At 41.0% G+C, this 72,089-nt stretch overlaps 1 protein-coding gene across 4 annotated transcripts; it reads right to left on the reverse strand.

Moving 5' to 3' along the window:
• Positions 1-1,438: 1,438 nt before the first annotated feature.
• Positions 1,439-46,105, reverse strand: LOC148020569 (NADPH--cytochrome P450 reductase-like). 4 transcript variants are annotated; one of them, XM_087698346.1, is made up of 19 exons: positions 45,878-46,105; positions 45,427-45,720; positions 45,284-45,346; positions 45,059-45,135; positions 44,897-44,954; positions 44,701-44,787; positions 44,586-44,622; positions 44,430-44,499; positions 4,225-4,422; positions 4,058-4,150; positions 3,748-3,973; positions 3,574-3,657; positions 3,335-3,486; positions 3,142-3,238; positions 2,871-3,023; positions 2,717-2,794; positions 2,506-2,628; positions 2,304-2,417; positions 1,439-2,219 (listed from the first exon to the last, which is right to left on the reverse strand). In XM_087698346.1, the coding sequence occupies exons 2-19, from the start codon at positions 45,673-45,675 to the stop codon at positions 2,139-2,141; spliced, it is 2,040 nt and encodes a 679-aa protein (XP_087554472.1). In that variant the 5' UTR covers positions 45,676-45,720; positions 45,878-46,105; the 3' UTR covers positions 1,439-2,138. The 4 variants fall into 4 exon arrangements, with proteins under 4 accessions (XP_087554472.1, XP_087554473.1, XP_087554474.1 ...); XM_087698347.1 differs by having other exon boundaries at positions 45,427-45,786; XM_087698348.1 differs by having other exon boundaries at positions 45,427-45,796.
• Between the last annotated feature and the right edge of the window lie 25,984 nt (positions 46,106-72,089).

Consider the following 72,089-nt stretch of genomic DNA (forward strand, 5'->3'; position numbering starts at 1 on the left):
TAAATGTTAGTGTCTTCATTTCTCCCCCTAAGTAAGTTTGTTGCTTAGGCTCATCCAATGGTTGGCTGTATTGTAGCATAATGTCATATTCCTTGGCAAGATTGACCGCTCTTCTTTGTATCCACCTTTTGTTGACATCAAATTTGGTTAACTTTAACACCACTAATGTATGTTTTCCTTCAAAGCACTCACCTCTCCTAGGGGCCACCCCAAGAAGATACAAAGACCAAGGGTATGACATTGACACAAAAGAAACCATAATCAACATGCATTTGTCCATGCTACTTCATGAACAATTTTACAAAAGCTAGAGAGGGACTCAAAAATGTAATGTCTAAATGGATTTCTTTTATTTTCAAATAATATCAAGCACTTCCACACACACACACTCAACATAAAAGGTTTTAAAAATTGAGTTTTAACAAATTCCACAAATTAGGTCATCCAAGTCCATTGAGAAATCTTCAAAGCTAGAGAAGTGTGAATATTCAACATTATAATGCTTAATGAGGTTAGGAGCATCAAAAACACCATAGAAATAAAGGCTAGCACATATTAAACCAAAATTTAGCACCAATAGGATGGAAACCACCACATGAAGAGCACACGATTGTGACTTTGATGGTAAATCATTGTGAGAATGTTACATATATGCAAATACAAGAAGCATGTGATCTACTTGTGTTGCTTCTCATCTTGATTGCACCACAAGCCTTCAAGCAAAGCACCCTTGGTACTTCTATCCCAACAACTTTACAAGATGCCACGACTTTTTCCCAAACTAAAGAAGTTTCACATGATCACATCAATAAAACAAGCCAAGAGAAACCACAATAGGAGGGAAGCTTTACTTCGTAAAGAGACTCAAAGGAAGAACATCATTCCTCTCCTTGATGAAGCATCAAATAACTAGTCAACTATGGCAACCAGTAGTTACCTAGAGAAAACAAGATGCATACACCATCTTCTTAACCTTACGCGAACATCTTTAGCATTGGCCTTGAGATTTAGCTTCCAAAGAGTGGCTAAAACAAGATTATTGTCAAGCTCATTGCCATGGTGGTGGTATTTAGAATGACTCTTAAACAATGTTTGAGGTGGTTCCAAACGTGTTCTAGGACTACATTTTTCTTGCACATTTGTTTGACGAGCGCATCAAATAATTGACAACTACAATATTTATACAAATCAATTGTATAAGTAGCAATTAAATGTGAAAATGATTGTGAACTGCCTAAAGACGTTGAGAAAGTTGTTGTGGAAATCTCAAATCAGAGAGACTTTTTTCCTAATTCTTTTGCTTAGTTCCATCCTCCAATAGACGATGCCCATCTTTACCTCTTTTTTGGCAATGATAACCTGTCACATCTTTTAAAAGAGTAGTCTTTCCTAATCTTGAACCATCCTAATAGCTCCTATCTTGTGTCAATGAAAACCCTTGTAAGAACTCCAAGATTATTGATTTGATGTACAGTACATCCAAAGATGATGAATATTCTTGTACATGAATAACCACTTCCGATTTTCTACTACATTTAATGCTTTGCCTTTAGAGCAAGGGCAATGCTAACAAACATTGACAAAATAAACAAACAATTAGAGTTGAGAAGGCTGAAATCCATCTACTTAAAAGCTTTCAAGATACTTCAGGAAAGAGGATTCCATCACATTCAGGAACTGGAAACGTGGCCAACTAACCCGCTTATATTCACATGTCTTTGGCATACCTCATTATCAAAACCTTGAATTTGGTTTTTTACTAGAAAATAAAATCGATCCAATTTGGATGCTGAAGAAGACAGGGTTTTGTTTGCACTGCACTCCATTTGTTGTAGAAAGGCAACCTGGTTTCCCTTCAGCAGAATCTATATTACCTGAGGCCCACCTTCGGCGGAAACCAGACGATCCTTTCTTGGTGCGGTGCTAGCAGTCCCAAAGGCTAATGCATGTGCAGCCAAAATGAGTCACGCTTATATCAGCAAGCCTCTTTGCAAAGGCATTATAGCTCGCTGCTCTGCTTTCAAGCTTCTAAATTTGAGAGGGCAAAACTTGCACCAGTCGATTGAATATGGACTTACAGTACAACAGATTTCTGTACGTATATATGGTGGCTGAAACCAGTGGCCTCAGTCAAAGTTTTACCATACATCTCGAAGGTATCTTCCTTCGGTTTGCAACTGTTTCACTATTGCCTCAGCCTTAGTGCTGTCTACAGAGGCCTGTGAAATGCATAACGATAAGATGTCTATAAGCTTTGAAAATTAATGTACTGCTGCAATAAAAGAGTGATTATTCATTCATACCTGCTCCTCCACAATACCATGGAGAGTCCGGTGAACATCTCTTGCCATACCCTTTGCATCCCCACATACATAAAGATAACCTCCATCTGACAGGAAGTTCCAAATGCTGACAGCCTACACAACCAATCACATCATCATCAAATTCGGATGTCCAATACAAGAAAACAAAGGTATTGAAATAATCTTCTGTTAATCTCTTAACCTGCAGTAGCATTTTGTGCTGCACATATTCTTTTGTAGGTCCTTCTCTTGAGAAGGCAACAAACAGATCAGATATGGCACCATTTTCAACATATGAGTTAAGCTCATCTTCATATATGTAGTCCTGCAATATCACCGGTCACTTGTATGCTCGTCAAGAAAACCTCAGAATTGCATTTCCATCCATGCTGAACATGACTTTCAAATACTACCTGTTTGCGGTTTCTGCAGCCAAAAAATAGCATTGCGGGTCCTAGAATCTCACCACTCTGTTTAAGATAAGCCCTTTCCTGGAATCACCAAGAAATCATTGAAATGCAATTTGTACTCTATATAGTTTGCAAAGATACCACAACTTCAGCATACCTGCACAAAGCCCCTGAAAGGTGCAAGACCTGTACCAGGTCCCACCATTATTATTGGAACTATATGGTCTGCCGGAAGCTTAAAATTAGATGTTCTGACAAATATGGGTGCCCAGCTACATTTTTCTCCAACTTCAGAAGCTGGCAGTGAATTCTAAATTTCAAAAAAAAAAAACAAAAACAAAAACAAAAAAACAAAAAAAAGCTCAAGTTAATAGCTGAGTTTGAGGTGTCAAGCACCCAGCAAGACACCTAGTGCAAATAGTACTTGCCTTCATCCAGGTAGAGCAGACACCACGGTGAAACCGGCCAGTTGGACTCACTCCATAGACAAGTGAGCAGGTTACATGGATCCTATCAGGTGCAGTTCTGTTACAAGCATCCAGAAGCATACTTAGCACAGACCTTCAACTTATGTAGGTGCTAGTCTACAGTTTCCAATATTTGAAAAACTGTGTTACGTGCCTTGGTGAAGAAGAAATGGAGTAATAACGAGCTTGGAGACGAGGTGAAATAGCTGCAAAAAAGACACCAAGGGGTGGTTTCGCTGAAGGAAACTCGTGCATGACTTCTAGAAGGCTCCGCTGGCTAACAGTTATCCACTGATGGAAATCATCCTGTACATTCCAATTATTTCAAATTGAAGACCAGCCATTCTCAACAGTACCTAGGAGAAGTGTACTTTAAGAGCTTCAATGTTGCACCTTGCCTAGGGGAGAGGCTAGGAAATTCAGACGGTCCTTCTCACCAGGGTCAGAGGCATGAGCTGCAAGTGCACCGAGCGCTGCCTGCAATGTAGCAAATGCTGAAAATTTCAAGAGTGAAATTGACATGGTGTTCATAATTTCCATAGGTGATGTTTCCAAACCCCTATGTACCTTCCTGGGTGGGCTGAGAAGGTCTGCATAACGAGCAAGTGCCGTTCTCAAATCACATGGCCCAGGGAATGGTGGAGGTAAAGAGCCACCAATTAGTGACCCATCCTCCTTTTCAGTATGAAGTGTGAACTTGGTTTCCAGAGGATAGTTTAGCAATCTAGCAGCTTCCTCAACATTTTCGTGTGTATTCTCAGGAAACACTCCAACATGATCCCCTGTCTCATATCTGAAAATCAAATTGTACATTGCGAAGAGTTGAACCAAACTACCAATGTGTACCCACCTTTTCTGCAAAACACCTCATACTCACCTCAAGCCCGTATTTGAGATGTCGAACTCCAGATGTATACATGACCGATCAGACAAAGGAGTGTGCAATTCACGTCGCACAGCAACATTTGCCCTAGACATCAAACCAGAATGATAATGTGAATTCTCATCATGTAGCAGGATAAACAACACGCGAAGCTTGCATACCTGCATGGATGATTTGCATCAAATGATGCTTGGCCATTCACTTTAGGGAAAAATGAATCTTCATGCACTGGAGTATCTTTATCATGAAAAGTCACACGATATTCAAGAATAGCAGCTCTATAAGGAGTGGTAACTGCTGGAGTGGCATCACTTTCGTCAATCAGAAGAGGATCCAGCTTTGGCCACAACTGCTCACGCCTAAACATGTTAAACAACCACAGCATTACAATGGCAGACCTTAAACCTTAACTCCTATAGCCATTTCTCCAACTTTCATTAGAGGTCCACATGCATTTGAGAGGAACTCCAGAATGTAGGATAAAGTTGTAGTGTTTGAAAGCAAATAGAGCAGTTGCTTCAGTACATGAGATCTAACTCTAGGCACGTTTTGGGCTATTTGAAGTATATACAAGAACAGGGCCTAAAAACTTAAGCTGAAACCAAAAAGTTGAATAAAAGTGTCTGTTGTTTCTTTTTATCCTTGTACTGTCCAAAATGTAACAGATCACATGGAAATTTAGTGCTTTCAGCAGAAATTATAACATGATGTCAAAGTCCTAACATGGAAACAGCCCACGAACCAAAGTTGCATATCAAATGGTATACTACAAGTTGTTAGCGAATTTTTCAGTTTGTGGGTGAGTCTATGCACATCCATGTGGGCTGCGCTTTATTTTACCAGTCATGATGTAGTCAGCCTATTTTTGGGTGCCTGTTTCTTGGTCAACTGCTCATTTATTGCTGGCCGACTTTATTTAGTTGGTGCATCATTTCTGGCTGACCAGATCATGATGTTGACCGATAAATATACCGGGTACTCCCTCCTCCAGATTGTACTCAGAATACACCTTCACATGTAGGTCCTGGTGGAGAGAGGGAGCCAGTGCTAGTGCCAACACAGGCCAGTGACTCACCATTGATTCTGTACTCTCGTCATGGTATATGGATTCTGTTTCCCGAGGATGTATCTTCTGAGTTCTTTTGCAGTGTTTCTCTTTTCTCTTGTGTTTGTGCAGTCTATTACAACAGATTCTCACACTTCCATTGCTGCACCCAATTCTGTTATGGTATTAGACATCCGTGTTAGTGATCTTGGTGCTGTGCTCTGCTGTTGTAGGCCTGCCTTCACCAACTTCTGCTGCTCATCTGTTCCTGCCCCGTATGCTGCAAGCTATCTTCAGCCTGGGCAATCACCTTCTGTAAATTTTCTGTCTGTTTTCTGCCCCTGACATTAGTATTTCTGCATACAGTAGCCTGTGTTGACTGGTTCTGCTCTGTTCCACAGCTGAACTGACTTCTCTATCGGTTGTATGCTGCTAAAAAAGCATTTAATGCTTCCCAAGTCTGTGTTTTGATAACCAGCATCTGTATTTTCATTTTCTCCTCATGTGCAGGGCTGGACAAAGGTATTTTCAGGCTGAGCTCTGGATTTGGTGGCTGCATACTATGCATTTGCTGTTCTCTGGCTGCATTTGATTCTCTCACCTGTTGATGTGATTCTTCTCTCTGCAGCAGTCATTTTGTGATTAGCTGTTTTCTTTGCACTACGTATGACCTCTTGGGCCATACTTTCTCTATGTATCTCTTCTTTCCTTCATCTTCTCTTCCTAGCCCCTACAAAGGCACCTTCTTGTTGTTCAACTGATGATAAGCTTCATGGTTCCGAGTATCTCACTTGGAGTGCCATGATGACATCATGGTGTTTGTGCAGAAGTGTATGTGGTAGTTGGGATTGTGAAGACTATAAGGAAGTAGTTCTTACTTGGGAGTCAGATGATGCATGTGCTTATTTTGCTCTTCTTCAATGCATCTCTAAAGAGGTCCTTCCAAGGGTTACCTCCTACAAGGAGGGCTTTAGATGTTTGAAGAGAGTCATAGATGTTGTACGAGGCTCCATTGGCCATGCATGTTATGACCCTCTATGGTCAAATACAGACTATGAAGTTCAAGCCTAAGAATACAGTCCAATTTTTTCTACTTCAAGTAACACACATACAAGATCAGCTTTGGGACATGCAATCCACCCTTCAAAATGCTCGTCTTGTGGAGATTGTGCTCTATAAGCCCCCTCCAAATTTTGATAGAGGGGCCAACACTTTCAGGATTACACATCGGTAACCCTTGTCAACTTTCATCATATGTCCTCCATGCTACTTGAGCATGAAGTATCTTTGCACTTGCAAAGGAGACTTCCGTAAAGAGGCTTTTACCACTTTAGAGAGGGGTGACAAGAGGAGGAAGACAAAGGCCCAATGTAGTCACTATGGTAAGAAGGGATATCTAGGTAGGATTGCAAGAATCTAGTGGTGTTGCAGAAGAATAAGGAGAAGTAACAGCAGTAGCATACGGACTCCTCCAACAAGTTGTCATCCTCATCCAACTCCAATTCCAACCCTTCAATAAAGGCAAAAACCAAGGCTCGGAAGGATTCGTCTTGTACAATGAAATGCCATAGCAGTCCCCTTTGCTGCCTTCTAGCTTTGGTGATGCAGTCATCCCTCTCACAACTCTCCAATGCCAAAGAGGAAGTGTGTGAAGGTGGTAATAGTGGGGCAGTTGAGCCTCATCTATATGTTCCATATAGGTGCAAAGGACACTGAGAGGGGCTTCCCCTCAACCTCGATGAAGTCTTGCAGGTTTTGAAATTTTGGACATGGGATTGATATCAAGGTTCATAACGAGTTGTTTAGCTTGACAAAGAATGGGTCTTGCTCCTAGTCTAAGCTCACATGAGGAGCAGTTTGGCAATCTGATTGAAGGCAAGGAATCCATGGTCATGTATGCTACTACATACACATTGTTGACAAGCATAGAGAGTTGCTTTGACACTTTTTGTTTTCACAAGTGAGTATGATCGCCACATCGACATTAGGTTTTCTCTGAGCCACCTTGGTGGTAGCTTGATCACCTAGTACTTGGGTATCCATGGTCTATTCTAATGGTCGTCATCGTATGTACTATGATGGGTTGTTATCATTGTACACATGATCTAAGAGAGGATGTTAGCATATCTGTCAATTAATGAGTGAGTCTATGCATGTCCATGTGGGCTGGGCTTTATTTTACCGATCATGATGTGGTTAACTACAACCAACCTTTCTTCTTAGAGAGGGTGGTAGTGAGCTGATTAATCAACAATCAAAGCAAGCATGAAGTTCACATACACTGAAAATGCAAATGTTACCACTTAATCTTGGACAATAGACAACCAGTTGACCCCAAAACAACAATTCCTTGAGATATTTCTTTATCTTGAATTGCAATCTAGAGTGAAAATCCAGACTCCCATTGCAAGAAAATGCCTTTTTCTAGACAACCATGATAGTTATGTCCATTGATGGAGCACCCCAAATATGATGCTACTTAGCTCAAATAGCCCTCAAACTACTATCACCTACTAATGTAGTTTCTTCTGGGCATGTCACCAACTCTTGGAGAGTCTCTTGTTAATTGGAAATGGCCTACTAATTGTTGCAGTAGCAATGGTAGCTCTCTCTCTCTCACACAGCTTGCACACGGCTAGAATGATCCTCTCTCTCTCCCTTCCAACCTCCAAAACGTTTTTCCCACTTGCATGTACAAGTTTTGCCCAGTGGCAGCCCGCTAAGGAAAGGCGAGCACTACTCCAATAGGTCAACTTCCTCCGAATAGAGTCGAGGACTGGAAGAAACTACTAGGTAGGAGTGATGTCGAGTCCCACCTGGAACCCTAGGTAATGAATGGTTTGCCCTCTACACACCCATCTAAATCCCAAGTGGACGCCCCACTCCGTGCTAGAGTCCGGGTCTATAAGCAAACCAACCGACTTTGGCCAGTTGATTTTCGCTCCCACTGCAGTACAAAACACCTCGAGAGCTAGTCTCACTCTCTCCAGCATCAACTCATCGTCCTCTATGTAAAGTGTCGTATCATCTGTATACTCTGAGTCTAACAACTCCATCTCCTCTCTCACTAGAAGTCAGAGGCCGCGTAACCCGCTATCACGTGACTTGAGAAAATGAGATATCGCCTCTGCAAAGAGTAGGAACAGATACAAGGCCAGAGAGTAGCCTTGCCCGGACCGATCTCTCTAACCGAAACTTCTCCCCCTGCCTCCCACCTATGAGAACCTTGATAACCGATCTGTAAAGTGCGGAGACCCCGCAGATCCAAGCCTAAGGGAAGCCCAACCTCACCATGATGCCCTCTAAGAAGTCCCAATCCACCCTGTCATAGGCTTTCTCAAAGTCCAGGAGTAGTACAGCCAATCCCTAACCACTGTGTTGGGCCCACTCAGAACCCCTAAAAAAAGGTGAAGACATTGTCTAGGATGCTCCTATCCCGGACAAAGCCTGTTTGTGCGTCATGAATGATGTCTAAAAGCACAAGGTTGAGTCACCTACCAATCATCTTTGCCAGTGCCTTATAGGCCATTGACAACAAGGTGATCGATCTCCACTGGGATAGCTCCACCAACCAGTCTCCCCCTTTGGGGAGGAGACTGATAACACTTGCCAATAGACTCCCTAGCATCCATCCTAAGCTAAAAATCTCCTGGAAGGCCAACAGTAAGGGGTCCTTCACCACCTCCCAGTAGGTAGTGAAGAAGGCCTTAGAGAGGCCATCCTCTCCCGGGCATTTCTACCCATCCTGTGTATGGAAAGCCTCCTCTAGTTCCTTCTCTGTGAAGGGATCTAGGAGGGAGCGTCCCATCTCCTTTATGACAAGGGATGGGATGTGATCCCATACTTGTTGTCTACATTGTTGTCCTCTGGCCGAGGCTGTCTCCTGTTGGAAAAGGCATCTTTAGTAGTCGGTGGCAATCTCCATCACCTTGTCTGGGCTAGAAAAAATCCTCCCATATTGATCCAGAAGGCTGTGTATCTGCTCTCCTAAGGTGCAGGGCTGATGCACCTAGAAAAACTCCTTGCACATCGTGTCCCCCTTCTACGCCCAAAAGGCTGCTGAGGTACGGAATGAGAACTTCGAGTGCCTGTCCTCTAGGCCAGCAATGGCTGCTCGTGCGTGCAACTCTTGTGCATGGAGGATGGGATCCCCTAGTGTCTCTTGTAGTAATCTCTACGTGACTACTAGGTCCCGCCGGAGTGCTCTCTCCTCCTCCCAGCTCTGTTGCTTGGCCTGTAGGGCTACCTCTTGGCAAATACTACTTGACTCGGCTAAGACCTCTGCAACCTCCTCTGCGATCTGGTCCATCCTACCCCACTCCCTGTTCCAAATCTGCTCAATCTGTCTCTTCACCTCCTCCCTCATGTAGATCAAGTCAAGGATTCAACAAGATCGTGTGTCTAGGGAAGATGTTGGGGGATGAAGTGTTAGGAGAACCGAGTAGTGATCGAACAAAGTGGTGCTAGCCACTGCCCTACCTGGCCTCCATAAGAGCATCTCCACTCTCCCACATAGAACATGTCCAACCGCTCCGGCAAGACTCCGCCTAGCCATCTGTATCCCCAAGAGAAGTCCAGCGACCTCTCCCTCCTGTGGAAAGCTAGATCTAACCAAGCATCACGTGCTCCTACTGCCAGTAGGAAGACTTCCCATGCCTCTTGCTCCTCCCCAACCATGCCCTAGTAGTTTCTGCCTCTGCCCTGCTGGTCCTCTAAGGCCTCCAAGTTGTTGAAGTCTCTTCCAACAATCTAGGAGTCCACCTCTGGGAGTCCTGCTGCAATCTCCACCCAAAACCTACTGCGTGCCCTAACCTCAGTAGGGCCATAGACATTGAGGACTCCAAGGTACGAGTCCCCAATATCCAATCTAATCCATAGAACCCTCCCTGCCACAATCGTCCCGTAGTCCTATACATAGGCGGTGAGACTCGAGCCAATAGAGATGCATACGCCTCCAGTCCTGCCGTAGGCACCGATGGTGTGCTCCCAGTAAGTGTGTAAAACTGCCCGAGAGTACCTTCCCCACCCGTTGAGCCTGGGCGGGAGTAAGCTTGTGCTCCTATAAAAGTAAGATGCCGATCCGTCCATTAAGGGCAGGCTATAGCTCCTACCGAACAATCAACTTCTTGGAACCACGTGCTCCACTATAGTGGACGCTCTTCACATTCCAGGATGCAAGATGTAAACTCATAGGGAAACATGTGACTGACCAAACAAGTATCTATTCGGTATGGAAGCTGTTGACGAAGAAGAGGAGCTATGAGGCATGCAGATACACTTCATTGCCGGCTTGGACGGTAAACTCCATTTCCCCATGGTAGCCCTCAAGCGGACCATGGGAGTGATGGATGCGCCTGGTGGTACCACCAAGGCATCTGTCAACGAGGCTCAGAGGCAAGACTTTGTACACTGGTAGAACCACGCCGGATGTGCCAAGGGCCACTCGATCACATCCATTGGAGCTCTCCACTGTGGAGGGGCTCGAAAGATAATGCTCAGATGTGGGACCTCGGCCCCAACCCGCCAGTTAATGTCCATCATGCAACATGGCTGCTCAAAAAAAAGTGTCAGTTCTCCTTCTCCCATCCACTAGGAGATGTGGTCTGCCACCTAACTTTTCACCTCCTCTATCTGTATCATCATTCAGTCTCCTGTGTGAGAGGTCTGAAGGAAGAAAGTATAGTTTGGCCCATTCAATGGTGCTAGTAGATGGACCTTGCCGCTCCTTGTCACTTGACTTGCGTACCACGAAGATTCCCACTTCCAGGGGTAGTGGGAACTCTCCGCGCTCCGCAACTCTCAGGTAAGACCACGGCCCACTGCGAAAAAACTCATGTCGTAGTAATTGCGCCTGTCTCGGGAAAGTGTGACGGGTAGCATGGACGAATGAACTGGTGGTTGTGTGGTGAGGGGGCTAGACTGCTGGTGAGTGGAGGATATTAGCATATGGGGCTCCTCACCTCCTGTGGGGGAGAGGGGGGATGGATGGGGGGGCCTCACCTGTACTCGGTGGGGATCAGGAGGGCTGGTCAGCGAGGGTGATGGTGGAGAGCGAGAGGGAGAGGATCGGGGGATGGTGGGGTGGTCGGAGGCACAAGGCGGGTGTGTGGGGGGGCAGTAGCTTTGGAGGGGGGGAGCTATGAGCTAGGGTCGGGGGGGGAGGAGAGGGTGTGGGGGATGTGGGCCCTTGGGTGAGGTGGCCTATGATGCCTTCGTGGGGGGGTGGATGTGTAGGCCTATGGTCCTGCACATCGAGAAGGGGCCACGTGCTGCTCTCCCGGGGGAGCAACGCTCGCCTTCCTGCTCCCTGCTACCGTGGTTGTGTTTAAGGGGTTGACTGCAGGCCCCCCCCCTGTTGTCTCCCTCTCTGTCGTCTCTGGACCCATGTAAAGCCATCTGCGTCCACCTATGGGCTTGTCGACGAAGCCACCTTAGCTCCGAAGCGTGTGCACTCTGTTGCCTGATACCCCAAAGTCATGGCAACACAGGCACTGCCCTAGCTCCCTAACCTGCTACCTGAAGGAGTGTCCGCCTGCCTCGATCTCTAGAAACTGTGGAATATTCTTTGTCTCTTTCACTGCCACACGTACCTTTGGGACTCCTGCAAATGTCACTGCGTCCACGAAAGAGGCGGGAAGGACAATGCTGAAGAGCCATCCAAAGTCTTCCACTAACTAGCGATACTCTATCGCCAGCCCGAGAAAGAGTAGGGTGACAGGTATCCAAGGAAACTGTTGTGGAGCACGAATCCCTCCATTGTGAAGCCACTGTACCAGGAAACCATGTAGATGACCCCCTTCGTGGAAGCATAGGGTGAGCTAGCCAATAGCTCACGGGCTGCGTCTGTCGAGGTGAGTCGTACCATGAAGATCCCTTGACCCATTAGAACCGCCTCCGCGATCTGCACTATGCCGATGCGTAGTGTGGAGTGAAGCCAATCTCGAAGCTGGGCTGTGACATTAATGTGACATTAAAAGTGATATTTAATGTCACATTAAGGTCATAAATGTGGAATGTGACATTAAAAGTGATATTTAATGTCACATTAAGGTAAATTTAGGGGAACATGCACGAGAATGACCGTCCGGGCTCTTGGGCGCCCGAACGGGGTTAAGGGGAGCCTAGAGAGTAAGGGAGTCCAGGAATAGTAAGGACTACAGGAAGTTGACGGCTGGCAAAGGGATCGGCTCAGAGGGCCAGCACTTATCTAGGCGTGGCTGGGTGGTGAAGAACATTCGTGCTTTCCATCGTTTTGAGTTTTTCTGACTCTCCGTCATCTATCATTGGTATCAGAGCCGTGAGGATTCCTGGAAGTCTTCAACGGAAGGGCAGTGACGAATTTGCTCGTAATCTGTTCAGGCGAAAGATTGATGGACCAGACGTGACGTGACTCGTCACGAAAGTAATCGCTGGAGTCGTTGGTCATTCGAGACGTCGATGATGATCGACGGATCTGTAACGGCCCGTAAGTCACTGGTTAAAAGTGACGTGACACGTCACGAAAGTTAATGTGACGTGTCATTCTGGCCACGGACCATATCGAAAGGGGCAGCCGTTCTGTTTTACGGTTTTTTTTTCTGGATCGTGGACCATCGAAAGCTGATCGTGGACCATCGAAAGTTGATCGTGGGTCAGCTGCATCAGTCGTGAGCCAAAGCTGATCGTGGATCATCGAAAGTTGATCCTGGGCCAGCTGCATCAGTCGTGAGGCATCAGCCGTGAGGCAAAACGTGATCTGATGGTGCCCAACGGAGGCAAAATGTGTCACGATTGCTGTGCGTGAGACAACTGCTGTGAGACAGACAGAAAAATATTATACACGACTGAAGCCACAGCTTGCCATTAAAAATCAGGGAAGTATTTTATCTTGTATACAAATTTCTTATTTTTGCTTTCCAATTCCAGTGTATTAATGGCAGAAAAAGGGAAAGAAAGGGTAATGGAAAGTTCTAGTTCCGGGGATCAACCTATGGTAGATCCCCATGAACCAGACATACAAGAAGAACAATGGGAAGAATTTTTTGCCACGCGAGAGCAATTCGATGATCTTACTGCTCGTGTGCAAACTCAGGGGGTTCAAATGGAATTTTTAACCCAAACACTTACTGAAATAAAATCTCAATTAACCTTATTGTTGGAAAGAGATAAAAATAAGATAGAAATCTCGGATGTCCCATCTTCATCGAAAGATTTAGATGTGACTATGCGAGATCCTAAAGAACCCCAAACTTACCATAAATTGAGGGATAATCCGGTTTTAAAGGATATGAAACCACCTCAATTTTACGGGGAGGAAAAAGATAGGAATAAAGATACAATCTTTAATTTCCTCCAAAAATGGGAAGATTAACATACATTGAAAAATACCCCACCACATCTCCAAGCACTGGAGGCTAGTAAAACTTTGGGGCCTAAAGCATATAAGTGGTGGCGAACTTTAAAGGAGGCGAATAAAATACCTGAAACTTGGACTCAATTTGAATCCGTCTTTTTAAAAGAATTTCTTCCTGAAAATGAAATTGAAAGAAATTGGGAAGATTGGGATTATGTCAGACAAAAGGGACGACCCCTACTGACATATCTGGAGGAATATCGTGAGATAATCCTCAAATTGGAAGGAATTGATGAATTCCAAAAAACAAGAGTATTCATTAGGGGACTAGATAAAGCCGATAAAAAGGAAGTAAAACGGAGTTTACCCAAGACGCTTGAAGAGGCAATTAAATTTGCATTAATCTATGAAGATAGTACGCGTCCAGGTACACTCACTAGTCCCACTGATACGGAGCCCAAGTCTAAGAAATTGGAAACCTCAAAATTTGTGGGCAAATTTAAAAGAAAAATGCCATTTTTCAAGGGTAGAAAACAACCTTTTGAAAAGAAACCATATATGAGGCCAAAGTTAAGTCCTGATGACTTTGATAAGGCCAAAAAAGAAAAATTGTGTTTTAATTGCCTATCCCCTAACCATGCTGCTTGGAATTGCCCTCAAAAGAAAAAGGGGGAAGATAAAGGAAAAGATAAGGACAAGGGCAAGAGAAAAGAAAAACAAATCCATGTAGTGCAGACCTTAGAATTAAAGGGCCATGAAAAGTATAAATCTTTAGAGGTCTTGCACATGGATGTACAACATAAGTGTTGTATGTCAACTTCTATGTGGCAGCCTACTTTTGGGCCACATGATTTACTTAGAGTACATGGATTGATAGCTGGAAAACGGGTTAGAGTCATGATTGATGACTCTGCCACACATAATTTTATAAATTATGCACTTGTCAAAAAGTTGAAACTTCCCCAACAAAACAGTGAGCATCAATACGTTGTTCGTATGATGCAAGGCCAAGACAATAAAATATGGGATACAATGGTATCCAATTTGGAAATCGAGATTCAAGGATATAAAGATAAGCTTGATTTCCAAATAATGAACATGGAAAGAGCTGATATTGCTCTAGGGAGGGAGTGGCTATGGGGATTGGAACCATCCTTAAAACGTAGCTATCACCATAATACACTGGAATTTGAAAGGGATGGTAAGATTTTTGACATTCAAGGTGAACATGAAGTATCTGATAATCCTTTACTGTGTTCTACTGAAGTTCAGAAGCTGATAAAGAAGGAAGTTTGTGAGGTATATATGTTATGGTCTCTTCCTGTACAGAATACTTTTACTTTCTGTAATATAAAGCAACAATTTTCTTATGTTTGTGAATTGAATGTTAATAATGAATTGAACAGTTTGTTAGATGATTTTAAAGATGTGTTTCCTTCTGATTTACCAAGTGGCCTTCCACCAGATAGGGGTGATATAAATCACCCAATTGATATAAATAAGGATACACACCCAATTTCAAAACCACCGTATAGGTTAAGTGAAACACAGCATCAAGAAGTTGAAAGACAAATTAAGGATTACCTGGATAAAGGGTTTATTCAACCCAGTAATTCACCTTGGGCTTCACCAATTTTATTGGTAAAGAAAAAAGATGGTTCTATGCGACTTTGTGTTGACTATAGAGCACTTAATAAAATAACGGTGAAGAATAAATTTCCTATGCCCAGAATGGAAGATCTTTTTGATCAATTGCAAGGGGCAAAATTCTTCACAAAGATAGACTTAAGATTAGGCTATCACCAAATAAGAATTAAGGCACAAGATATTTCCAAGACGGCATTTCGTACTAGATACCGGCATTATGATTTTTTGGTGATGCCTTTTGGCCTCACTAATGCACCAGCTACTTTTATGAAGCTGATGAATAGTGTTTTACGGCCCTATCTAGGACAGTTTGTAGTAGTCTTTTCGGATGATATCTTGATCTTTAGTAAATCAAGAGAAGAACATTTGGAACACTTACAATTAGTATTCCAACTGTTAAGAACACATTCCCTTTATGCGAAGAAAACTAAATGTGAATTCTTTGCACAAGAGGTCAAATATTTAGGGCATATAATCTCGAAAGAGGGAATCAACATGGATCCAGAAAAAGTAAGGGCAATTATTGAATGGCCATCTCGAAGGAACCTGGAAGAGCTGCAGATCTTCCTAGGTTTATCTGGATTTTATCGTAGATTCATTCGAGATTATGCCAAAATAGCTGTTCCAATGACAGACCAACTTAAAGGGAAAGGGAAAAGTTTTAATTGGGGAACAGATCAAAATGAAAGTTTTCAAAAACTTAAGGTAGCTATTGCTACAGCTCCAGTATTATTAATAGTGGATCCCAATAAACCATTTGTGGTTGAAGCTGATGCCAGTGATAAGGCAATAGGCGCGGTCTTATTACAAGAAGGTCGACCAGTTGCTTTTGAAAGCAAGAAATTAGATCGTGCAAAACAGAATTATTCTGTTTATGAGAGGGAGCTGTATGCAATAGTACATGCAATGAAAAAATGGAGGCACTATTTGTATGGTGCCAAACTTTTGATTTTATCGGATCATGAAAGCATTAAGTGGCTTAATGATCAACCAGATTTACACGGGCGTAAAGCCAGATGGGCCGAACTCCTTCAAGAGTTCGACTATGAGATAAGATATAGAAAGGGAAAGTATAATATAGTAGCTGATGCACTCAGCAGAATGCCCATCATTAATGAATTGAGTTTTACTCAGTTCACTTCCAATTTGCTTGAATCTTTAAAAGGGAAATGCCAGGTTGATCCGGCATATTCCAACATATGGGAAGCAATAAAAAATGGGGATCCAACTGAAAGTGCTTCTACTGAGGAAGGAATATCTGAAGATGTTCAACAAGGAAATGGAGCATCAGGGGTTGCTCAAACTGGATTCAAGTGGAAGAATTTTACCATTGATAATGGTTATTTACTCTACAAGGGTAGGATATGTGTCCCGAAAGATATAGAAATAAGGCGCCAGATACTCTTTGAGTGTCATGATACCCCTAGTGCGGGACATCCAGGAGTTAATAAGACTTATAGTCTTATTAAAAGGCAGTTCTATTGGCCTGGAATGAATAAGGACGTCCTTGACTATGTGGTCAAATGTAATAAATGCCAGGTTAATAAAGCTGAAAAATTAAAAATGGGAGGACTTCTCCATCCATTAGAAATTCCTTCGGGAAAATGGGAGAGTATCTCCATGGACTTTATTGTTGCTTTACCTAGAACACAGAGGGGGCACGACTCTGTGTAGGTAATTGTGGATAGGTTAACCAAAATGGCTAGGCTTATTCCAACTTCAACTGATGTTAAAACACCAGAATTGGCTAGATTGTTCGTAGAGAACATATACCGATTGTATGGCCTTCCGGCAAATATAGTTTCTGATCGGGATAGAAAATTTGATAGCCATTTTTGGCGTGCGGTATTTAGGAAATTGGATACTAAACTTAGCATGAGTACGGCGGATCACCCGCAAACAGATGGGCAAACTGAAAGGGTTAACCAAATTCTTGAAGATATGCTTAGGGCATATGTAAGTAAAAGGCAAACTAATTGGGAAGAGTATTTACCGATAGCAGAGTTTGCATATAACAGTGCCAAGCACTCTTCCACTGGATATAGTCCATTCATGTTAATGTATGGGTTTCAGCCCAGAGCTCCTTTTGCAGTAGGACTGCATAAGGAAAAGGTCCAGGCAGCTAAAGATTTTTTGGAGGATATGAATAGTATGTTAAAATTTGCTCAAGAAAATATTAAAAAAGCTCAAAATCGAGCTAGAGCATATGCAAATCCTCACTGAAGAGACATCTCCTTTGAAGAAGGAGAATTGGTCTATCTTAAGGTGCCTGAACAAACTAAAACTATGAAAAAGGGACATTGTCCAAAGCTTTCACCAAGGTATTGTGGTCCTTTCATAATACTTAAAAGGGTGGGAGAATTGGCTTACAAGCTCCAACTACCTGCTGGTAGTAAAATACATCCAGTTTTTCATGTAAGTAAATTAAGGAAGAAGCTGGGTGATTTGGATAATCTAATCTTAAATGATGATATTGAGGAGTTATTCTATGACCAATCTGATCCACATGAACCAGAAAAAATATTAAATGTTCGTAATAGACAAACGAGGAATACTATTTATCAAGAATGTTTGGTTAAGTGGAAAGATTGTTCAGAAGAAAGCTCAACATGGGAGCGAGTAAGTACTTTAAAGAAAACGTTTTCCGATTTACAGTTAGACCTTCCAAGTATCGTTTTCGAGGACGAAACCGATTCTTAAGGGGAAGGAAATGTGACATTAATGTGACATTAAAAGTGATATTTAATGTCACATTAAGGTCATAAATGTGGAATGTGACATTAAAAGTGATATTTAATGTCACATTAAGGTAAATTTAGGGGAACATGCACGAGAATGACCGTCCGGGCTCTTGGGCGCCCGAACGGGGTTAAGGGGAGCCTAGAGAGTAAGGGAGTCCAGGAATAGTAAGGACTCCAGGAAGTTGACGGCTGGCAAAGGGATCGGCTCAGAGGGCCAGCACTTATCTAGGCGTGGCTGGGTGGTGAAGAACATTCGTGCTTTCCATCGTTTTAAGTTTTTCTGACTCTCCGTCATCTATCATGGGCCCTGGATGGGGAGTGTTCTACTACTTAACCAAAGATCGTTGTTTCTTTTAGCTCCAGCTCTGTGGCACAAATGGCTAAGATCTGTTCCTCAGAGAGGATGACTCGCAAGGTGTTTGACTGGGGGTACTCACAAAATGCATTGACGTCTGACAAGAGGTTTCCATTGCACGCCCCTACTAAGAACCTACCAAACACGCTGATGTCCTACTGAGGGGGAAGGGAGTTGCTACAAAGGGCGGGAGCAACTAGAGAGGAGGGGAGGAAATGTTTTTCCAACGGTGGGGGAGGTGATGGACACCACTATAGGCCGACTCACAACGGGCACAGTGTGGGTGTTGGGCCTTCCAAACGGGGCCAGGGCCGCAGGACGGAAGAGGCAGGGGATCAGGGCAAAGGAGGCGGGGAGTCAAGGCGGAGGAGGCGGGGAATCAAGCCGTCACGCGAGAGAACAGAGAGGGTTCAAGCAAGGGAGAGCTGGTGGGCATGGGTGAAGCAGAGGTAGCACTTCGGGTGGGGGCTAGGGAGCAACGCTCCACAGGGAGGAAGTAGGTGGAGCAAAAGGCGAAGGAAACAATGCGCCATGAGCAATAGGCGGGGGGGGAGAGCTGGTACGATGGCGGGGGCGGAGCAGTAGTGCACGCAATGGCAAGAGCTTGTTGATAATTAAGAGTGATGTTCTAAAGTGCTAATGAAATTTTGATGCTTTGCTTAGCATTTAATTAAAAGTTAATCAAATGTGCAAATGTGAGGTGTAAGTTAATTCTTTCACAATGTGGAATCCAAGACTTTGAGATATCAATTGGGTGCTAAAGGAAAAAGTAATAATAAGTTATATCTCGCATGTACTAGGTGGTAACCAATGTTAGAACTTGGCCTAGAAAATTCAATTAGCCATTAGTATCAATGGTGACACTAAAAATTAGTATTAATTAATTAATTAATTAATTCTAATTTCGGACTAATAACTACTCAAGATCACTTGGGTGATAAATTGGCCTAGCCAATTCAATTGTTGGCCAATCAAATTATATTTTTGAGGCATACATAATTATGAAATTAATTTTTAAATATTAATGTTCTAAAAATTAATTTAATAAGATTGGATAATGCTGAAAATTATTTTGGAAGACTGTCACTTAGCAAACTAACCCATACAAGTGAAAAAAACGTTTTTGAGGCTTGGGTGGAGAGAGAGAGAGAGAGAGAGAGAGATGCCATTGCTACTACAACAGATGATAGGCCATTTCCAACCAAGAGGAGACCCTCCAGAAGTTGGTGGCATACCCAAAAGAGATTACCAACAGTAGGTGATAGCAATTTGAGGGCTGTTTCAGCCAAGCAACATTATATTCACGGTGTTCCATCAGTAAAGACAACTTTCATAACTGTCTAGATATGGCAACAGTTGATTTCTTCCGTTTTCTCATGATGGAAGTTCGAATTTTCTCTCTTCTCAACATTCTCTCTCATCCTCTAGCCTCTTCTCATTCTCCCTCAACAATTTCCGACAAAATCAACCATTGGAGGTGGACATTTTAACTAATCTCTATTATAAATCCTAATTTACAGTAGAAATTAGGGTTTGACAACCACCTTTGGATGTGTGCTCTAAAATTGAAGGCCTACAAACATGAATTTCAATCACTAAAATTAGGGCAATTTCAAATTATTCAAGTGACCATTCAACCAGCAAACATTTGAGACTGAATTTGTCACCCAAGAAGCACAATTGAAGGCCAATCCCCAAGTAAACCAAGGTGCAGATTGGTTTAACGGCTTGTGGGTCATTTATGACAGAAGAGGCAATTGGAGAGCAAAGAAGATTCAAGGAATCTCATTGTATTCCATCCAAATTGCAATTCAAGATAAAGAAATACCACAAGGGGCACCAATTCTAAGGCCACTTGGCTATCCATTGTCCAAGAGTAAGTAGTAAGATTTGCATTTTTAGTTTATTTGAATTCTACGCTTGCTGTAATTAGTGCTTGATCAAGTTATTCGCCACTCTATCCAAGAAGGAAGGCTGGTTTCAAGTTGGTTCCAAGGTTCCATTGCCAGAATACTATCAATTTCCTTGACTTGGGGGTCGACGGCACCTAATTAGAAGTCAAAAACTTTACCCAAGTGCTGAAATTGTTCTGGACTGAGCATTTACAGCAAGATGTCTTCATATAGTGAGATGGGAGATCAAGCAAAGATGATGCCTCTCAGTATACACATTCACACGGGAAAGGAGGAAATGCAATGCTTGATCTTGGACATGGCACACAGCATGGATAGCAAGTTGAAAATGTTGCTGAAGGTCAAGTTGTATGGTCTTCAAGACAAAAAGATGTTGATGACCAACAAGAGAGAGGAATTTGATGACCAATTCAAGAATCGAATGAGGACAATAACAAATCTCTTTGCCGAATTGCCAAAAGATCCTCAGTTCAATCGATTTTTAATTGCTCCAAAGAAGGATAGAAAGGGCAAGAAGAGAAAGTTATCTCCTAAAGCTCCAAAATAGTAAAATGCACCCAAAGAAATGCCTAAGCTGCCTCGAGATGCTCCCAAATCCACGTCTGAGGGAAACCAATTAGTGCTAATGGGGCAAGAAATGCAATTGCAAGGCCATCATGGAAATGCCAATCCCATGGATTTGGGGCAGCAAGGCATGTATGCAATTATGAGGCAACCAAGGTACTCTAGTGGTGGCACCATTTTTCATGCTATGGTGGGTCAAGGATCACATATGGAAATATATATGTACAATTCCTTATGGTATGCAACAAACAATGCATGGTGCGCAAGGCCCAATTTATCATAACCCCATGTGTCAACATCGACATGATGCTTGGGGCACGAAGTGGCATGTATGGTAATGCATTTGCATCCCCTCGTACTTACCGGGCTCAAGGAATGAGTAATGTTTATGCAAATGCTTCACTTGGTGTTGGTCATGATACAAATATAGCGAATGCATTTGAAAAGGCAAGGCTGAAAAATATGAAAGGTAGAGAGAGGTTGTATCCAAAGCTAAGTATAAGATATTATGGGCCCTTCCAAGTGTTGGAGAGGATCAACAATGTTGTGTATAGGTTGACATTGCCTCTACACTAGTAGATACATAATGCAGTTCATATGAGCTTGTTGAGGCATTTTCATGGTGATGTACTTGAGAATATCTCTATTAAAATTCAACCTGATGTTGAGGAGTTGGATGGGATTTTGATAACCGTGCAAATTTTAGCACATAAAGAGAGAAAGATCAAAGGTAAAGTTTCCAAAAGATATCTTGTGAAGTTACAACCCTCTTCGCCAATGGATATTAAGTGCATGGAAGAGGATGACTTGGCAAACCATCCTCAAATGTTGCAACTTTACCGAGGCTTTTCAATCAGAGTCAACACTAGATCAACCTCAATCAGGTTCAATAGAGCAAGGGTCCACAGCATTGCCTAATGCTCAAGGAGAAGGCAGCACTACAACTCCTCCAATGATAGACAGTCTCATGTATAATGGATCTCGAATGTATTCAGTATGCATCCAAGGTACTGTGCTGACAATATGTCTACCATGAGGTCACTATTTAATGTACTAGTCACCGTAGTTTGGTATGCAAATTGATATGGATTTCTTTGTGGCTTTGAAACTATACATTTGCATCACACTTTGCATCAATGAATGATCATACATTGATTATCAGTTGCTGGTTTTCAATGAATGGCCATCAATTCTTAGTGGTATTCAGCTAATTTTGTGGACATCAGTGTGTTTTATGAATGCCACCGGTAGTTCAGCCATGGTTTATACTCACTTTATGCTTTGCTACGTTTGATTGGCCAAAACACTTGAGATATACTATTGAGAGATACATTCTCTGGATTTCTGACAAAAGTTTTGGATTCTTTATGATTCTTATGTTTTATTTCTGTAGGCTGGAAATTTTCAGCAAGTGTTTGGCTTTAGCATGATTAAACAGTAGTGGCCAACGTTGTTTTGACTATGATGCCCTTTGGAAAATTCTAGTGCAATATGCTTTGCTTTGGCACATTACAATACAATCGAGGATGATTGCAAGGATTTCAAATAGGTGGTCTGTCATGAGGACATGAAATTTTGATGCTTTGCTTAGCATTTAATTAAAAACTGATCAAATGTCCAAATATGACTTGCACAAGTGAGGTGAGGTGCAAGTCAATTATTCCGCAATGTGGGACCCATGACCCTGAGATATCACTTGGTGCTATGCTTGACAAATACTAGGTGGTACCTGGTGTCAAACCCAACCTAGAATATTAATTAGCGGTCAATTCCAACCTTGTGCAAGCTGTTTGGGGGGGGAAATAGAGAGAGAGCGAGAGAGAGAGAGAGAGAGTTGGCTGCCATTACTACTGCAACAATTGACATCATTTTCCAACCAATTGGAGACCCTTCCAAGAGCTTGTGACATGCCTAAGGGAGACTACAGCAGTAGTGATAGCAATTTAAAGGTTGTTTCAACCAAGCAACATTAAATTCAAGGTGCTCCATCAATGGAGACAGCTTTCTTGGCTATCTAGATAGGCAGCAATTAATTTCTTCCATTTTCTCACGATGGAAGTTTGAATTTCATCTCCCCTCAACATTCTTTCTCATCCTCCAACCCATCCCAATCCTCCCTTAGCAATTTCGAGCAAAATTAGCCATTGAACGTGGAGATTTTGACTAATCTCTATTGTAAACCCTAATTTACAGCAAAAATAAGGACTTGGCAATCATCTCAAGAAGTACGCTCAAAAATTAAAGCCCTAGAGACTTGAATTTCAGTCGGTAAAATTGGGGCATTTCAAGAGATTCAAGTAGCCATTCAACCAATAAACATTTGAGACTGAATTTGTGCCTAAGGAGCACAATTGAAGACCAATCCCCAAGCAAACCAAAGGATAAATCGATTTAAAGGCTTACAGGTTATTTATGACAACAAGAGGCACTTGGAAAACGCAAGAGATTCAAGAATTTAATTTTATTCCATCCAAATAGCAATTCAAGATAAAGAAATATAGCAAGGAGACCAACAGGTTATCCATTGTCCAAGATTAAGTGGTAACATTTGCATTTTCAGTTTATATGAATTCTATGCTTGTTGTAATTAGTGCTTAATCAAGTTACTCACCACTTTATTCTAGAATGAAAGCTAGTTTCACATTAGCCTGGGACTGGCATTAATTAATTAATTAATATAAATTCCCTAATGTCACCTTTGACACTAATCGCTAATTAAATATTGTAGGTTAAGTTTTGACACCGGGTACCACCTAGTACCTGTCACACATGACTTATTACAGCTTTTGTCCATGCCACCCACTAATTACTAAGGTTACTAAGGTCTCACTATAACTTTGTTGACTTGCATTTCACATGTGTACCTTACATGTACACAATCATGCCAAAGCTAAGTATTAAAAATACACGTCCTCGTAACATCTACCTATTTTTGGGCACCTAGCTGACTACTCATTTATTGATAACCGAAATTACTTTATTGGTATATCATTTCTAGTTGACCACTTCATGATCTTGGCCTATAAACGAGTCTAGCACTTGCTCCTCCACATTATACTCAATATACACCTGCACATGCAAGTCTTGTTGAGGAAAGGGAGTCAGTTCCATTCCCCACACAGCCAATGACTCACTGTTGGTTCTACATTGTTTGTCATCTTGTTATATGGATTCCATTTCTTGAGCATCGATCTTTTGAGTTGTTTTACGTTATTCTTTTTTCAAAATGTTTCTCTTTACTCTTCTATTTATGCAATCTATTACAACATATTCTCACGATTCCCTCATTGTACCCTATTCTGACACAACCCCATTCCTACATAACCAGCCACCATTGCAAGACGATGTACTCCCTTATGTAAGGTCATCATATCTGCATTGGTTAGCATTGTACAAACACCCTTGTCATACCTACACAATCATCATACCCATCATCGATTGCACTAAATAACTGTATGCCGAAGCTATTCTTTAAAGTGACAGTTGGAATTATGTGTCAATCACCTTGGGCAAAGAAGCAAATGAACAAAGGAGATTACCACAAAATGTAAACAAAGGATCGCATATCAATTTATGGGTTTGGTGACTAAATGGCTACACCAATTTGCAAAAACCATTTGTTATACATGCACAAGTGTCAGCACGATTTGAATGGGTGACCCCTTGTGAAGGATCCTCACAACAATTTCAATAATAAGATCCCTTATAATGTTGCTGCAGCAATCTCAACAACAGTTGTAATGAAAAGTTTTACAACTTCTGAAACATTCAGAATATTTGACATAACTATGTGGGTGCAAAAATCATCCTTAGGAAGTCATCCATCCATAGGTCTTCATCTCTTCAAGCCAAACTATTTCAAAGGTTTAAATGTGGATGTGCCCAGATGGTGCAACAATTACTACGAAGAAAAATCACACGAATCCTATACTAAGCCTAACAATGAGGCAGCTTCCACAAGCAAACAAGAGGTCAAATGTCACAAGGACATGAAATGTTGAGATGCTTTAATCTTGTTGATAACATTTGATTAAGTTATTAATCTTGCAAGGTTGTTTAAGCACATGTGATACACATAGCAAATATTCCATAGTAATATGCCAAGGACCCTGAGGATGCAATGGGTGTCAAAGGCAAAGGTTGTAATAAGTTATGCCGATTAGTTTTGTTGGTCAATTGGAATCAAATTTGACCCTAGGATAGTGGTTCGACCAATAAGTGTTAGTGGTGACACTAGGGACTAGCATTAATAGATTAATTAATGGCATTCTAAAGGCCAACCATAGTTGCCTCCGTATGAGATACGGTACTATTTGTACCATACGATCCGTACAGTATCATATGTTACGTATCCGTACATTTTTGTACCTTTTTTTGGGCCCATTTGTGCCACCACGCCTGCGCGTCCTGCGTCTTGCGTCTCTTGCACCCCCGCCTTTTTTCCTACGCATTCCACCTACTTACGTCGCACTTTTTAGGGGGGTGGAAAGCCTTGGATACCTCATCCCACCCCCTTTTCCAATCATGCACTTGCCCCCCCCAAACAAACCCTCTTTGGATTTCTTACAGCTCGCAGCCCTCTCTTTGACTGTTGACCCCTCTTTGACCATTTGAACTTTGACCCTTCTCGCATCTACAAAAGGTGCTCCTCTCCTCCATGCTTCCACACCAATTCAGCAAGCACTTACCATTCTCATATTCCTCTCTTGGATCTTGAATGGACTTGTGATTTATCATTCTCGAATCTCATCTCATCTCCCATTCCCTCTTTCCCACACCCTATCGAAGCATTTGTCATTCTCAAATCTCGTCTCCCATTCCCACTATCCCGCACCCTCAAAGCATTTGCCATTCTCATCTCCCATCCCCTCTCTCTCACTCTTGATCTTTCAACTTTACCCCAACCCTCCGGCCTCTCAAGTCTCCCTCCCTTTGAACTTTCAAGACTCAAGTTTCAAGAGTCGAGACTCAAGCATCTCTCTCTCTCTCTCTCTCTCTCTCTCTCTCTCTCTCTCTCTCTCTCTGTGTGGCCTCTTTATCCATCACCGGCACCATGACTCGTGAGAAGCACGAGGCCTTCAATTTGCATGCGATCCGTATTGCAGGAAGCGCTATACAAGTGGTGCAACTCGGCTTCTCCAACATCTTTCCAAGGCGGGGGGACAAGTTGCTCCATGCAAGGAGATCCCTCAAAACATGGCGGAGGAAATTCTCGCCTAGATGAGAGGGGGATTCACAAGAGGAGAAAGTGGCTTATCGGCACCAACTCCTGGGCCTACTAACGAGGAAGTATCAAATGTGGGTATATCTTCAACCCATGCGGGAGAGGTCTCTACCATTGGTGGTGGGGGCTCCACATCCACATCCGGCTCTAGTAAAAGACAAAGAGTGGAAGCTCGTTCGGTGCCGGAGAGACAATCCTCTCTCTCTCAAGCTCCCAGTCATGTGCGTAGATCAATTGCCTTTCTTAGAGAAAGGCAACGACTTGCGGACATTGAAATTGCACACAGGGTGATTGAGTACAATCTTGCATTCAATGTCCTAAAGCAAGAGCAATGGAAGAAGATAGCAAAAGCCATTGCCAATGTGGGTCCATGTGAAGGATGCACCAGTGTTACATACAACAACATAAGGACCAAAAATATTGATGAAGAGAAGGAGAGGATTGATAGAGCCCTTGATCCTATTCGGGCCGCATGGATAAAATATGGTTGCTCCATTCTCACCAACGGATGGAGTGATCGTAAGAAACGGGGCATCATCAACATACTTGTCTCATGTCCACTCGGCACTTACATTTTGTGAGCCATAGATATTGGCAAGAGGGGGAGAAAAACAACAGGCACATTCATCTACTGCCACATTCGACAAGCTATCATTGAGCTATACATTGCCTTTTAAATTTGTTTCACTTTCTTTCATTATGATAATTGATTTATGCATAATTATCTATCTCCCTATTCTAATTTCTCTCTAGTATCTATCTCAATTCTCTCTTTCCCCGTGGGCCGCAAGGCCCCCAACCCCCATCTCTCTTCATTCTTGAATCTTGAAAGTTGAAACTTGAAAGGCTCAACTCTCTCTTTCTCTCTCTAACCTCGAAGTATTGTTAGTATACTTACTTGTAATTTGTAAATTGTGGTTATAGGTGGGCCCCTCAAATGTGATGCAAGTTGTTACCGACAATGCATTGAATTGTCGGCACATGGGCCGTTTGCTTAAGGCCGAGTTTCCCACGATTGTCTGGACTCCATGTGCAAGTCATTGTTTGGACTTGCTCATAGAGGACATTGGGAAGCTCGAGTAGGTGAAGAGAGCGGTCTGCAAAGCTACATTAATTGTCACATTCTTCACAGCAAAGGTAAAGGTACTTGCGATGTATCGTGAGCATAGCACACTGGAGTTGAAGAAGCCTTCTTCAACTCGCTTTGCTTACATGTGGTTATTTCTGGAGCACCGTTATGAGGTGCGGTCAACAGTAGTATCCACTCTATGGAATGAGTAGGATGAGCATGAGACAGAGAAGGCCAAAGCCATGCAACACTTCTGCCTTAATGAGCAGTTTTGGCAAAAATTCCGTGCCGCCGTCATTGTCGTAACTCCCTTTTATAGGGTGTTACGTATAAGTGATTGCGAGGGGTCCACCATGGGCCTTCTCGTTCACTTCTTTAGAGCGGCATTGGTCAAGGCACGTGCTTGTATAATGATCACAGAGACACAACGTGCACATGTTTTAGAGATAGCAGAGAGGAGATGGGCATGGATGCATAAGTCCATCCATGGTTTTGCTGCATTGGTATATCCGGCCGACAAGTCACCGGCAGTCATGGATGATAGAGAATTACGTTCGGACCAACTTGCTTATTTGACTCGTGTGGTCCTTGTGGATGACCACAATGCAGTGTTGGAGAAGCTAGGATGCTATGCAGATCAGAGAGGGCATGTGGCTTTTGCTTCTTCCACTTGTTGGAGGAGAGAGTCACTTATGAAGCCTTTATTTTGGTGGCAAAACTTTGGGTGCACGTTGGAGACCCTTCAGCCCTTAGCCATGAGGGTCCTTGCCCAGGATTGCTCTTGGGATGCATGTGAGAGAAATTGGAGTGTCTATTCTCTCATTCACACAAAGATTCGCAATCGGTTTAGCACACGACAGTTAGAGCAACTAGTCTATTGCCGCACTAACTTACGCATGATAAGGGCTATGATGAGCATGGGTAGTCCAAAGCAAGTAAGGTTTAAATACTTAACCATAACATTTAAAATTTGTTGTTTTAAACTTTAAACTTTGAAGTTTATACTTTACAATTTAGACTTTGACATTTACAATGATCAATCTTACGTGCATCACTCCATTGTGTAGATGAATGTTGATACATTCAAGTTGACAGGCAACACTCTTCCAAGTATACATCAAGAGGTGGAGAGAAGGAGATGATTTTTGCAAAGCTCTATAGACAGCTTATAGCAACAGATACTTGTGACACTTGCAGTCTTCCTGCTCCTGGGCAAGGAGTTCCGAGTAGGTGGTAGCAGGGGCATGGTCATTCGACGCCCTCCATCATCGAGGAGGGGTAGTTCGAGTGGCTTGCAGATATATGTAAGGCGGGGCTCTAGTAGCTCACATCATGTACCTCATGATAACATCCCCCCTTGCCTACACAGCCGCCACCTAGAGAGCCATCATTTAATGATGATGGTAACCTCATCAGTGAGGATGAGTATGAGTGTGTCTTATCATCCGATGCCAAGGAGTCATCTTCAAACTCTCTTAATGAGCACTCATATGGTTTTGATGATGATGATGATGAAGATAGTAATGCCTCATCATAGATTCATAGGTCTCTCTCTTTTTTGTATCAGATATACTAGATTGTAGTTGTATCGTATATTTTGCACAGCCCATGCGACCGTGATGGTCACTCTCATATATTCATCTTATTCTGTAATGAAATGACTATTTCCACTTTAAACATGTATTCTATGATCTATCATTTAATTATTTGTGGTTTTTGTTATTTAAAAAATCATTGCAATTTTTTTCCATACTAATAACATACCGTACCTTATAAAATCATAAGGGGCCATTTAGTACCGCATTTTACCGTACCATACCGTATTGTACCTTTCATACATGACAACTGTGAGATCAATAGAGGTTGTGAACCACTTCAGGTTGCAAATGGCCTAGTTAATTTAATTATGAATGGTCACACTTAATTTTAGGCAAGGTCAGAAGAGCTTAATTTAATTTTCAAAATTATTTATTTCTAAAAATTAATTAAATGACATGATAACACTGGAAAATGGATTCAGAAGGCTACCACTTTGGCAAAAATACCCATGCAAGACTGAAAAAGGCTTTTAGAGGCTGGAGAGAGGGATTCAAGTATACAAGCTGAGAAAAAGAGAGAGAACAAGTCCGTGGTCTAAGTTCTCTGCTGTAGAGGATCTTCTGGAGGCTGGAACAATAAGAATCAGGCCATCTTATGCAAATAACAACAATTCTAGGACCTTCAAGAGTTGGCAACAACTGATTGAAGCAAGAGACAGAAGTTTGAGGTCTCTTGGCAACTGGCGACAACATTTAATGTTGTCTTACACAAGCAACAATCAAATTTAGGTCTTGCTCACGTGAAAATCAAAAATCTCTCTCTTCTGGCACTCTCTCACTCTCTCCATCTTGTGCTCAGTCATTCTCAGTATTTCTCAGCCTTTTGGATCAGATTTCAATCAAATTTGGTGGACAACAAAGAGGTTTCTATTGTAAACCCTAAATTTAGGATTTGACAGCCACCTCGGGACTCACGCCAATTGGTGAAAGCATCACACACTGAATTTATCGATGATGTATTGATTGTTGGGTGAGCTCGTGAGATAAGATGGATGCTTTGAGACTCGACTCAAGAAGAGCTTTAAGATGAAGGACATAGGGTAGGCCTCATATATTCCTGGTATGTGCATCATGCACGATTGCTCTAAGGGGCTCCTTCATATGTCACAACACGTGTACATATAGAAGGTGCTTGAGCGATTGATGTTAAGCCTATTGGTTGTCCTTTATGTTCCCATATGAAGGTTAATCAAGCAAATTGTCCCCAACCAGATGGGCTGGATGCGATGGCTAGGTTCCCTTATGCATCCATAGTGGATAAAGGATATGCAATGGGAGTTGTGGCACACTATATGGCTATACTTGGATGTGACATTGGGATGCCATGAAGGGTATAGTGAGGTACTTGAAAGGCATTGTAGATATGTGTATTTGCTATGGTGGTCAGGATACTACAGTCATTAGTTACACTAATTTTGACTATGCATGACATACAGATTGTAAGAAATCCACCTCTCAATATATCTTTACTTTTGCTAGAGGTGTTATTTCTTGGATGTCCAATATGCAACAATGCACAGCCTTAAGATTTTATTCAACCCACTTCATTTCAGCCTCAGCTCCATCAATCAAAGGCCTATTCTCAGCCACATGGGCAAGATCCACATAATAGGGTTCAAGCAAGCTCTAGGCATGAAGAGGACATCCATGGTTGCAATCCATTTTATAAACAATTCTATTCTCAACCAAATATTGGTGGGCATGAACAAGGGCATGTGAATTCAGCCCCAAACTCCTATGCACAGCAACACAATTCTCATACTCAAGTTCAACCTAATAGACCAAGCCCCTTATCCAATCATGGTTGGCCTCAACAAAACAGTGGCCAGCAACCACCATTTAATACTCCTATGCATGGACAACATCAAGGGTACCATGGACAACCTTCCAATATGAGCAACACTCATTTTCAGCCTCAAGGACATTATTTCCAGTCACAAGGTTATGGTATGCAGTATGGACAGCAAACCCCATATGCACAAGGAACTTGGAATAATGAATTCCCTAGGCAAGGCTCATTTGGTATTTCTTTTAAACAACACCATAATGGACAGCAACACCACAATGGGCAGCCACCTCAATATGAGAGAGAGTATAAAGAGAATATTGTCATCTCAAATTTCAAAGGAAAGAATCCTTCACCCACGGAGTTGGAGGAGTGGTTTGACAAATTGGAGATGTACTTTTTCCTTTATCCAAGGCCCAAAAATGCCAAAGTGAAGTTTGCAGCCCTTCATTTAGAAGGCTATGCACATACTTAGTGGAGATATATGACAAGAATTGGGCATGACTTCTTATCTTGGGAAGCACTAAAGAATGCTATGATTGAAGTCTTCATCTCTCCCATTGAAAAAGAGCACTTGGAAAAGAAATGGTATGCCCTTGAGCAACGTGGTCTCTCGGTTAGAGAGTATTCAAATCAGTTTTTAAACCTCTCAATGTATGTTCATGGAGTTTCCGATAGTGCCAAATTGAACAAGTATATATTTGGTTTGGAGTCTACCTTATCATCCAAAGTTGGAGCCATGAAGCCTACATCTTTGCAAGCTGCCATTCAATTGGCTGAGCGTTATGGGCAGAAATACAAGAGTTTCCAGCCAAAAACAGGGCATTTATTTCAGCCTACACAGTCCCCAAAGACATCAAGCCATTATTGGCATGTAAGGACTGATTTTTAGCATGTGGAAAGGCAATAAATGTTCACAACAATACCTACAACAAGATACCAACTTTCCCCACTGTTTATGGACCAAAGCAGGGCAGCAATTTCAGATCTAATGCTGAAAATAAGTTTGATGGAAAAATGACTGATATTAGTGCCAAAATTTTAGCCCCTATCCAAGGCAAGCATGTGTCTAATGACAAGCTCAAAGAAATGTATACCAAAGGACTATGCTTCAAGTGGGGGGAGAAATGGTCACCTGACCATAAGTCCAAGTGCAAGGCTAAGAATTTGACGATTAGCATGATTTATGAAGAAACCTATTGAGGGGAGTCTTGCACAACTTGAAGGCTCTACTACTCAAGAAGAGATGCATGAAAATGAAGAGAGTATCCACGATGAGTTTTATGACCCAATGGATGGCTTTCCTTTTGATCCGGGCGGTCATTACATGGATGATTCTTGGACTGATTTACATCCATCGCTATGTTCCATATCAAATGATGCATGGAGTGGTTCAAAAGGGGACAATACCCTACGCCTCAAAGGCCAAATCAATGGAAGGACCGCTCACATACTCATTGATACGGGCAGCACACATAGCTTCATTAATTCCAAATCACTTAATGGGCTAAAATTGAGTACACATGAAATGCCTTCTTCCCTCAAAATCCAAGTGGCAAATGGAGACACTGAAAATAGCAATCAATGCTACCCAAATGTTCCTATTACTCTATCTCCATTGTGCACTACATCAGTGAGTTTGATCGCATTAGAAATGGGTCCCATTGACATTATACTTGGCTGCAATTGGCTGAAATCTTGGGGCAGATTTACTATGGATCTTAACAAGCTGAAAATGGAATTTCAATGGTGTGGACAACAAGTAGCTCTACATGGTGTTGAGAAGAAGAAAATGGAGGTGATCAGCCCCAAGAAGATAAAAAAAGATATAAATACAAAGGCATGCATATTCACTATTCTTCTTTCGAAGATTGATGAGGATCAGCCCTCTCCTCCTACCAATGACATAGACCATGTCTTTGCAAGTTGCTGAAGGATTATGATGATATTTTTCAGCCACCTACTTCCCTTCCTCCCAAAAGAGAAGTGGATCATCCTCTAGACTTGCTACCGAACACCAAGCCTATTAACAAACCACCATATCGCCTCTCCAAAGTGGAAAGGAAAGAGGCAGAGCGCCAAGTGAGAGCTATTAGAAATGGGTCTCATCAAGGCAAGCCAATCGCCTTTTGCCTCTCCGGTCCTTCTTGTAAAGAAGAAAGATGGCTCTTTTCGGATGTGTATCGACTACCACAATCTTACCAAGATCACTATCAAGAATAGATATCCAATACCTAGAATAGATGACCTTCTAGATGAATTCAAGGATGCTAAGGTGTTCTCCAAGATTGACTTGAGATCGGGGTATCATCAAATACGCATGAAGGAAGGGGATGAGTTTAAAACAGCCTTTAGGACAGAAAGAGGCCTCTATTAATTCATGGTTATGCCTTTTGGTTTATCCAATGCTCCAGCCACATTCCAATCTCTTATGAATAAGATACTTCAACCTTTGCTATTTCGGACAGTTTTGGTATTCTTTGATGACATTTTGATCTATAGCAAGAACAAAGAGAACCATTTACAGCTTGTAAAAGAGGTCTTCGATATATTGAGGAAGCACAAACTATTTGCCAAGGCAACTAAGTGTTCATTCATGACAAAGGAAGTTGCATACTTAGGTCATATAGTGGGAGAAGATGGAATCAAAGTGGATCCTAAGAAGGTGCAATGCGTCAAAGAATGGCCTACTCCAACTAATGCCACTTCTTTAAGAGGCTTTCTTCGGTTATCCTCCTTTTACCATAGGTTTATGAGGAATTATGCTCATATTGTAGCTCCTCTTACCGATCGGCTGAAAAAAGAGGCCTTCTTTTGGGACAAAATCACCGACAAGAGCTTTAATGAGCTGAAGCAATTGCTTGTTTCAGCACCAATACTAGTTTGCCCTGATTTTTCCAAGACTTTTACCATCTACACGGATGCTAGTGGTAGAGGTTTAGGGGCTGTTTTGGTTCAGGAGCATGATGTCATTGCATTTGAGAGCAGAAAATTCGATGATAAAGAGAGGAAGATGCATGTGTACGAGCAAGAGATGCTTGCAATTCTACATGCGATCAAGAAATGACATCATTATCTCTATGGAACACATTTTAAAGTCAAAAGCAATCATAGGGTGCTGAGGTATTTTCTCTCACAGCCCAACCTTTCACCCAAGCAAAAGAGATGGTTGGCTACCTTGCAGTCATATGATTTTGAAATAGCATACATGGCTGGAAAGGATAACATTGTGGCTAATGCGTTATCTAGAATGTGGGCATGCAGTTTATCTACAATGTCTACAATTTATAAGGATTGGATAAACGACATCCAGGAAGAATATGTGTTGGATGAGCATACTGTCCAGATTTTACAGAAATTACAGCAAGGACATGATGAAGAATTTCCAAATTTCAAAGCGCATAATGGACTCTTATGGTTTAAGGGTAAACTGTACTTGGTTCCTAACAGTAAATTCAAGCTGAAAGTGCTCCATGAGATGCACTCATCACCAATGGCTAGTCATTTGGGTCTTTTCAAGACCTTTGACAAGGTCCATAAAAGTTTTTATCGGAAGGGTTTATGGAAGGACGTCAAGGAGCATGTATCTAAGTGTTTAGAGTGCCAACAAAATAAGGATTTCACCTTATTACCAGCCGGACTCCTTCAGTCTTTACCTATTCCTACGGGCAAATGGACCGACATTTCCATGGACTTTATAACGGGATTACCTACTACTAGTCATGGATGGAATAGTATCTATGTCATTGTTAATAGATTGACTAAATCAGCCCACTTTATTCCAACCAAAATACAATATTCAGTAAGGCAAGTGGCTGAGCAATTTATGGAAGGTGTGTTCAAGCTGCATGGTATGCTAATGAGAATAGTATCGGATAGAGATACAAAATTCATGGGCAACTTTTGGAGAAGTCTATTCTCTTCTATGGGTACTTTTCTCACTCCTAGTACAGCCTATCACCCCCAAACCAATGGGCAAACGGAGAGAGTCAATCACTTCGTGAAAGTGTACCTTAGGCATTATTGTCATGACACACAAGCTTTGTGGGATCATTGGATCCACCGTGCTGAATTTTGCTATAACAACACGTATCACATGAGCATAGGTATATCCCCATTTGAAGCACTTTATGGGTACAAAGTCCAAATTCCATCAGTTTTAATTCATGAAGATATCAACCCCCAAACAAAGGAAGAGTTGGAAAGGATGGAGATGCTCATGAGACAATGCAAGGACAGCATAAGGAAAGCACAAGAAGTAATGAAAGCCTATGCCAATAAGAAGAGAAGACATTTGGATTTCAAAGTTGGAGATTGGGAGTTTCTTAAAGTGCCCAAGACACAATATGCTTCATTGAAGGGTGGAAACACTAAGCTTGCACACAGATTTTATGCGACATATTTGATAGTGGACAAAGTTGGAGAGCTTGCTTATAAGCTCCAACTACCTTCTTCCACTAGAATACATGATGTATTTCATGTTTCACAGCTTAAGAAGTATGTTGGACCTGATGTGCAGGTATTGAAAGAGTTACCACCAATGGATGAAGCAGGACTTGTCATATATGAACCTGAAAGCATTGTTGGAAAAAAAGAAAAAGTGCTCAGAATTCGTACTCTTATTGAGTACCTCATTAAGTGGAAGAGTCTACCTATAGAAGAATCTTCTTAGCAACCATCCACTTATGTGAATGATTTTCCTTGGTTATTACAGGATGATACGTGACAGACTGTGCATGGACTATGCAGGGACAACTTGCTGTGAGATATTACTGTCGGCAATAAAACTGTCCTGACTTTATCAAAATTTGACTTTGATGTTATGGGGTAATACTAGGAATTGTATACTTCATTTCTATACCTCATATGTGTCATTTGGACCACTCTATCAAAAGTTATGATAGTTTTTGTAAATCAGCCCTGTTTGGACAACAGCCAGTTTACTCACAGTTTGGTATACATAAAGGTCTCTCTTACATAGAAAGTGCTTTCCTATCATATCGGAGCTACATAGGCATGATTACTATCATCCTTGGCATGGATTTGGTCCATTTATCCTTGGTTTTGAGGACAAAACCATCTTAGAACGGGATGGTTTGTCATGAAGGAAAACTACTTTGATATTTTTGTACTTTGGAATCATGCTAATTCCATACCTAGTAATTTCCAGCCCTTGTAAATTCAGCCCTTGCCTATGTAAATGTGCCCTTAACTTTGGAAATGAGGGGTTAGGATAAAGAAGGCAAGAGGCTAGGGAAAGACATATTTTGGCTCATTCACTAAGTTTTGTTGTTCACTTTCTTGATGTTAGCTTCCTTCTTGCTAGATGAAGCATCAACCATGGCTGTCATATATTTTTGGAACTCTCATCATTAATACATGGCAAGTTGTCTTGGTGCAATAATTCTCTTGTTATTTCATGCTTATTCCAGTTTTTAGTTAGATTTCTTTTCTTGGTTGAATGCTTTATTACGCTTTCGGCTTAACGAGACCACCCAATCATAGGTCTCGATCCATCAGGGGTCCATCCTCCCACTTCTTTCAAGAGAGTAGTTTCAGTTATTTAATTAACTACCACTTTAGGTTCAACGTATAAAATCAGCTTCCTTGAATTATCTCTTGATACAAATTCGTTACACGCTTTTAATTTACAACACAAAAACAGAGTAAAGCAATTCTTTCTTGATAGTTCCTTTCAGAAAAATGACTTTTACAATGTCTTCTATTCGAAGTATTATTATCTCCGAGTTACGTTCCCCAACTAGTATTGGAACCCCAGAACACAACCTAGAAATCGAAGGGTAGCCTAGAAATCGAAGGGTAGACCACCCAACCATAGATCTAGATCCGTCGAGGGTCCATCCTCCCGCTTCCCTCGAGAGAGTAGTTTTAGTTATTTAATTACCTACCACTTTATGTTCAATATATAAAATCAGCTTCCTTGAATTATCTCCCGATACAAATTGTTATACGCCTTTAATTTACAACACGAAAAAAAAGTAAAGCAATTCCTTCTTAATAGTTCCTTTCAAAAAAATTTGACTTTTACAATGTCTTCTATTCGAAGTATTATTCTCTCCAGTTCCGTTCCCCCCGCACACAATCTGAAAATCGAAGGGTAGTTGGCAATTCGTAAGAGCATAAGGAGTTTATGACCAGAGTCCCTCTCGTATCCTCACCTCCTCCTGCCAACAAGAGTTCCCTACAACAAGACCTTTCGCATCATGATTGGCCTAAACTCACTAACATGAAACCAAAAAAAATTTTAAAAAACCCTTGGAGTAGGTTTTCTTCACGCTGGCCTTGGGGAGATCCAATGCCATCAAGAACACTACCTCAGTCGGTGTTCAGTGTTCACCAAAATACTGCTCTAGTCGGCAATCTATACTCAGTCATCCATCTTTTAGCCTGATGATTTTAGGAAAGATAAATACCTAGCTTACAATCACAAACATCTTATTTCGAATGCATTATACACAAACTCTTAACAAGTTTATTTCCAAGACAAATCTTTTCTTTCCAAAAATAATAACATCGAGGCAATTTAGCATAAGTGGCAAAATAACTATAAGTGACAAAATAACTTCAAGACAAATCAATCTAAGTAGCAAAATAACTTCGAGACAAATCAACATAGGCGGCAATACCTTCCCATAGTCTTCCAGGATTCCCTCTTCCTTAGGGATTAGTTTGGATTGAATTTAAGCAAGAATTTCATACTTGAGGATAACTCCCTTAGAGTTTCGTGGGTCTTTCCTCGCAATAAAAGAAAATCTTAATTAGTTTAATTACGAATAGTATCATTTGGCGATTGCGTCTCAAGGTCTCTTATATACCGAGGATTAACATTTGTGATTCAGAAATTTCATTTGATCAATACAAAAATCAAAAATATTAAATCTTTTAGGGACACAGGACCTTCCTTGTACTCGCATAGGCTCATCTTGTACAGACCCAATTTAACCCTTGGAATTCACGGTTAAGAATTCCTCTGAGAAATTATATGCATGAATCGAATATAATCTTATTTTTCACATGCAGCTTTTGTTGTCTATTCATGGAATAAAGACCTGCTAGCTGCTTTTATTTAAGAAAATTAATACTTGAAGATCTGTGACGGGTGCTTGGTTGATGGTATTCGTGGCTTCGTTTGTAATCTCCATTCTCGCCATTCCGTTTATAGTAGTTGTGTTTGCAACGTTATTGGCAGCTCTTGCCTCCGCGACCTGTATAGCTTTCTTCTTTGGAGCCATGGTCTTTAATTGTGAGGCCACAAAAAATGAAAATTTGGCAAAGGAGCTTAGGGGTAATTAAATTGACAGAATTTTGACTGACCGGGGAGAGGGGGGCGGAAGCGATCGCCAAAGATTTCGAGAAATCAAGAAGAGTCTTGATTCCATAGGAAGGAATAGGATAGAAGGGCTAGACGAATTGAATTTGAGAGCTCGCAGAATATCCTCCTTGTCTTCTTGACGAGAAATTCTTATGCTCGCGCTTCTTTCGTCTCACTCTCCTCTTGTTCTATACTCCTAAGAAGAGCCTCTCCCCCTCTTGCTTGGACTACTCTCAATGGCTCCCCATGCCTCTTATTTATAGCTAAATTAGAGAGAAATGGTTGTAACTAAGAAGAAGAGTTCTTTATGGAGGGGATCTTAGCAAAATCAAAAATATGATGCTCAGATCACAAATCTGATGGTTCCGTTGGCTCCGAAAGGAGGGTAAAACCCCAAGACACTTGATTAGAAATCTTCTAGATCGCTTCTTCTTCTTCTCCCTGTTCGAAGTGCTATTTGATGCCTGTAAACTGCGATTGCGACGTGCACGATTTTGCCAATCCCTTTTTTTTACATTAAATCTCCAAAATTGACTGGAAAAAAAAAACCACTTGTTTTTTTTTTTTCACGACATCTTGTTTTAGAAATTTCTATATCTTTTTAGGATATTTACAATAAATGATATCTAAAATATGCTAGCCTTATCCAAAAATCTAATATTTTTGGGCTATCCATACTATACACATTGACACTAATGACTAATATGGCTCATAACTCTCATTCATGAGGTAACTTTCGTGATGGGTGGCTACAGTCCTTTTCAATCCAGAAAATATCAGGTTACCATCCTCAGGTCTTTTTGCTTGAGATCTTCTTTATTTAATGATTTTAAAGTCCATTTTGCGAGAAGTTGAAATTTTTTTAAATTAAAGTCGAGATATCACATTACACGTAAACCATGTTATTACCACCCTATCTGAGGAGAAAGGTTGGTTTCATGGTTCGATTGCTGAGACACTATCAACTCCCTTGAATTGGTGGGCTCGAGGCGCCTAATTGAAGGTCAAAAGTTTTACTCAAGTACTAAAATTATGTTCTATTGAGTGTTTACAACAAGAATATCTTTAGATAGTGAGATGGGATCAAAAAGTGATGATGTATCTCATTCTGAAAATGCACATAATGAAGAAAAAATACAATGCTTAATCTTGGAACATGCTTACAGCATGGATAGCAAGCTAGTAATATTGGTTTAGACCAAAATGTGGGTCCTTCTAGGCCTATAGAGACTGATGACCAGCAAGAGAAAAAGGAATTTAATGACCAATAAAGATCAGCAAAGAATAATAATTAAAATGTTTGTGCAATTGGCAAATGATTCTCAATTCATGCACTTTTTTAACCCCTTAAAGGGAGCAGCAACAAATACAAGAAGAGGAAATCGTCTTCAAGAGCTTTCGAACAGTAAGATGCACCAAAGGAAGAGCCAATACAACAGCATGATGTTCCAAATGTGGGTAGAGAGCATAAGCAAATGATACTAGTGAGTCAATTGATGCGTATGCAAGGCCAACTTGGAAGTGTCAATCCAATGCTTTTTGAACAACAAGGCATGCATGCAATGATGGGGTAGCTAGGATACTTTGGTAGTGGCGCTAGTTTCCATGCTATGGTGGGTTAGGTACTGCATACACAAATATATAGCATACCTCGATGTGCATGGTGTGCAAGATCCAATGTATCTAGATATGGCCGGTAATATGCATAACCCCATGTATAGTGATTCGATTTCAAGGCCGACATGTTGTCAAAAAGAAAAGAGAACTCTTTCCACGGCCCCTGCCAGCGTCTCCCCATTCGGTCACGTTGCCATCCATCGCCACATCCTGGTTCGAGAATATTAGCTCGATTTCCTTTCGATCAGTGGTGCGCATTGTGCCTTGATACAAGACTGACTGTCCCATCCCTTAGGATCAACTAATCCATGTCCAATTGTTGTTCACATGGAACCTTTCTCTACTTCAATCTTCAAAGTTCTCATTTGAATATTTGCTACTACCACTAAGATCTGCAATGGAGCCGTTTCACTCGAGCGTGAGCAATGTTGGCATGAGAGACACAAAGTGGCAAGTTTAACAATGCATGTATGCACTATGTTTGGGACTCGTGGTATTAATGTTAGTCGTGCAAATGCTCGATATAGTCTTGGTCATGAGGAAAAATGCAGCTAGAAATGCCTACATGAGGGAAATGCATGCAACATACAAGAAAATGTATTTTGGAATGGCTCGCAATATGCAAATTCCCATACACACTCAAATTGCAATGGTCCAAAGTATGCAAATAAAAATAGTTCATAATGCATTCGGCACTCCTAGCATGTCAAGTACACATGCGGGGCTAGTCAACTAGATGCAATGTTGTATATTAGTTAAATTGGAACTGCAACAATGTGAAAGTATAAAGCATTGCAATGCTCAAGAGGGAAAAAGGCCTAGAACCTAGTGGAGGTTTTGAGGCAAATAAGTGCCCATGTGCTTCTTGGTGAAGCTTCAGCATTGTTTCGCCTAAGAAAGAATGCAATTGGATGAAGAAGAGTGACTTGCCAAATCATCCTCAGTGATACACTTTTCCTTAATGTGTTTCAATTAGAGCCAATTTTGGATCAAGCTCAGCTGAGCATAGAAGGTTCAAAGTATTACCTAATGCTCAAGGTGAAGGTTGCAACTCCACTCCCCTAGTGATTGACAACTCAGTTGGTGGATCTCGTATATATTGGTTCGTATCCAGGATACTGTATGCTGACAGTATTTCTACCATTGGGATTACTATTCAATGTACTAGTCACTGTGAACTGGTATATTGATATGATTTGTACCTAGGCTTTCAAATTATACATTTGCAAGGTCGCTAGCATAAATACATGGAATGTGCATTTGGATGTGATGTACATTTGCAAGGCATGTATAGGATACATGGATGGTATGCAATATACATTTGCAGGTGATGCAAAAGAAATACAATTGCATAAGTTACATGTGGTTTGCAACTGATGTACGCTTTACATGACTATCTTGTGGTACATCATCACTATGAGGTATCATTTATACTTAGTTTATGCACTGGAATGCCTTAGTGGTCAAAATAGTGTTGGGTTTTGGCATATGGATGTATCTCTTATGGTTTCTAACAATGGTTATGATTCATATGTGTGGATTGTAACTAGTTTAAGTTACTGGAATTTCACATGCAAAGGCCATGAGCATGGTTAAGTAGCAGTGACCAATGTTGTTTACACTATGATGCGTTCTAAAAAACTCCAATGCACTATGTTTTACTTTGGCACATTGCAGTGCAATTGAGGATGACTCCAAGGATTTCAAGGGGGAGGTTTGTCACGAGGATGTGAAATTTTAATCCTTTGCTTAGCATTTGACTAAAAGTTGATCAAATATGCAAAGGTGACTTGCACATGTGAGGTGCAAGTTACAATGTGGAACCAAGGACCCCAAGATATTAATTGGTACCAAAGATAAAAGTTACAGTAAGTTATGGCTGACAAGTACTAAGTGGTACCCGATGTCACATTTCAATCTAGACCAATTTATTTCAGTCAAATTTGGTGGACAAAAGAATGATTATTGCTGTAAACCCTAATTTACAACGGCAAGTGGGTTTTAGCAGCGACCTTGGGACCCGTGCCAAAGATTGAAGGCTTAGTACATTGAAATCAATAGCTGGAATTCAAGTAATTGCCAAGGATTTCAAAAGCCAGCTCATTCCAATTAAATTGAGGAAGAGGTGGATACAGGTACCTAAGAGAGTGTTGAGAACGAGGATAAGGATGATCTTGAAGCGGGTGATGGGGGCTTTGGACTGACATAAGCATGATAGTTTGGCACATATGAGGGGATGTGCAGATTTGGGGGGGGTGGATGCCATACGATTTAATGTCTATATTATGCAGACATATGAGATCCCATAACTTCATGCATTAAGGAGATTTGATCTACCAATGGTAAATTGAAGGTCAAGTCTTAGGTGAAATCAAGGGACAAACTTACAAGAAAGCTAGCAGGTCATTTATGACAATAAGAGGTGATCGTAAGGGATACTAATTTTGGGCCAACAAGCTATCCATTGTCCAAGATTAAGTGATAATGTAGCATTTTCAGTTTGTGTGAATTTTATTATTATTGAAATAAGTGTGAATCAGGCCACTACCACCGTTTTTCCAAAAGGAAGTTTGGTTTTGTTTCCCACCCTTTTGCTCTGTAGTCCTCTTAATGTAGAAAAAAGATGGAAATTGGTACATATGTGTGGACCAAAAGGCCTTTAATGAAATTACTATTTAGAACAAGTTTCTCATACCAAGAATTGATGATATTTTGGATATATTGGATGAATCCAAAGTATTTAGTGAGGTTGACTTGAAGATTGGCTACAATCAAATAAGGATTTCTCATGAAGATATTTGTAAAACAACATTTAGAACAATCTTTCGTTTGTATAAGTTTCTTGTATTACCATTTGGTCTCACCTACGCTCTTGAAACCTTTAGTAGAATAATGAAAAGTATCTTTAGAGTACATGAACTTATAGCTTAGCACTATAAGAAATGTTGTTGCCTTCTCTTGTATGTTGATATTTGTGCCAATAGGACCTTGGGCTGTTGTCACTTGCACCTAGAGGGCTCCAAATTGCTTTGCTTGTTGTAGGACTAATCCTTGGTGGTTGTAAATCACATCAACAACATCTCCTTGCTCTCTAATAGCTTCCTCTCTTACAATGGTTTGAATAGGCTTCCACCGGCCGCTTAAAACCTTTTTTTCACTTGCATGGGCAAGTTTTGCCAAGTTGCAGTCTTTTAATCCCATTTTTCAACATTATCTAGCTTATTAAATTAATTTTTAAAATATTACTTTTTAAAATCAATTCAATAATTATTTTAGTGCTAAAAAATTAATTTCACAAATCAATAATTAAATTGGCTAGGCCAATTTGTCTCTCAAGTATCCTTGAGTAGTTATTGACCTTTAGAATTAATTAATGCCTACTCTCTAATTGTACCATTGACATTAGTGTGGCTTATTGAGATATGGTGAAAGAAAGCTGAAGATCGAAGAAGAGTGCTATAGAGGTAGAAATTGCAGAATTTCATCGGGAAAGACTGATCAAATCAGTTGCTACCCTGCTCACAACCTGCCTACCTGCTGTCATCTATTACCAAAAGCCCCCAAACTGCTGTACCCAACCTCAAGAAGCTGTCGCCTCCCACTAGACACCATTTTGGAGTTGTCACTTGGCCTTGCACAGCCTCTTAATGGCTGGAATTGGGCTGCAAATCCCTGGAGCAACTATGGTAGCCTTTTCTCTCTCTCTCAAGCTGAAAAGACCATTCTCCAGCCTCCCACAGCCTTCCTCCCACTTGCATGGGCAAATTTTGCCAAGTAGTAGCCTTCCTAATCCATATTTCACTTTTCGATCATTCAATTAGTTATTTTCGAATATTAATTCAACCCTTTCACCCTATCCATAAAATTGATTACCCATCCACAATTTGATTGGCTAGGCCATTTTGACCCTCATGCATTATTTGACCCTTGAACATGCATTAATTAATTGATTAAATCCTAGTTCCCAATGTCACCACTAGCACTTATTGGTCAAAAAGTTGCTCTAGGCCCAAACTAACACCAAGTACCGCCTAGTACCTAATAAGTGTACCTCTAGCACCAAACAACTAATATCTTAGGGTCCTATGCTCCACATTGTGAAATAATTAACCTACACATCACATGTGCAAGTCACATTTGCACATTTAATTAACTCTTAATCAAATGCTAGATAGCATCGAAATTCCACATCCTCATGATAAACCTCCCCCTTGAAATCCTAGCAATCATCCTCGATTACACTGCCATATGCCAAAAGCAAAACACTACACTAGAATTTCCATAAGGCATCATAGTAAAAACAATATTGGCCATTGTTGCTCAACCATGCTAATGCCAAGCACTTGTTGCTGAAAACAATATAGCTATAGCATAAGGTTCATAAAGAATCTAAAACTTCTGCCAAATACTCATAGAATGCATCCCTTAGTTACTATGAAGCCTAGAGCTTTGAGCAGTCCAAGATCAAGTAGACCAAGCCTAAAGACTGCGTCCAGTCCACCAATGAGAGTAGTTGGTATAAGCCAAGGAATGGGCAGAAACCACCCTGCAGATCAGATCCAGCCAGAAGCTTCCTCTGCAATCCAGACACTCAAATCCACACCCCACACCCCACTCAGATTGAGTAAAATCTGGCAGCATCAAGTCAGCCAGAAGCTAGAGTGCACAACCCTGGAACTAACAGTGCCACAATATGCTGAGGAGGAGCTGCCTTGCTCAGAGATCCCTCTCATCCTAGATTCAGAGCTATTGGAAGACCTCTTGCAATGTAGGGAAACTCACACCAGGGCCTCCATGGCTGCTATCAACTAGCTAGCCTACTGTTTCTCATCAAATACAAACTGGACACCTTTGGATTATTGATAGAGACCACCTAAGAGGAAGGCATTAACCTATTATTCTACAGCATATGAGAAGCAAACGTACACTCAATTGAGGGAGCTGTGTCAAAATTGCAAGACTGTTGTCTGGAACAAAATATCAGCCAACACAACATTAAACTACAGCAACATGCTCAACACCAATACACTCCTCTGGTGGATTTCTCAAAGCTTCACAATATTTCAGTGGCATTCTAGCATCAATAAATCACATAGCTGACTTGAAAGACTACTGAACCAAAATAAATTTTCTGTATTTTACCATGCTGTGAAGTCATCTTCTATGCACTGGTCATCATCACCAAGCCCACAAGAAATCAGTTGTTTGCCACCTGCAATATGAATAAAAGTGAAGGAAATCATAGTCAGTAAAACTGTTCGGTATAGAGTGTCAAAATCATATATGACCACAACTAACCTTGATCTACCAGAGCTTCGTCAACCTTTTTTGCAACCTAAAAGAAGGGTCTTGAGAATAAGTGGAGTAGATGATAATCAAACAAAGTACATGGACAAAACTTCCAAACATCCACCTCATTGAAGTGTTCATACTGCCTGTTGCCTAGCCCAAACACAGCATAGTTAAGGCTTGATAGCCAATTCCCTCTGCTTTCCTTCCCCTGAAACAAAGAAATAAGATTGGATCTACCTCCTTGTTAGAGCTAGAAATAAGGATGTCTTCCCAAATATGTTTCTGCACTAATTAGGTGACTCTTTTCCTTTCAGTACCTCCATAAACCATTTGTAGAACCTTGCAGCATTGTCAGTAGGCTCTCCATCTCCATAACTGCAACACTTTAAGCATCAACTCTAAACTCGACTAGAAGTAGGCAAGTTCTACCTCAAAAATTATTCAAAAGGCCTCTGAGAAAAGCCTGCCTAAGCACTCACGTTGCAAGAGTGAAAAGTGCCAAAGTCTCTTTCCCTAGTTTCTTTTCATACTCCTCATCATCAGCCCCATACTCATCCTTCCACAACCATATACAAATACACAATGTCAAGCTGCTTTTACCCCTCATTTATAAAGCCCAAGAACAATACAGTATCCAATGTTCATACTTTCCAACTTGAAAAGTCTATTACCAGTTGCAGGTGCAGCAAGGAAACAATACTCACCAAATCCACAACCTTGAACAGTACTCGGTTATCATATCGAACTTTTCCTTCCTCAGCAAGCGCCTAAAATTACAGGCTGGGAAGCTTAATAAGAGATCGTGTGTTAGCAATGCTCCTGCTTGGAAAATTGAATGGCATTATACCTTAGCAAAGCCCTCTGCTGTTCCAGTTTGAGTTCCAAAAAACACTGTGACCTTTCTTTTGGTGAGATCTTCTGGATTCAGTTCAGGAACCTCTACAACCAGCTTTCTTGGAGCAGGAGGTGGGACTGATGGCTTCTTTACCCCTCGAGGCCGCCAGAAGAGCAGTGCAACAGAAAAGAGGAGGACTACAGCTAGTAGAGGCAAGACTAGTGGATTTTCTGTGAGAGGGGAAAGCAGCACCTCAACCATGGCGGAGCTATTGCCAAACTTACAGGATTCCCTTTCTGCCTTGATCTGAAAGGGAATTAGGAAAGCCGAGACGGATCCAGAGGCCAGATACCAGGATTAATGAAGTAATTCCTGGAGTGTACTTCGACAAAAACAAGATCAAACGGCACTTACAAATATTGCACTCAGCTCTGACGGAAGAATCTGAACAAAGAGAGTATACCTGCAAGCTCAAGCAGACAATTTGGCAGTGGAGTGGAGACCGGTGGCAATAATCCGGTAAAGGAAGAGCCTTCTCTTGAATCGGTAGATTGATTAATCAGTTCTAGAGCGGATCCGAATCCAAAATTTGCGCTTGATTGTGGAGGGGTGCAGTCTCCGGACACAGGATTAACTCCTTTCTCGAGCCCCTGGAGTTGGAGAAGGTGCGAGAGAGAGAGAGAGAGAGAGAGAGAGACCGGAGCTTACCAAACTATTTTCTTTCTTTTTTTTTATCTTTTTTCTCTCTACATGGGATTTAGAGCACGTTCACACTAATTTTCTTTTTTCTCTCTACATGGGATTAAGAGAGAGAGAGAGAGAGAGAGAGAGAGAGAGAGAGAGAGGGGGGCCAGAGCTTACCAAACTATTTTCTTTTTTTATTTTTCCTTTTTCTCTCTACATGGGATTTAGAGCGTGTTCACACTAATTTGTCCACCAAAGAACACTTCCAAAACAACAATACAAAAACCTTTAACATGACATCGCACAAAAAATAAGATTAGAATGACCGGACAATATGGAAGTGCTTAAGTTGACCTCTCTCCTCAGTAGGTATGTGACCTTCTCGATCGTTATTGCAGGATTGTCACGACCATGATTGTACTAGTTATTTCTCATGTAATCTTCTAGTGTGTCAAGGGCCTTCTTTTTTTATCACTTCTACCAATTGGTTGAGCGAGATGTTAAATCCGTAGTGAAGCAGCTCAATTGGGTACATTTTGATGCCATTTGTTATTATGTCCAATGCTTGGGCCATGCTTGTTCGTAGTGGATTGTAACTGTGTCTTCGTACTCAAGTTTGAGTCTGTCGAGTATGTATTTGAGGAATCCTACATGTTAAGTACATATAAGTTAGCGTTGTTGTTTCAAGTAAAAAGTAACATTGCGAAATTTAGGAGGTTGTGTGCCAGTTGTTGCGAGCTTGTCATCCCATGTGAGACTCCATTCATTGTCGAGATTTTGAGTGCATGTGGCCATCATTTTTTGAAGGTCGTTGTATGTTGCGAAGCCATTGGCGTATGTTGATGGCCTTTGACCTGGGACATTAGCCATTCTCATCTGGTTTGTCGTTGTGTACCTACGATTCTGCATATATGCAGGATGGTTGTCGATAGGGCGTTGGGTGTTCCTGTAGTTTTGAATGTATAGTTGAAACATCAGTATGCATAGATGAATGTGGTTAGGTACAGTAATCTATTAGTTTTTAAATGCATAGTAGGTATCGTTTGGTTTGTGTGTACCTCATCTGGAGTCATCTTTGCCTTGACTAATGTTGTGTATCTATAAAGGAGAAAATGAGGAAAGCGCCTTTGTTTGTTAATAAATCTATTAGTCGGAGAAGAGTATTTGGAAAACACATTGGTCTATTAACAAACAATGTTTGAAAGAATGTATAGAAGATTGATTTATTACTTGCTACAATAAGCATATAAGATTGTTGTGTGATAGAATTTGTTGTGCTTAATCTTTTTTTTTTGTTGAGTTATGTTGTTTCTTCACTTGAGTCATGGTATCAAGAAAGGTGTCGAAGCAAAGGTAGATGGATCTGGAAGGCCAACGATACGCTAGTTTCTTATTTTCATTGAGTGGGAGGACATTACGTACACTAGTCCTAGTACATACACTCTTCTAATGCGTAGAAGTGCTTTTTGGTTCACAACGGCTCCTTGCAATTTGTGACATGTGATCGCGTATGCGAGGGTCAAAGAGAACGTGGATTTATGGTACCACTTGCCATTTAGTACCTCGCGCTGGTGTTTGATGTGCCACAAGGTGAGTTTTGGTTCATTTTGAGAGGATCATGACTTGGATTCTTGATATTATATTTTTGTTTGATTTGTCGATACGATTGATCTTACACATCGCATCGTTTGCTGCACCTATGCACCTATGGTGAGGTCAATATTCTCAATTATCATTGCAATCGCCCCAATTGCTATCTCATCTATCTTGTGAAAGTTCTTGTCATGTAGCCAGGTCTACAATGGTGGCTCGTCGTTTGCATTTGACGGTCTAGATCCATTCAATTGTGTAGTATTTGTGTAGAATCAGCTTGTTGTGCTTGTTGTGAATATCTTCCTTGTGTGTGCATGCATGTGATTGTTGTTTTTTGGTTGACGAAATCTAGGACATTGTCGTGATGTTATGAGGGCACAGTGTGAAAAAGTATGGAATGCATCATCATTCGACTTCTTATTAATCAAGAGAGTCTATGTGATCCGAGCCATTAGTATTGGTGTGAGTTGCATGGATTATCCAAAAATACTAGATTTTTTGATAATTTTAGCCTATATTTGATATTATTTATTGTAAAAATCTGAAAAAGTTAGAAAAGCTTCTAGATTAGGATGGTATGCAAAAAGCAAGTTGCTTTTTCAGCCAGTTAGGAGATTTTTCATAAAAAAGACAGATTGATGAAATTGCGTGCATCGCGATCGTTGTAAACAGGCTAAAAACTGCAGATTGAACTGAAAGAAGAAGAAGGAGTGATCTGGGAGATCCGTGAGCAGGAGTCCCGAGGTTTTACCCCCCTTTTGGAGCCAACGGACCCATCAGTTTTGGGTTCTGAGCAGTAGAGAAGGAGCTGTAGTTTTTACGCACATTTTGTTCTACGAAAAAGCTCCAGGAAATCTAATGCCTGGAGATTGCTTCTAAGAGTGCGAAGATTCCAGGTTCTTTCAATACATATTGATTCAATTCATTGTGCTTTGTCTTTGTCGTGTTTACCACTTGTGTATTCTCTTTCTTCTCTTCCATCTCCTATCTCTACTTCCTTCTACCTCTGATCCCCGACGGATTCGACCTTTCGACAAAAACCCATTCGACAAGGTCTTCTCATCGATCACACATTAACGTAAGAATTCATGTATCTCTCGCTTTGTTGGACAATGATGCTTGATCACTTGTAAAAACTATAGAAACGGCAAGTCACATGCATGCCAAACTAAGGTTTGGAGAGTGTGTTGATTTCCATGTGCCCATTATGAGAAGGATGTGTTGGCATCTTCTATCTAGATGTTAATCTTTCCAATCGGCTCTGCCTTCATTGCATACTTGAGTAGGTAGTAAGGGATGGAACAACTTTTTACTCATTGAATATTCATGTGAGTAATGTTGGGTGATAAGGCACAACATTTTGGTGCTCATCTCCAAGATGGTAGTACATGTATCGTTGAGCTTTAGGGTCTATTCTTGGGTTCTGGATTGTTGCTGAGACATATAGAAATCCTTACTTGCATTTACCGTGGTCGTTACTTTTGCTTATGTAGCAAGCATGACAACACCTATGAATTTGCAATGCCATGACAAGGGCTCTTAGTTTTCTTATTGTGAACTACATCAATCATCGTTGGATGGAATGTATGTGCATATCTCGTTTGTCGTATTTGCAATCTCTGCCTCATGTAACCATGTGATTACATGTGTATGTAAGGAGCCCCTATGTTGGATCTCATACCTAATGACATGGTGTTGGATGCGCCTAATGCAGGTAGGTCTGCCAAGGATGTATTGGTGGTTAAAGAAAATATGGAACTTGGTGTGGAAGAGGATGATGTACTCTACGGGACAGTCTTTCCATGAGAAAAAAGATTGAACTCCTTTGCGATGCATTCCAAATTGTTGATCTCGGCCTACCTTGTACTGGTGACCTCGTTTATAGAAACTTAAGGAAGAAATGTGGCATTCCCTATGCGTCGACCATTGTGATAAGGTCCTTCAAGTTACGCTAGTGCCAAGATGGGGATCCCGATATTGTGGCAATAACATTGTACTAAAGGATGTGTTGACGACCTCCTCATTGAAACTATGCTCATTTACACACTTGTAGTTGTCGATGTCCCTTTGTAGGCAAGTCGTGCTTGTGTTGTTTGCGATCACGACAGCCTATTTTAGCTGATATAGAATCAAGATATAAGGCTTGTGTAAGGTGTACACAAAGAACAAGTTTGAAGCCTGCATCCTGATGTATTCGCTAAGATAGGTGTTGCCATAGTAGGCACCATGGCCAAGTGGGAATAAGAATGGAAACATAGCATTTTCCAAGGTGATATCTAAGTAGGGTGAGCTAATTGCAAGCAAGTTATCCATCTTGAATGTCGATTTTCTTTCAACGAGACAGTTATTATTCTGTAATATGATGCATGTGAACTCGTACTGATCATCTCTTTGGAATGGCTGTTGTCGACTTGGCTTGACTACATTGTTAAGCAAATTGTAACCTGTTTCATTCTCGTGTTCTGCTTGGAGCATTGGGTCAAATGGAGAGCTTTCATGATGGAGCTCTATCATCCTTTCGATGGATTACCTGCTGAGGATGCAAAGCCCTGTCCTCCTTGGATGTGGATGTTCAACTATAACCATGTACTTCTGGATCAGTGGATTACGTAGCATGTTGAAAGCAAACACATTTGCAATTATCAGATGCAGTCAAGTCAATTCTAGTAGATGGCTGTGAAAGCGATCCATCATTCCAAGAGACTAGAGGGTTATCAAGAATAGATCGAGGGGTCCAAGGTTCTGTTCACAATCGCTCTTGTCGTTTTGCAAACTGAGATGGATGCATCAATGATGCTCAATAGTTGAAGTTGTAACAGCTGAGAATTTGTTTTGTGTAGTCTGGTAATAGTGACACAACGTATTTGTTTCTCTCTTTCTTTGCAAGACATAGTTGGCATTTAGTTATCATCGTGTTGACTCCGTGTTGTTGGCATGCAAGGATGAGAATAGTGCTTGATGAAGCCATTGTTACATTGTTAGTCTTCCAATGATGCTCTCGCAATCCATCATCCAAGATTATTAAAGTTTTTCTATGTCATACCAAGTTGCAGTAAAGGGTTTTAATGACGTTTTTCTATGAGCCATAATTTTCCTTTTTCTAGAAGTCTTGAAGGATGCCTTGTGACTTTGTTTCTTCATACCGTCCATTGATGTTGATGAGAACAATATGTTTTTATCATAAAACTGCACTACACTTGTTCACGAAAAAAAATATACTATACTTTATAATTAAATTTTTTAAATATATTTTATTTTTAAACATGCAAGCATGATGATTTTCTTATTCTTAATAGTACTTTTAATAAATAATAACAATACATTAAAAACTTTAAAAAGCTAAATGAAATGAGAAAACATGCTATATAGCATGCCGAAGAGTTGGCACAAATATATTCGTAATTAAATAATTATGGGAGAAGGTGTCATTCCTCGTCCATTCAAAATATTTGGTTTGTTGAAGTTTTACGCTTTTGTTTTTTTAGTACGTTTGAAATATCATTACGCTTTTGTTTTCGCCATACGTTCAAAAGATCACTTTCTTTCATTTTCGTTTCACTACTATTTATCTATTAGCTAACATAAGTCTATATATTAATACTATAACTACATATTAACTATTACAAATACTATTGACATTACAAAAGTGTAACTAATTTACTAATTATACTAAAACTATCAATATTACTAATAAGTCTAACTAATTAAGTACTACTAATATTACTAATAAGTATAATTACTAATACTGCAACTACTGATAGACTATTAACTAATACAAATACTACTACTACTACATAAGTATATCTAATTAACTACTACTAATACAACATAACTCAGACTAATTCTCTCTCTCATTCTGGTAAGTAGAACAAGTCTTTTTAATTAACCCTAGTGAGTTGCTAGTGCTTTAAACTAGGTGTATGGCAATTATCCATGAGATGGCTTAGGTGCTTTGACCTGAAATGGTACCACTAGTTGCAACTCAAGCGGCCTCATTACTCAGACAGCACATGCTATGGCTCTTCTCCCACTGAATATAGATAATATACTTCTTGCATCATGGGGGTGACCTTCAAGTGGCTTTGTATATCCCCTTGTCAACTCAAGAGGCCTAATTGCTTTGGATAGCATATGCTAAGGCTTTAAGGTGCCTCATATTGACAATCCTAGCACAAAGGTTCAAAGCCTTAGCACCTTGGATGAAAAAGTAAAGGCTCAAAGCCTTAGCACCTTTAAGGTGCCTCATATTGACAATCCTAGCAAAAAGGCTCAAAGCCTTGATTGGATGAAAAAGTAAAGGGTCAAAGCCTTGCCTTGAATGTAAAATGCAAGGCTCAAAGCATCAACTTGAGTTGTCGGTTGGTAGCAATCTTAAGGCTTAATGCATTGGCAATTCAAACAACATGTGCTTAGCAATTCAAAAAATGGAATTTTAATTGTAAGGCTTAATGTGTTTGTCAATGGTCACTCAAACGGGTCATCAACATTATGCTTCATGGGACAACACCAAAGGCTTCATGCCTTAATCAACTCAAACGAAATCAATGACATAATGCTTGCCTTAGTTGATGGTCACTTGGATGCCTTCAATAACTATTACTAATACTACCTAAGTCAAACTAATTAACTAATATTAGTACAATCTCTCTCTCTCTCTCTCTCTCTCTCTCTCTCTCTCTCTCTCTCTCTCTCTCTCTCTCTCTCTCTCTCTCTCTCTCTCTCTCTCTCTCTCTCTCTCTCTCTCTCTCTCTCTCTCTCTCTCTCTCATTTTGGTAATTAGAGCAAGTGTTTTCAATTAACCCTAGTCATTTCAACTAGATGTATGTCAATTATTCACGAGATGACTTGGGTGCTTTGACCTGAAATGGTAGCACTAGTTGCTAAAGGTGATGTAAAACTCTTCTCCCACTTAATAGAGATAACATACTTCTTGGATCATGGGGGTGACCTTCAAGTGGCTTTGTACAACCCCTTGTCAATTCAAGTGGCCTCGTTACTCGGACAGCATATGTTAAGGCTTTCAGGTGCCTTATATTGACAATTCTAGCACAAAGGCTCAAAGCCTTAGCACCTTGGATGAAAAAGTAAAGGCTCAAACCCTTGCCTTGGATGTAAAATGCAAGGCTCAAAGCATCAACTTGGGCTATCTGTTGGCACTAATCTTAAGGCTTAATGCCTTGGCAATTCAGGCAACATGTGCCTTAGCAATTCAAACGGAATTAATCATAAGCCTTAATGCCTTTGTCAATGGTCACTCTTAGATGGGTCATCAAGATTATGCTTCATAGGACAGCACCAAAGGCTTCATGCCTTAATCAACTCAAACAGAATCAATCACATAATGCATGCCTTAGTCAATGGTAACTTGGATGCCTTCAATTTAGACTAGTGTACGAGCTCAAGGCTTATGATGACCATTGTATGCCTTATTGTATGCCTTCAATTCAGAGATTTATCAATGTTTGGGCTCAATGCCTTGGCAATTCAGATAGTTTTTTGCTCTAAACATTTACATAAAAGTGAGAAAGCCAAAGACGTGCGATGTCAAGCATATTGTCTTACCTTGTGTTGGCGCGATCAAAGCTTTAATGGCAGGATGACATTCTTATGTGATGGCAAATAAATTTAGCAACTGAACGGAGATGCATAAGAGCAGAAGCACAATTCTGAAAAAGAATAAGAAAGGCAATAAACATAACAACATTGTCAGTTTTGAATATATGATTAAAAAACTTTGCATTGCATTTTAGACAAAGCTTATTTAACTTTTTTAAAAACTTTTTAAAAAAGCTAAATGCAGGGCAACGACACATGACGCAATGGACATAGCTGACAGGACAAGAGCTGACTCAATGGATGCAACCAATGGAGGAGTTGATGGGATGAATGCAGTTGATGGGAGACAAGCCAGTGGAGGAGTTGAGTGGGACATTGACTAGGTGATGCGGAAAAAAGTGAATTGGAGCATGTAGTGGGACTTCGACTGGCAATTCGATTGAGTGATGTGGGAAAAAGTGAATCGGAGCGTGTAGCATGACTTTGACTATGTGATGTGGGAAAAAGTGAATTGGAGAATGCGAATCGAAGTGTGTAAGGATGTGTGTAAAACAATTTTTAATTTGCATGCTGGGGAGAATCTGAAAAAAACAACAAAAAAGATAATTAAAAAATATTATATCGTTGCACTTGTAAAAATAAAAAAAGTGTTCATAGCAATCCAAACTTAGCTTTGAATCATTTCTCTCTTCTATGCATAGCCCATTAGGCTCCATCCACTATCGACATTACTTGCGTGTGGCTATTGATTTGCATGTTCATTCACACTGTCAACTAAAGTAGTCAAGTTACAAGTGTTGTAGCCCTTACATGGCAAAGTTTTCTTGCTTTTGAACTTAGAAAAAAAAATTAACCTTGCAAATTAAAATAGGTTACAAATGTGATGTATTCACAAAGGCCTACCAAAAGTAAGAGTGGAATCAAATGGTGTTAGGTGGAAGGTTTAGTTACTAAGGAGATAAGTTTCATATGAGTTTACCCTTTAATCACAATACACATACCAAAAGTAAGAGTGAATGTTAGGTTGGGTTTGAATGCTCGGTTACTGTTAAGGAGATAAGTTTGGGATGAGTTTTAATATGGAATGAAATGAGTGCAATATATAAGCCTTTCTTGATCAATTATCGGGAAATTTAAAGTGTTGTATGTGTAAGGTACCCAATCCTAAATTGGCCATGCAACCTTTTGGTAATCAACTTGGCCCATTAGAGAGGATCTCATCCAACCCTTACCAACTCCCCTCCTTGGTTGCACAAGCATAAGGGAGGAAGTCAATAGGGAAGAGCAAAACCAATCTCATCATCAATTAAGCACGTTACATAAAAAGTTAGCAATGCATTTTCCTTGCTTTCCATGAAACCTTGCTTTTACCGAATAATGTTTTCCTTGCTTTAATTCAACAATTACCATACCACAACCAACCCCAATGCACCATTTGATTATCTTGCACATTGATTATCTCATTTGCGGGGGCATGGTTAGCAACCTCCATGTCGAGGTTTACTATATCTTCATTGCTCTTCACTCTAGCAATTGCAACATTTGCACAACAATGTTACCCACATGGTTGTGGGTAGCCATATGATATGCTTAATTGAAGGGCATAGTTTACTTTAACAATGCAATAAGGGAGACTCCTTGTTGAAGCCATAAGGGTAGAAATTGGACTAGGGATTTAAGTGAGGAGGAGGTTTAGATTTAAGAATTATAAGCTTTGAATAGAGTGCTGGCACAAGAGGGCTATTAGCTCATGGATGGAGGAATTTGGCAACATTGTTATTGTAGTGACTTAAGGAGGACAAAGAGAGTTGTCTATTCCTTCTTGTTATCACTCTCACAATAAGAGAGCTCAATGTTTTCTTTTTTTTAAAAGGGGGTGCTTTATAATCAATGGGGTATCTTTAATTAATGGAGGGGTGAGGGAGTATATCAATTGACCATTGATAGGCTTCTTGATTTTTTAAATTAAAGTTTACAATGTTGGATGTGTAAGCTACTTAACCCTAGATTCATCAAGCAACTTTTTGGTAATTAGTTATCACTATCATCATGACCCCAACCTGCATTTGGGATGAGCATTGGCTAGAGGACCCATCTCTACCTCATAGAGGAAACATGGTGATAATCTATAGCTATCTAACCAGGTTCACATTGTATCCTTAAGGTCAGTTGGTGCATCTAACCATGGAAGTTTGAAACAAGGGGGGATGAGTGTCAACCCTCTCCCATAGCATAGTCACATCCTGTTCCCCTAAAATGGGATTGGATCAAATTTTAAACTCTTATTTGACAATTCTATTAAACCTCAAGTTGAATGATCGAGTCCACTTGTCTACATGATTAGATTATTAAGACCTCCATCTACCCACTTTTCACCCATTGACTTGGCATACTTTGGTTTTTTAATTATTATCATGTTGCATTTAACACACATGTTCCTCATCTAAATCATTAACACATGTTTCTTGAAGAAATCCCTAATCAATGATGCACAAATAGTCATGTTCTTAACAAGAAAAGAAAAGGTTCGTTAACATAGTTATCTTTACAAAAGTATCAATCCCATTGGCCAAAAAGAACTTTGGTGATGACCTAGTATTTGGCCTTCTAGTCTCTAATTGGAGGAACTACACACCTTGTAGTAAGCACTCAACAAGGCATCAAATTGGTCAATTACCCACTTTAGATTCCCAACACTTGGCCCTTTTACTCCTCAAAGAAACATTACCCATTAGAGTGGAGTCTAATTAGTGCCTAATCTTGTGCCCACAATGCTAGATAGCATTATACTCAAAATGTCACCATCCTAGGAACTCAATTCACCCCTAGTGATCACAAAGTCCATAGCCAATGGCAGTTATCATCTAAGGCATGAGGGATGTCTTGGGTACCTTCAACCCTTACAAAAACCCTCCCTAACTACACAAGCATAGGGGAAGAAGTTAGTAGCGAAAAGCAAAAACAATCTCACACAATTATGCATGCTACATAAAAAGTTAGCAATGCATGCTTTCCATGAAACCATCCATGTACCAAACTTTGCTATCAACTCAAATTAATTTAACAATTACTGCATAGAACAACCAATTCCAACCTAGACCTTGATGATTTGATTAGCTTGAGCATTGATTACTCAAGTTGTAGGGGCAAGGTTAGTAACCTCTATGTTGGGGTTTGCTATATCTTTGTTGCTTGCGGCTTTGGCAATGGTGGCACTTGTAGTCACAATACTTGAATAGTAGCACATAGCCATATGACCTCCTTACTTGTGGCTTTGGTAGTGGCGTCGTTCATAGTCACAATACTTGAATAGTAGCACGTAGCCATATGACCTCCTTACTTGAGAGGTATGAACTTGCTTTAATACTATGGCAAGGGAGGACTCCTCACTCAAACCATGAGGGCAAAGTTTCAACTTGGGATTTGAAGAGGGGGGTTCAAGCTTGAGGATTACGAGCTCCAAAGTAAAGTATTAGTGTAGGACAATTATTGGCTCACTGATTTAACAATTTGGTAGCATCTCCTCATAGTCACAAGAAGGGGGGACTAAGAGAGTCTTCTTCTCCTTCTTGCTCTCACTGAAGAGGAGGGTATATAATGGGCTCTGACATGCTTGAGGCTTCCTTTTCACCAAGTCTATTTGGGCAAGTTTTGAGATTCATTGCTCTCATTATGAACCTTTTGGAGCTATTTTGGAGCCTTTATCAAGCTTTTTGTGAGCATGCATGGCCTTTAAGTGGCACCACATTTGATTGCTTTGCAAATTTGCTCATGCTAAATAGACTTAAGTAGCTTTGTGTACACAAATAACCTTTAGGTTATGTAGACATGTTTGCATAAAGCTCGAGATGTAACGCATGTTATTATATATGAGAATGATATGAGACAAAAGAAACTATTTTTTGTTTATTAGGATTGAACTTGTGTGAAAAGTGCAATGTTTGTACATGGTCCCTAATTATTAATATAATTGATGTCTTTGGAAAAACAACTATTATTTTCTTTTTTTTGTTTCCCTTTATTCTTGTCATAGGTGAATAAGTTTCTAAGCCCACTTTTTGCACATTCACAAAATATTCTTCGCACATAGTGCATTGGATATTGTGGCAGAATTGCTCGTATGCAAAGTCTTTAACACTTCAGTTTGTGATTGAGATGCTCTCTCTCTCTCTCTCTCTCATGAAACCTTTTTGAGAAGCATTACCACACCTAATTTTGTATTCACTACATCAAGGTGTCGATTGGGAATAGGGGTGCTTTGATGAGGCTTTGATAGCCCATGGGTCCCCGTTGCAACTTTCCTTACACGATCATGCATTCTTTGTACTTTAGTCATGAAGTTTTGCTTTCTCACATTGGCCATAACAAAAATATGTAGCTTGGTGTAGTTGCTAAGAAATGTAACGTGCCTGCCTATCGGCTGTCCAAGCACGTTTTAGTGGTCCATCGAGAAACGAATCTAAGCGTCACCACCCGGCACTCCTAGGAAATGTAACGTGCCTGCCTATCGATTGTCCAAGCACGTTTTAGTGGTCCTTCGAGAAACGAATCTAAGCGTCACCACCCGAAACTCCTAGGAAATGTTCTGGGGTTTGTCGCCTAGGGTTTCTCGAGTCCCCCTCGCAATGTTCATTGCCAAACCCACTAGGATCGACCTAAAATCTGGGTTCCTAGGGCCAAGGTCTCCTAACAGCATTCTAGCATCGGGTTTTGGACATCCTACTTTACGTAGAGATACCCAATCCGAAGCAGATCCATGCCGCACTTGGTTTCAAAGAGAATGGGAAACGAGAGAGATGCACCGCTCAACCTCTCTGCCCGTAGGGCATAGTCCCATTCTGGTTGCCTAAAACAACATTCTAACCTAACCATACCTAAAGGTCAACGATGGTAAGACCTTGTGAGGAGCCTCCCAGTTCTATGGGACCACCGTGCCATAGGACGGACTCATTGGGGATTTCGCCCACCCACTTCCCTTGATAGCTTTAGTTTTCTAATTAGGTCCTACCACATTTATGTGCGACATTTAAAGTCAGCTTCATTAATTAAGCCTTTTAGGGAACATGGTTCGTTCGCGTAATTTACAGCACAGATACGAAAACAAAACAAGTAGTTCTTTTGACAAACAAGTTTCTTAACTTATCTTTAAGTTAATCTATGTCTCCTGCCCATATAGGAGAATTATGTATCCCTTCTGTCCAACAGAAGTACTCGGTCCAAATCACATGGCACCATAATTTCCATCCTTTATCTAGAATAGGATATTTCAATGCCCTAGATGTCACCATCACTGCGAAAAAGACCTATTCTTTTGATGCTTTAATTGACGAAGGTGCCGATTACAATATCTTAACGCATGACCATTGGACACACATTGGTCAACCTAAACTGCAGCCCACCAACACCAAACTCATCCCATTTGGGGGCAATGCTTACACGCTCTTAGGGAAGGGCAAAGTGGTCATTTCCATCGAGTCTGAGCGTATACCATCTTTCTTTCACGTGTTGCCTAACACAAAAGGGGCCGGTAATATGTCACTATTAGGTCGTACTTTTAAGAAGCAGACGAATTGTAATGTGGATTATAATCTACATCGCATCCATCTTGCTATCGGCAATGTGCGCATAGTGACAACTTTCAGCAAGGGCTGTTCTGACCCTTTCAACATTGTGAAGCCACCGGTAGAAATCACTACGACCGCACTTACGCTCAAGTCTACGTAAAAGGACACTAACGTCTCACGCCAAGCTCTAGATCCTAGACCCAAACCCACCAAGAGTGCTCACAAGGCCAAGGAGTCTAAGCTTATATGGGTGCCAAAGCGGCAAAGACCACCTCCGGGTAGACCACTCAAACGTGCTTCTAAATGCCAAAACAATCAGTCATCACGGCCTAAGAGGCAATTTGGACGCTATCCATGTAGGCACACAACCACGCCGCGATGGATCCCCAAGGATCTCTTGCGAGCACAAGGCTACTATGAAGGCAACCCCTGGATTTGGGTGCCTAAGAAGGGCAAGTCTAAAGGCTCATCTCCAAGCAACCTCACTCCAATGAGAGAGGCTTGCAAACATAGCGCCCGGGCCGTAGTTAGCAAACCACTGTCGGCTGTGACTCGTAAGTCCCAGGTAATTTATTGACCAAAGCAATCGCTAAAAGCCTCAAGCTTACCTCACTCAAAAGAGTTGAATACTTTCGTGAGTGAGCACTCAGAACCCATCACAACTTCCATGCCACCAAAGCTTCCTACAACACTTCAAAGTGCTGCAGAGTGCAAAGCTACACCCATGACACCAGCAATGGAGTCACTGCTGTCCAGCTCAATTGCACCATGACCACCAGTAGGTCTTAGGCCTTCCTATGCGGTGCGCTCTTTCCTTTCCTTGGCTAAAGACCTTACTGAAACTTCGGGAGATGACCTTGTGACCTGCATTAAGGTGTTAGACCACACTTTCACCACATTTGCGAGGAGTTATGAGTAGTTAGACCTAGGTCTTCTTGATGAACCACTTGATTCCGATGTTCGTGCATTACCATGCACTTGGGAGGAATACGAGTTTATGACCGTCAAATTCCCCAAGATTGTTGCTGTACTAATAGCAAATAAAGAAATCTCAAAGGAGCAAGCGGTTCTCAGGCGACTAATCACCTCATACCGTAAGCCTCCTCGTTCTGCTCCCGAACAAGAATTACATGAGCTCACGCAACTTGCAAGCTCAACTTCCTCGTTCTTACAACAGTGGTTCACTCTGCGGACCCAATGGGAAAGGAAAGGCTGTCGTATCATGACAAATGTTGAACAAAGGAGGGAAATCAAGACCATAGAGTACGATCCTACTTATGTGGCACCTCTTTCATTTAGAGTTTTGGCCATTACCCGGAACCAACACTTAGATGACTAGGTCCTAGCCCATCCTTACATTGACCAATTCCTTACGGAAGAAGAACTGCACGTTGCAAGCCGCCTTAATACCGGAGATATTTTTCACAATGTCTTGACCTATATCTCCCAAGTTTCTGTACAACCCTGTGAACTCGAACATCACGCTCAACTTGAGTACAACCCTGCATTTTATGAGTGGCTGTTGGGGCCGGAACACCCCATCACAATCACCTTGATATCCTCACCACTTCGTTCAAATCCTAGGAAGGATTTTCATCTTTCCGAGGGGGAGGAAGGCCAAGAAGGCATAAATAATTGTTGAAAGGTTGAACTCAGTAGTGATCAAAATAAAAATTAGTGAGCAAAATTGTTCAAGTTCTTTGCATTCCTGTTTGCATAATTTTCATGCTTAGCTTCATTTAGCCATGTTTCCCTTTTCCACTTATGATTAATTTTCATGCTTAGCTTCATTTAGCCATGTTTCCCTTTTCCACTTAGCAGGAACCCAAGATGGCTCATCACGATCGCGCTCATAAGCTTCCCTTCACGGAAGAAGAAAAGCAAAAATACATGCTGAATCTGGAAATTCAAGCTTACGGATGGCTGAATTTCCGAACTGTCCACAAGATAGAGTGTTGGCTGAAAATCAAGCAGAGGCTGCCCAGCTCTCTATGATAGCCCAGTAGCACACTTTCCTCAACACGTTGCTTCACTCCACGAAAACAGAAGAAATCGAGGCCAATGATGAGCTGCTGCAGAAGAAGCTAGCCATTGCACGTAGAGCCCTAACAGCAGGCCTGCACGTACCACTGCAACTAGGAGGCCCGCCGCAAAGCCTGGAGGAGCAAAGAACATACCTTACACAAGTAGGCCTGACGATGTAAGAAATCGACAAACTTGGCTTCGCAGACTAGAAGGCGCACGAAGACCTGCAAGCAGAAGGAGGTGAACCAGAGTTTGATCTGGGACCTTAGGAGGAGGACTACGTCCCACCACCCCCTCCTCCACGACAAGATGAAGTGCAACCCACTAACACATCCGCTGAGAGGAAAGCAACCCTGGCTAAGCGCAGAAGAGAAATGGTGGAGAAGGCAAGGAAGAAGCTGAATGTTAGACCTATCCTAAGACAACCTGCTCCTCTCCCACCGCACCCTGAGGACCTCCCCGCTGGATTCCATGCAGAGTTGATAATCTGGGAATAGCAGGAATGTGCCCGCAACCCCTTCGACTTGAGCTTCAAGCTTCCCACTACACTAAATAGAGTAATGCCCATTGAACTTGTAAATGATGTAATCGCTATGGGTGCAAGGCTCAAGGACAAGTGGCTAGCGGAGCAAGAGGCCAACCCAACTGCTTGGAGAACCGAGGACCGCGAATTTTGGCATGATAAAGTCCTCCAGGTGCCTAGATCGGTGGAGGGCTATAATTGCCAACCCACCTGGAGAAGACTCATTTGTTATGTCAACCTTGACGCTTGGATGGCGTTTTGTAACACCCTCCCTTCTGAGAGAAACGACCCCACTTCATGCCGTATCCTTGAAGGGTAGGCGTGGATTTTAATCCATCCATCCACAGCAGGTTCGACTTCCCTATCATTTATAATGCCAATAGCACCTCCTATAAAGATGCCCTTGTATTTACCCTCCCTAATCTGTACAGTTCCATAGATAGATTCCTTAGTGAGTTCACATCCTGTCTTGACCCCACCTTCATAACAACCTGTAATTATCTTAGACTAATTAGGGTCCTAATCCACCAAGAGCCTGCACCTCAAGAACGCCACCTTCCACCCCTTTACTTCGACCCCAATGCCATAGATAGCAGACCATGACTCACCTCATGATGCACGCTACTCTTTTGCCATCCTTTTGTATTGCACTGCTTGAGGATATGAGTGATAGTAAATTCACACAATGCAACCACCCTTTCCTTTCCACCACCACTCTCAAAAACCACCTCAATCTCAAGGGCTACTTGTTGAGTCACAGATTCCTTAACAAAGCCCCTCGCCCTCCACAATCCCCTACCCACCATTCGGATGATGAGGATTAAACTCCCGTCATGCCCTTGTATCACATGCATCTATGTATAGCCTCTTAAAAAAAAAAAAAAACCACAAGGCAACAAAAGAAAGGGTGAACTGGAATAAGAGACAATAGCAAAGAATAACAAAGCCAAGGGATGAATCTACTACTAAGCAAAGGTAAGAGAGAGAGGACTTCACATGATGCGCATGCAACTTCCCTTCGCCTTGTTGTGCACCACAGTCACTGCACCTAGGGTTCTCCCTAGCCCCTTCCCCACTTCACACTTAGGGCACATCAAGGGCACGACTTTCAGACCTGTCACCCTAAGACTTGCATCGCACCTTCAACGACACACGAACTGGGTCCTCAAGTGTGGGACATTACCAAGGGCTTGCCCAAGGTTAGACCCATCTCCCAGTTCCACTACCACGGGCACCATGCACTACACGGAGAGGCAGACACACCCCTTAGGGAGTACATAACTTTTCTTGCAGGTTATGTTCGAGTTTCAAGAATTGGCTACTCAGCTAAAGAAGATCACCCACGGCATCCTTTAATAACCAAAACTTTTTCCATGTGCCGGACATGACACCATTGCTACTGTTTCATGAGCTTTTCTGCATTGGATTGGACGGACCAACATGCTTCATGTCGCCAACCATCTGCCTGCTGATGGTGGCTGCCATGATTGAACCAAATCAAGCAAGAGTACTCAGTAATAGATCTGCCATTGGCATAGATCTTGGAACCTCATCTTCCAAAGATGGAAGCCTAACACCTCAAGATCTACGGATTGCTTATTAATTCCACAAGCCTGAAGATTTTCAATGCAAGGGCGAAGATCTTCAACGCAGCACTGAAGATCTTGAAATCCAAGACAAAGATCTTCAAATCAAAGACACAGATCTTCAATGCGAAGACGAAAATATATTTGTCAAAGCAGACTTCGGGGGGGTTTCTCTAGGATAAATTCCTCCAATACCATCCTCTTAAGGGATTGCTTATTGATCAAGCATTTCTGATGCTCGAGGGATGAGCGGCTACATATTTTTCACCAGCCAACTAGAAAACCTATCAGCCGTCGCAGAATGGAAGCCACAACTGTGTGAGAAATGCCGAGCATCTTCATGAAGCCTAAAGCACGCCGGAATCTCTCCTGGTCATCATCATTAAACTCCATCACCTCTCATTCACACCCTCACCTTTCAATCTGTATCATCTACCCACCAGTTCTGCTTAGCAGCAGACCCAACTATCCCACTACTTCCCACCGCAGTGCCATGGGACTGGCACTTAGCTAGGAGGGGGGTAATTTTTACTGTATTTACCGCAACACAGAGGAGCGGGAAAATGGAGCAGAGGATCGGGAAAATGGAAAAAAAGGAAATAGCAAAAAAGGTGCAGGATAAAAGAAGGAAAAGGTGCCTTGACCGGTAACCAGACCCCGAAAAATTTAAATGTTCGGGCATGACCCCCAGAAAGTCTCAGTGTCACCCCGAGACAGCAAAAGAGTAAAAGGCACACCATTAAATGTGGAAGCGCTCCTGAATCCTTGTAAAAGAGTGCCACGCTCGCTCCTATGCAAATTGTATGAACTAGTTGGGAATAGTATAAATTAGAATGGTGGGAAATGAGAAATGGGCTTAGGCCAATGGCCGGCCTTGTAAAAAAGGGGATGACCGCCCAAAGAAGGGAGGGCATGTATATAATGTTCAAAAGTGAATGAGAAGCTCATTCTTGTGTGCGGCAAAAAGTGGCTCTCTTCTTCTTCTCTTCTCTTCTTCTTCTTGCTTGCATGTGCTCTTGAGAGAGGGAGTGTGAGAGTGTGAGGGAGTGAGTGTGTGGGAGTGAGGGATCAAGAGGGTGAAGCTCTTCGCCATCTCCTCTTCTCTTCTTCTCTTCTCTTCTCTTTTCTCGCACGCACGACTATGGAGGATGGAGCTCATGGGAGAGGGATTGAGGTTGCTTGAGCTTGCCACAGCTATGTGAGAGGTAGCCATGGCCGCTCGGCTTGAAACGCTTGATCAATAAGCGGTCCGTAGGTCTCGGGGTAGAGCTCGTAGCTCCCCTTCAACAACTCCAACAATTGCAAGTTCTATGTGATAGCATGCAAGAAGGTCCTTAGGAAGGATGCTAATGCTCAAAAGCCTCCCAAATTTTGGGCACATGCACACGTTTATGTCACATTGTAAGGTTCCTTTGAGGTAAGAGTTGGGATATGCACTTCTCTCTTTTGTTTTTCTTTTGCTTGGCATACATGTCAAAAAATTGGTGGGTCCACAATGGCATGTGCAAGCTACACAATAAGTTACAAAGCTAGATAGCTACTTGGCCTTCCCATATGTTGATAGATTACTTATGTTGTGCTCCATTTTGTAGTGAGGTTGCATACTTAGCAAGTTGTTCTCTACTATGTAGTTTTATTAATGCTTGATAGCAAAGGCTTGCCCCAAGGATGGTGCATTGAGTGGCTAGTTTTGTATCACATATATGGTCTTTCAAATATTTACAAAGTTTCATGTGAAGGTCCTTTAGGTTTTGCCTCTTTGTTTAGTGCTTGTGTTTTTGTGCAAGATTTAGAACATTGTGTCCATGTTGATGGCCTTGGTTTCCTATTTACATAGATGCAAAATTGGTTCTCTTATGCAGTGTTCCTTTGTCAATGTTTGCAAACTAGTTAAGTAAAATGTTTCAATTGATTCATGTTTTTATGCAAAGAGCATGCATGCTTATGAAAATATCAAATCTTAAGATGTGGAAGTTTGTGTGTGTGTCGTGTGTGTGTGTGTGTATGCATGCACATGCATGTTATAGCAAAATGGAAAAATGGAGTAGAATATGGATACCATTTTCCATAGAGTGGATTGGAAATTGTAATTCAAAAACTCTATTCAAAATAGCAAGGGAGACATTGGGTCCATGGTTTTTCAATGTTAGTCATAATTTGGTCGAGTTATATAGGTAAATCAGTGAGTTCGCTACATTCATTTGGAGAGTGAACAATGGAAAGGTGAGAGGTAGCCATAGCCACATTGCTCAAAACACTAGAGAGAGCTCTCCCCTCACTTACTAAGGTGTTTGAGGCTTCTCTACAACTTGACATGTCGTTGTCATGGAAGTTGAGAGCTACTTGACATAATTGAAGCTTTCAAGCAAAGGGAAATTTGAGTTGGAAGGGCTACCTTGGACCTCCAAAAAATAGCACCTTCATCAAAGATCAGAAATAGCTAGAGGTGGACTCCTATATCAAAAGTCTTGCATAATCAAAGTTAGAGTACCCCATGACTCCTATATCTTGTCCACCATAACATATGCATAGATCAGGTGTGTCTTTAAGGTTCCTTGTGATACCCTTCACAACATCCCAATTCCATCTATTAGGTGTAGTCATACATCGTACCATGACTCCCACTACAAATACTATGTTAGGATGAGTGGCTATCATGGCATACATCAAAGTGCCCACTGTGGATGCATAAGGGATCTTGGCCATCTCAGCCTTCTGCGCTCATTAGACTGCAGACAATTGGCATGACTAACCTTCACATGAGAAGGAAGAGTACAGCGAATAGGCTTACTATCCTACATATGAAACTGCTGAAGGACTTTCTAGATATATTCCTTCTGTTGACAGATAAAGGAGTCCCTTAGAGTGACCGTGCATGATGCACAGCCCGAGGATATGCAAGGCCTATCCCATGTCCTTTATCTCAAAGCTCTTCTTGGGCTACCATCATGAGCCTTCTTTGTGTATAAATGCGGATTCATAACATTATGATTATATCCTTGTGAATGCATAAAAGCATCAAAATTGTGGTACCATTCCCTAGGTGCCTACTTAAGGGCATAAAGGCTCTCTCTCAACTTGCACACTAGGTATTCCCTTCCTTTTTCCTCAAAGCCCTTAGGTTGCTACATATATATCTCATCATGCAAGTCCCCATGTAGAAAAGTCATCTCATTTGATAAAGGTCTAGATCTAGTTGAGCAACCAATGCTAGTACTGAGCATAGTGTCATCATTTTGACCATAAGAGAAAAGACTTCATCGAAGTCAATACCATGTTCTTGCTTTAAACCCTTAGCTACCAATCTAGCCTTATAGGTAGGCTTGGGGTCCACTTGCATGGCAATGTCTTCTTACCATTACTAGGCAAAGAAACCAAATCCCATGTATGTTTTGTATGCAAGGAGTTAGACTCCAACTGCATAGCCCTATCCTATGAGTGACTATCATTTTTGTGTATGGCGTCACCATAAGAGAGAGACTCACCTGAATCTATCACCATAACATAATCCATGGAGGGCTGAAAGGTTGACATCTAGCTCTAGTAGAGCATTTGAAAATAGATCGATCCTCCACAATAGGCAAATCCTAGGCTATCGGAGCATCAATTGCTGCAGGTTGTCTATTTGGCTATACAAGAGCACAAGGCTCCTCCTGAAAGATCACCTTATGTACCTCAACAACTTGTTCATGCTACTTATGCATCTTTTCCTAATGGAAAATGACATTTTGGTTGTGGATAACCATGCGAGCCTATGGATCCCATATGTGATAGACAATTTTACTTACATCCCCGTAACCCAGAAAATGCATTTCATAGGACTTAGGATCTAGTTTATTGCACTTGTCCTTGGGAACATGGCAGAATGTCTCATAGTCAAAAACCACAAATAAGCATATGATGGAGGTTTCCCAATCCATACCTCCTCTATAACCTGGAAATCAATAGCAGCGCAAGGGGATCTATTAATCAAGTGTACTAGTAGTAACTGCCTTAGCACAAAAGTGTTGTGGTGAATCTACCTGACCAAGCATATAGCGACTCTCTCCTGAATCATCTTGTTCATGCATTTAGAAATACCATTCTAGGAAGGGGTGTAGGGGGAAATCAATTGACACTTAATACCTTGCTCATCACAAAACTACTCAAAAGCTTTCAAGACATACTTACCTCCATTATCAAACCTTAGGCATTTCAGCCTATACCCAGATTGGTTCTCTACAAGAGGAGCAAGCCAATGCTGAAAGCTAGACAAGACCTTCGATTTCTACTTAATAGCGTAAGCTCAGACCTTATGTGAGAGGGCATGGGACCACATACATTCGAATGAACAGAAGCCAAAGGCTCACCCAAGCATTTCATACCAGACTTCTTAGGCGTACTAATTTGCCTACCATATAAATAATGATCACAATACTCAAAACACTTATAATCTACGGGCAAAAGATACTACAAATTGGTAAGTATCATTCCTTTCAAAGACATGTGTCTAAGGAAACAGTGCCAAAGAGATACACGTGGAATTGCAACCACAGCCAAAACATGGTTAACTAACCTAGATACAAGCAAGGGATAGAGGGTACTAGACTTAGCACCATGTGCACTAACAAGATTCACACGAGTAATCTTCCATGAGGAATCACCAAAAGAGACAACATAACTTGCATCATCTAAGGTGATGCGACAATAGAGATAAGACTCTTTGTGAGAGCTGATACATGACGTACATTATGAAGAGTGAACATGTTGCCCAAACCAAACTGCACACCAATACCAACTATCTCTAATGCTAGGTCATTACCCAAATGGATAGATCTAGTCATACTGCGATAGGAGTAAAACCACTCTCTATGAGGGGTCATATGAAAGAAAGCCCCTAAATCTATCAATCAACACTGAATATAGCCTAACAAAGCATCGATCAACTGTGAAGCATCCAAAGAAGAGGCTACCAATATGAGATCATTCGACACATCAAGTTGCACCACATTAATCTCCTCAATCTTGATGCTAGACTTGCTAAGCACAATGATGTGGTCATCATTCTTGTCCTGCACTTTATCCTTCCCCTTTTCTTTGTGCTTGTCTTCACACATTTGATGGCACTAGGGCCGAATATGACCTTATTTCCCACAATAATGACAAGAAAGACCAGACTTATAGCATGGGACTTACTGTGAGATTGTCCATGTATCCTAGACTGAGACCGTTGAGAGTCTCTACCACAGCCATTTCCATCTTGCTGGCCTCTCACAGTTAATGCATGTGATGTATGGGAATCATCTATATTCTTTCTATTTACCTCTTATGTCAATAGGGTACTCTCAACATCTTGCAATTTCAATCCGTCCTTAGCACATAGAGCCATACGAAAAGTGTCCCACAACTCAAATAGAGTACCAAGCAAAAATAAAGGATGCAAAGGATCCTTGAACTCAATCTATTGCAAAGCTAAGTGGCTAATGATGGAGTGAAACTCATTCAAATGTACAGACATAATAGTCCATTTCTTTATGTGAAGATCCATCAACTATTTCAGCCACCAACACATTTGAGATGCAGGACTCTACTAGTCATAAAATTTCTTAATCTATGTCCAAAGCTCATATGCAATTTTATTTTTAGTCACAACATTTAGTGAACCTTCTTAAAGAGTGATAAAATGATTGTGAACTTGCATAGCTCATGTAGTTCGACCCAATCCTGGGCATAATATTTCAGGTTTGGCACCCCCATTTTTGAGTGGTCTAACTTGCAATTTTTACACTAAAATCTGTCATATATGTGTCTTCTAATAGGTGTAGTTGGCTCCATCCAATTTTTTAATATTGAAGATAGCATTGTCATAAGAACCACTAGCCATAATGAGACCAAGAAAGTGCACAAAAGGGCAAAATAGACTACTATAATTTCCTACGAATTAGCCCCAAATTCATTATTAAGTTAAGCGAGAGACAAGAGATACTACCAAAGTAATGAGCTATCCACAAATTGTAAGCAAAAGGTTGTCAAGAGGAGGTGATTGCTCTCATAAATATTGCAATAGACTACAATTACAATGTGCTGAAAATAGAGTACATTAGTAAGAAATCAAAGCCAAGTATGAGCTATCACTGATAAAATGCAAACTACAACTACCAAGATAGAACCATAATTAACAGTGAGTGAATATGAAACTAGTACCAAGAACTATCAAAGGTCAATGTGCAAATAGCTCCCATTGCAACAAAAGTCAAATCCCAAATGAGCACACATAGCTCAAAACATCTTGGGGATGGCATCCATACATCCACGATCCATAGAGCATACATATGGAAGTAGCTGACCCAAGTAGTTTGCAGAGCTTTGAGTAGTAACACTCAATGAAGCATCCAAGTAGGATCCATAACAATGAATGATAGCCAATGTCAAGGTATTCTAACTTCAAAATCAACTCAATAACGTATTATGAGCACAACTAAGCATGCAAGATCCATCAAAGATATTGATACATCCAATACATAACCCCGTAACATCAAGTGGCAATAGGCATAAGCTCTAACTATCAAATGCTTGCTACCCTAAAATATTTCAACAATGAAAATCTATGATAAACTAAGCTAAATGCAACCTCAAACTAGGCTAATAGCATTACAAGACATTACCATAACATCCTCGTATCAATGTGATTGCATAAGGGCATAAATGAATACATGTATGAGCTCCAAACTGTGAAAGAGGCTTTGATACAAACATGTAACAATAAATTTACTATTAATAACAACAAATAGGGATAAACAGGAACTCAAATCCAATGTCAAATGTCAGCATTAGTACCGAGGGTTGTCAACACTAATTGGGAGCCTTCAAATGAGTGTCCAGGAGTCAGGAAGGAGGTTGAATGGGCCAAGAAGAAGAGTAGGGACTTTAGAGGTACTCTAAAGTGGGGCTTTAGAGGCACTCTAAGGTGTTCAGATAGGCCACATGAAGCCTTGGAACAAGCCTCAAGGGACCCTCATAAGTGCTAGAGCAATGAGATATCAACTCAAACCTTGAACGTTGAAGCTATGGTTGCCAATGACTGTGAACCGCGATAGGTATTTGAATGAAAGTTGACGGGCTAAGCTTTTCAATGCTGGTGTAATGGCTTTAATAGCAATTGAAGGGAGTGAGCTTGGAGTGAAAGCACATGAGAAGAAGTAAGAGATATGGTGGGGGGAGAGAGAGAGAGAGAGAGAGAGAGAGAGAGAGAGAGAGAGAGAGAGAGAGAGAGAGAGAGAGAGAGAGAGAGAGAGAGAGATGCACACACACAAGATTTGGAAACTCCAACAATCACAATGTGTGACTAGCCTTCCCTTATTCAAATGTCACTAAAAGAATAAAGAATGAAGTGATAGTGATGAGTGCTCATCACCTATAGTGTACAGGTATGTGGGTACTGCCAGTGTAACTAATACATGGGTGGCTAGGCACATGTGCATTTATCCCCAACACATAGACCTTCCTCCCCAAAATCTAGAGTTAAAATTAGGGACTTGAGACAAAACCAAGGGTTGAACCTAAATCTTAAAAATTCCCTTTGATATCATAAGAACTTGAAGGAAAAGAGAGATTATATCCTATCTTATAAGGACACTTGCAATTCTAAGAGTAGATGACCCTCAAATTTGATTAATAAGACGAGGTAAGATATTCAATTAGATGAAACCAATGCTATGGCCTCAATGAAATTTCAATTTTAAAAATCATTGTATCATATATGGCCCACACTTATTTATAGCATGTCAATTCTATACACACCATGCATGTAACTTGAATGCTATGTAACTATATAAGTGGCCAACTGACACAAGTGTGCTTTTAACTTATTAATTTTCTATTAATTTAGGCATGTCACTTGGACACCATGCAAGATATTAATTGTATATTACTTTAGGTACATTACTTGCACACCATACAAGTGGCCAATTAACCTAGAAGCATGTAGGACTAGGAAAACTTAAAACAAGTAATTGTGCACTACCTTCTTCGATTATACCACTTTTTTGTTTCTGTAACTCTTGCATGTGCAAAATGCATGAGCTCAAGCTTGAGCTGGCTTGTATCTCTCTTTGCACATATGTGAGAGTGAGGGAATTTGATGCATAACATAATATAGGATCAAGTGATGTGTGGGATATCTTCTCCCTTATTGTCATGCATGACTTTATTAGAGGTCAAAGAGTGCATCGAGGCTTTCTTATAGCATGCAAGGAAGGATTGAAAGAGCAAATAGATTAAAGTAGTCCAAGTGGACCTACGCACAAAAGCATGAAGGTGTTGAGATAAGCGGTTGAGCTTCTAGTAGAGTCTAATGATTTGCTAGTTGGGGTGAGAGCACAAATTCTTCAAGGTGTTTATCTTCCATCTCATTGAATGCTCTAGTTGTACATCTTGGTAAGGCTTACCAAAGTCCTCGTGTGCTTATGGTTGAGATCATGTGAATGACAACGAATAGATGAGGCTCATTTACAAAATGAAGTTTTCCAAAGTCATTCTTGCTAAACTCCAATATAGTGCCACCCATTGACTTATTATTTTACATCTATTTCTCTTTGTTTTGGCATTTGTTACCTTGATAAGTATTGGTTAATTGAGGTTGGAGCATCTCTCATAATAGCCTACTTTTTCTTGTAATCTAGTTTACTAGGTAAATCACCATTTCATAATATTGATCTAGACATTTAAGTCATTACTTTACTTAACTAGCTATAATTATTTACTAATATATTAACATACTAATATCTTGGGTAGGAGGTGCCTTTATACTATCAGAAGAATGTTTGATATTAACATATTAATATCTCAAGGCTATGTGAAGGAAATGGAGCTTGACTTCATGAATTCTTCAAACATGATCTCATCTCAGCTAAAGATAGCCCACCAATAAATTTTTAAGATTTGAGGTCATGCATGCTAACTGGACTTCACTTGGAAACTGATGTTGAATGCCTCAACAATTTTGCTTCTCAAGGGACGCTTTCAATAAACTCTTGCACCATTGTAGAGTTTCTCTAGTTAGAAACTCAATGTCCAACTTGCCCATGAAAGAACTAGTGGAGACATGGGCAATTGACCTCATGCTAGGTATAAGGTATAGAAAAAGCCATATTGTCTTGGTGGACA

This window comes from Lygodium microphyllum, chromosome 18 (genome assembly GCF_053477565.2).
Source record: "Lygodium microphyllum isolate KBCC chromosome 18, Lygodium_microphyllum_v1.1.10, whole genome shotgun sequence".
Taxonomy (NCBI): domain Eukaryota; kingdom Viridiplantae; phylum Streptophyta; class Polypodiopsida; order Schizaeales; family Lygodiaceae; genus Lygodium; species Lygodium microphyllum.

Coding starts and splice junctions, on each gene's coding strand:
- LOC148020569 (XM_087698346.1), bottom strand. CDS start 45,675: ATGGTTGAGGTGCTGCTTTCCCCTCTCACAGAAAATCCACTAGTCTTG. Junction 4,151..4,224: donor GATGCAAATCATCCATGCAG/GTATGCAAGCTT, acceptor TTTGATGTCTAG/GGCAAATGTTGCTGTGCGAC. Junction 2,629..2,716: donor GCTGCAGAAACCGCAAACAG/GTAGTATTTGAA, acceptor GTGATATTGCAG/GACTACATATATGAAGATGA.